Genomic DNA, 71,054 nt, shown 5'->3' on the forward strand with positions numbered 1-71,054 from the left:
CGGGATGCCAGGATCCTTTGTGGGATGCCAGGATCCTTTGTGGGATGCCAGGACCCTTTGCGGGATGCCAGGATCCTTTGTGGGATGCCAGGACCCTTTGCGGGATGCCAGGATCCTTTGTGGGATGCCAGGACCCTTTGCGGGATGCCAGGATCCTTTGTGGGATGCCAGGATCCTTTGTGGGATGCCAGGACCCTTTCCTGAGATCCTCGCAGGTCATTCCCCCAGCTGCTTTTCAGGCAGGAGCTCCTTAGGGAAGCACAACTGTGGGATCAGGGTTAGGGGCAGGACACAGGTTTGCTGATGCTGCTGAAGCAGAGGCAGGTGCCGTGACAACTGCTCTGGGACTCCTTCCTCAGCATTAACACTGCACCCTGGCATCTTCTTTTCATCCTAAAAAAGACAGTATGGTGCTGGCAGCGACACCATTCCCTGGTGTGATTGTGGCCCTTTGAAATTGTCACTTGAAACACCAAACTTTTGCCCGTTTGCCTGCTTCTCTCCGGCTATGGTGTGTCCTTGATATAAAACATCCTGCTGGAAAATTCCCACTTAAAAAACCAAGCACAGGCCAGCGTGTCCATGCTGCCCTGGACGCTGCGGCACTGTGCCTATGTGGCACTGCCCTCTGCTGTCGGTGGCTATGGGGACACTGGCCAAGGCCACCACCACCGCTGAGTAGAAGAAACACGAGTTTTTGTGTCACCCTAAGGACCGCTGAAGGACCTGGAAAGCCACAAAGCCACCCCGGGAGGATGCTGCACCCAGGACCGGTGCATGGTTCCCCAAGCATGACAACCAGGATCCACGGGCAGCAAAGCCCCGGAGGAATCAGCCCCCACTTGGGTTTCCCCTTTCCCCCCCCCGGCTGAAAGCAGAAGTGGTGACTATTTTTAGTGCTGTCTCACTTTGGAAAGAGTCACGCACGCCCCAAAGCATCACCCCGGCTACGGCACCTCGCTCCAGGCAGAGGAAATGAATAACGGGGTGAGGGTCTCGCTGCCTTTCCACAGTCCCACCCCAGAGCTCTGCCTCGGGGCTGCCTGGTGTAACTGGAGTTTCCTTCCACGTGCTGGGCACACCAGCTTCTAGGGGATGTGCGTGAAGAATGACTCTTAAACTCTCTTTTCCAGCAGAGAAACACTCACACAAAACCTCCCAATGATATATATATATATATATATATATATATATATATATATATATAACTTTGCTTGTCCTCCCTCCCATCCGCAGTCCTTTATTGATTTTTCTTAAGCTGGAAGAGCTCGGGTGGGAGGATAAGGACACCCAGCATGACTCCAGAGCTGGTCCTCATCTCCCAAAGTCTCCTCGGTGAAAGGCCTCTAGATGGGGCTTTAATGCAATATTGCTGCTGGCCTCTGCCGGGCTGCGATCACCCGCAGAGCTGGGGGGCTGCTCCCCTTCCAGCACCCCCCAGGGCCGTGACACGGTGCCGCTTCACCCCGACCGTCGGGATAAGGGAACCGAGATATTCCCAGAGCCTGGGGAATGACATGGATTTGAGGAAGCCGTTTGTTGGATTGGATTTGACACCCCCCAATCCCCTTCCCCAGCATGTTTCAGCCTCCACCCCAAGAGGTGCTGAGGCCGGTGGGATGCAAAGCTGCAGTGGGAACCCCCCAAACCCCACGCACGGGCCGGGGAGGGGGGTGGGCTGTGCAAAGCTTTTGCGTGGTGCTTTTCCACCCGCCTGTTTTGCGAATGTTCAGCTGCAGGCTTGGGCTGGGCTGTTTTACACGTGAAAAATTAAAGCAGCTCCTTCCCCCCCCGCCGACCCCGCTATGCTTTTTGTTCTGAAAATAAGCAGAACCCAAATAGTTTGCACAGTGCTGGGAAGGCTGGAAGTGCCTGAGTGCGTGGCCAGTGGTGAGCATAAATTCACCAGTGTCGCTCCGGGGGCTGTTCCAGCACGAAAGGTTCATCTTCATTAACCCACCCCGCCGTGGGGTTCCTGAATTGGTTTGTTGGCAGATTTTTGGGGTCGGGAACAGAGACAGCCCCACTACAGTTATCCGAGGGTCTCGCTGTCACCCTCTGGGGACGGCTCTGTAGAGCTGGACACCTCAAACCCCTTGGGGACGGTGGCTTTGGAGAGGAGGGTTGGGTGCCAAGTGTCCTCCCGTCTGTCCCTGCGGGGACACGGGGCGGTTCAGCAGCCTGACAGACGCACTCAAGAGGGAAACTTTTTCTTTCTGGGGTGGCAGTGGGCGCCGAAATTACCTCGAGGGTGACGACGAGAGCGACGTCATCGACCGGTCTGGAACAACGCGCTGAGCACCGGCCCGAAAAGGGCTGATATTTAGGGCATTAACTAATTCCCAGCTGGGGTGCTCCTCGCCCTGCCCACGCGTCGGGGGTGTCCGTGCTCCCCTCCCATGCACCAGCTGGTGCGTCGCTCTTGCACGGGGCTGGGAGTTCTTGCACACACCACATCCAGCTTTCGCACAAGGGATCACGTCTTCCATGCGGCGTGGGCCGTCGTCCCTCTTGCCTCTGCACGGCTGTCTAGCTTTTAAAAAAAAACTGCCTGGCATCTCCAACCCTAGCACAACTGCCCAGCCTTTGCACGACTACCCGGTTTTTGCACGATGGCTCTTCGTTACCCGCTGCTGGGCATTGCACCCCCGGCCCTCGCACGTCTGGTCCACGCACAGCGGATCAGCACTTGCACGTCTAACCCTTCCATGCCCAGCCCTTGCACACTTGACCCTTGCACAACTGTCCAGCCAATCCCTGGCACATCCAGCCCTTACACACCCACCCCTTGCTTGCCCGGCTGTGTCACACCCATTCCCTGAATGTTCCCCCCCCCCCCCCCCTCCCCGGGACACCCAGGCTGGGGACACCCACCCCCTGCACACTCACCCCCTGCACCCCCATCCCTGCACCCCCTCCCTTGCACACTGCTTCCTGAACACCCCTCCTTTACACAACCCTCCCTTGCACCCCCTTCCCCCTCCACACCCTCCCCATTGCACCCCCTCCCTTATATACACCCCTCCCTTACAACGCCCCCTGCACACCCCTCTGCTGCACACTCCCCTATTTCACCCCCCCTCATTGCCCACCCTGCACAACCCCCCACTGCACCCCCCCATTGCACACCCCCTCATTGCACACCCCCCATTGACCCCTCTTTGCAACCCCCCACACTCCTCTCCTGCGCAACCCCCCCCCACAACCCCCCATTGTCCACCTCCTCATTGCCCACCCCCCCTGCACCCCCCCTCATTTCACTCCCCCATTGCACCCCCCCATTGCCTAGCCCCCCCACTGCACCTCCCCATTGCCCACCCCTCCACTACCCACCTCCTCATTGCACCCCGCTCATTGCCCACCCCCCCATTGCACCCCCCCTCATTTTACCCCCTTATTGCACACCCCCTCATTGCACCCCCCCCATTGCCTAGCCCCCCCCCTGCACCCCCCCATTGCCCACTCCCCCATTGCCCCCCTCCCCATTGCACCCCGCTCATTGCCCTCCCCCCCATTGCACCCCCCCATTGCTCACCCCCCCGCACACCACTCTCCTGCACCCCCCCCATTTCCCACCCCCCCACTGCACCCCCCATTGCCCACCCCCCATTGCACCCCCCATTACACCTCCCCCATTGCACCCCCCCATTGCCCACCCCACCATTACACTCCCCCCATTGCACCCCCCCATTGCCCACCCCCCATTACACCCCCCCATTACACCCCCCCCATTGCACCCCCCCATTGCCCACCCCGCCATTACACCCCCCCCATTGCACCCCCCCATTGCACCCCCCCATTGCCCACCCCCCATTGCACCCCCCCATCGCCCACCCCCTCGCACACCCCTCTCCTGCACACCACCCCATTGCCCCCCACCATTGCCCCCCCCATTACACCCCCCCCCATTCCCCCCCCTATTGCACCCCCCCATTTCACCCCCCCCATTACACCCCCCCCCCCGCACCCCCCTCGCACCCCCCAACCCCTCCCTCCCCTCCTCTCCCCCCCCCCCCCCCCCACGCCCCACTCCCTTCCCCAACTCCCGCCTCCAAGCTCGGCGGGGGGGGGGGGGGGGAAGGGGAGGCGTGTCCCTCCCACCGCCCCACCCACCGCCCCGCCCCTCCCTCCGGCCCCGCCCCCGGCCCCGCCCCCCCGCCGGCCGGGCTCTCTCCGCCGGCCGCGCTATAAGAAGCGGCGCGGGGCGGCGGGGCCGCAGCGGCCGCGGCGGGGGAACGAGATGAGCAGCGCCGGCGCCGCTGCAAGATGCTGGATGGACACGTCCTGCTGGGATGGCTCTCCTCCTGCGCTCTCCTAGGGCTGCTCGCCTGCACCCCGCGGCCCTCCGCCGCCTACTTCGGGTAGGTGCCCAGCGCCCCCGCAACTTCCCCCCCCCCCCCCCCCCCCCCCCCCCCGCTTCCCTTCTCTCCCTGTCCCTCCTTTATTCAACTTTTATTTTTCATAGTTTCTTATCCCTCCCGCCAGAGGTGGGGATGCTGCCGGCAGCCTGCTTCCCCCGGGGGGGGGGGGGGGTGTGTGCGGGCAGCCGCTCCGGTTTTTCCCCCGTCCCGCCGCTCGGAGCTGGGCTCCGCTCCCCCCTCCTTGGGGTGCTGCCTTGCCACGGCCGGGCTCTCCCGGAGCTCCACCTTGCTGCCTGCCGGGAGCTGCCCTGGCTTTTTCTGGTTTTATTTTTTATTTATTTTCTCTTTTTTTTTTTTTGTTGCTGCTGAGGGTGAGGGACCAGTTCCCTTCCGCCCTTCCCCGGCGGGGTGGGCGGGCAGGGAGGGGACCCGGAGCGATGCGGCTCCAGGTGCGTGCTGTCACCACCACCAGCATGGGACAGCCCCGAAAAAAAAAAAACCCTTTTCTCCCCTAATTTAAGTGCACGCTTCAGCACCAGGTGCTGGCAAGCGAGTCCCATCACCCCCACCGCGTTGTGGTGGTGGGTTTGGTGTATTTTTTTTTTTGTTTGTTTGTTTTTATTTTATTTTATTTTTTTTTTTTTTAATGGACGGGGGTGTGCATGCTGCTGTCACCAGCCCGCCGCGGTGCGAAGAGAGCTTGTCCCCCAGTGAGATGAGGGTCCCCCGCGGAGAGGAGCGCGGAAGCCACCGCATCCCGCCGCGCTCACCTGTGCGCGCGGTGCGGGGGCGCGGCCGGCAGGGGGCGCTACCGCTCCGCGCCGCGCAGGTGGATCCCGCTCCCACCCATCGCGCCCCCCCCCCGCCCCGATCCCCTCATCCCCCTTTCCTTGGCTGAGCTGGGAGAACCAAACTCCCCCCCCTTTAAAGCCCCCCCCAAAACCGCCGCCGTGAGGCTTCATCCCGCAGCAAATGCTCTTTTCCCCCCCCTCCGCCCCCCCTTTTTTTACTTTTTGGGGTGACAGTGGAGCTACCTCATCTTTTTTTCTTTTTTTTTTTTTCCCCCCCCCTAATTTTTAAGGACTTGTCCCCAAATGGGGTCGGTTCGTGCAGGGAATGGGATGCGAGCACCTGATCCACAGGTTTCGGTGCAAGTTTCCTCCAGGGTGGTGGTTTTCGCCTCTTTTTTGGGGGGATGCTGTGTTGCGACCGCTGGTAGGAGCCACTGCACCGGCCCTGGAGAATGTTTTAGCAGACTTGAGGGTTTTTTCACCCCCACCCCCCCCCCCGCCCCCCTTCTTTCCAGTAAAACAAATCCTGGTGTTGAGGCTTGTCCATTGCTTGTGGTCTGGCAAAGTTTTCCAAACAGTGCTACTTACATCTTCTGTTTCCAACCCCAGAACCATTTAACTTCCTGCTGCTGGGGCTGATTTTTCTGAGGAAACAGCCCGTCCTGTGTGTGCAGGTTTGTAGGAAAAGCCCTCCTCTCCCTCGGCAGCACGCGGAGGGCTGGGCCGAGCCCGTTAGCTCCGGTGTCTGCCGAAGACCACCGGCACTGTGCAGTTGGATTGTGCCTCAGGGACTGACCGGGCTTGTAAGGAGCTTGGCTGCAAATCTCCTGTTCGTGCACGCGGTGCTGGGATCTGCTGTAGTGCAGCAGGTAACTCATTCCAGTCGCTTGCTTCTGGGGTTTCTCTTCTGGCCTCGTGTGGCTGAAGTAGATTTTTTTAACTTAAGAGTAAACCTGTTGAGCCAAGGGAAGTGTGCTGCTAGGTCTGTCCCGACCACTTTGTGTTATTCTCCCTGTCTCGGTGCGGCTGCTCTTTCGGATTTGAGACTCCCTCTCTGGCAAGAAGGAGGGGAGAGGAGATGCTGCCAGATGTGCGCCCAGCCAGATGTGCACTCCAAGTGCTCTGAGGCCGCTGCAGTGTGCGGTGAAGTTTGCTCATGCCGAGCATCCCGCGCTCTCGTTTAGAGCCATGGCGAAGGAGCAGCATCTGCTGCTAATCTCCTCTTTGTTCTTCCAAGGGGCCTAAAGCAGAGATCACACTTGCTGAGGACACGGGGGGGGGAATAGTCAGTGCTGAGGTCCAGGGTCCCTGCTAATCCCCAGCGATATGTGATTTAACAAGTGTGTGTGGAAAAGCTGAGCGCTCCTTGCTGCGGGTTTCTGTGTATCAATCGGGAGAGAAACTCTCACCTGGTAAAAGCTGGATAGTCCTGCAGAGCTCTTGGTGCCTCTGCAAGTGCCCTGGGAAGGCTGCTATTAGCCCTTCTTACTATGCCTAGAGAGGTAGCCAGATCCACGGAGGAGCTGCTCCAGGTGAGGAAACACATCTGTTTGTTAGAATATAAATCTTTCCGAAAGGTTTGGATGCAGGGTGCATCACCCTTTGCTCAGGAACTGAGTGGACACGCTGAAGCAGGCTTAGTTAATGCAACACCCTTTCTAGGCAGGGGAAAGGGACACGCCTGCCCAGCCCAAGGTATCATCAAAGCCACCGTGATGCTTTTTGGTGGCCTGCTAGACCCTCTGCTCCGGGTGCTAAGGTCCCTGTCGGAGGAGAGCGGGGCGCAGGAAGCGGCTGGGTTTAAACAGATGTCACGCTGGAGCTGCAGCTTAGCTGCTCTGTTCCACAGGCTGGTGGGGGATAGGGACAGCTGTGGATGATCCCTTCCCCCCCCCCCCCCCCCCCCTTATCCCCAAAGTCTTATTTCAGGGAAAGAATTCAGTGTCTCCAAATGTGTGGCCTGGAGGGGAATTAGTGCGGGGGGGGGGGGGACGACGACACGACAGAAATTGGGCATGGTTACACGATAACAAGATTGTGTCAGCGTGTAGTTATGTCTGTGCCTGTCCCCCAGGGGCAGCTAGAGAGCGGGAGGGGATGCTGGGGGGGGGGGGTGGTGGTGGTGGGGAAAAGGCCACGGCTGGAGGCTGCTGCTTCTCTGTATGTCTGGCTCTGGTGTTCTTAGAGGGATGCACAGCAGCCAGAAATGATAAATACCCCTCTGGAAGTAGAGCTCGGCGTTGGTGCAGATGGGGCCCTCGCTGCTGTCTTGCTCCTGGTTAGGCCACGGGGTGGGTGGGGGGTGGGTGGGTGGGGGGAGGATAGGACAGGCTTGTCCCTTGCTTAGGGTTATGCTGATAGCCTCAGTGTTTCTCCCTGGGCGTTGCTGCCCTCCTCTCTGGTGCAGGAGAGAAGTAGGTGCTGCGTTAACCCAGAGTTGGTACGCAAAGGCAAGACCTGGAGTGATGCTGACACGTAGCAGTGAGCAGAGCTGAGTCCCTATAGGCACCTGCTCAGCAGGGGTTTGCCGGCTTTAATTATTGGAAAGCAGCTGGAAGAGGCTGGCTTCAGGGATGTGGGGATGCTGCAGCTCCGAAGCCTCGTCTGATAAGAGACTTCTCGATGCTAGAGAGGAGAAAGCACGCCTGCAAAATTGAGCAGGACCTGGTGGCTTGTGGTAGGTTTAGAGTTGCCCATCAAGGAGGTTTAGTGATGATGGTGCGTTTTAGGGTAGGAGCACGTGTGGGAGACTCTTACGGGCTGAGTCTATACGGGAGGGGGAAGCATTGCCTTGAGATAAGCATCAGCTGAGACTAGCTTGTTGAGATGCACTGGATTTTCTAAAAGTGAGCCTGCTTTGCTGTTCAGCCATGTCCTCTGCAGCTGGGCTGTCCGAAAACTATGTTGCACCATATTACAACTGGCCGATGGGGGTAGTTTGGAGCAGCCCCAGACTGCTAAGATCCCTGAGAAAGCATTGCATTTCATTTTTCTTCCCTGCTCTGCTTTTCTTGTGCCTGACAAGCTTTGGGTGTGGGTACCTCCCCTCCCTCCCTTTCCTCTCTCCAATGTGGCGAAGGGGTGGTGGAAATGCCATAGCACCATCTGGGAATTGTGTTGGGTCTTGCGCTACTGGGCTTTGGAAGTGGCAGATGACAAGATTAGCCATGCTGGGGTGACGGGCAGGCTGCTTAACTTCAGTCCTGCTGTGCCCTGGTGCTAGCGGGGAGGGAAACCGGCCCGCAGGAGCTTTCTCCTTTCCCGAGTTGCCTGGGGCTCTGAGGATGCAACCTGCCCAGGCCATAAATCCAAACCCCTCTATTTCTTTCTGGGTTTTCTGATATATAGTCTGATTCAGTTTTGATGCAATTTTTTTTTTTTTTTTTTTTTCCCCCCTTGCTGGGAGAAGTGTCGGTTTCTGCAAGTTGGGATTTGCTCTTCTTTCCTCCCCGTAGCAGCAAAAGCCGAGCAGCTCTGCCCTCTCTGCAAACACTTGTCAAGACAGTAGTAATGTTACAAGTGGCTCATGCTTACATAGTGTTTATATTGACAGATTGCAATGTTCTTCATAAATGTAACTGATCCCTACACCGCACGCAGGCAGCAGGAACCCTTAAATGCTCGCGTGGGGGAGAGGGAGGGAGGGGAAGCATAGCTTGCCCTAATTTACCAACACATTGCAAGAAGGAGCAGGCTTTTTACTGTGTGGTGGGTTTTTTTTTTTTTGGTGTGGGAAGTGCAATATATTTTTCTTCTCATTGGCAGGTACAGAATAGGTACCCTGCTATGCTTTGGGTGCTGCTGGGGTAGAAATATGACGTGCCCTGCAAGCCAGGGTGTGATTCTCCTAAAATTACTTAGAAAATATATGACTACTGGACTTGAAGGGGCATTCAGGGGTTTTGACCACCCCGATGGGGTGGGATTTTAAGGGGGGCTGAGAGCATGAGCTTCTGAACCCTGTCGTTACAAGTGTGTGGCATCAGCTTGAAAGCCCTGTCCAATAAAAGCAAGTCCACTGGCAGGCTTTGCCTGTTTTTGCCAGCCTGCGGGCTCTGCTAGGTGTTAACATGGCTCTTGCATATCAAGAATTTCGGTACCTGTCACTTGATGGTAGTGTGGGGCCACACGCTTGCGTTTGCAGCTCCGGCCGAAGGCGTGTGAACTCCTGGGGAAGCTGTTGCGTAGCCAGGCCACAGCCCGTTGGCTTTCCAGACGCGCCGGTCGTCTCTGGCGTGTGTGAGATGGAGCAGCTGGTTCTCAGCACAACCCAAAAAAACAAAACCTGGACTCGGGTGGCGAGGGAGGAATGCGGCACGCAGGCAAACACAGCTGGAGCGTAAGGAGGCAGCTCCTGGGGCTGGGAGGGTGGCTTTGCCATCCCACCCTGCGGTGTTCTGCCTTTTCTAGATGGTGATGCTGGGTTTTGAGGTGCTGGATTTCTGATTTCCCTTGGAATAGGAAGGGTGTGCCTGACTTTTTTTTTTTTTTTTTTTTTTTTTTTTTTTTTTTTTTCCCCTGCTTCTATTGAGCTGGGTGAATTATCACCGAGAGACTGAGCTGAGTCCTGACTGGCTTCTCTCCCAAAGTTGGCCTCTCTCAGTCAATTCAAAACAGTGCTTCCTTTGCGAAGGGGAAACCCATGCCCAAAAGATGTGTTTGCTTCATAGATGCTTGAAGGTGGCACTGAATTCAATGAAGTGCCATCAGGGTTGTGACAAACCCAGGAGTGTTTGGAAAAATAACTGTGCATACAGCTAAGGTCTACCAGATCTGCGTCTTCAGTCCTGGGGACCAAGATGTGTCCCAAATCAGGCTGGGAAGTACCTGAAACCTCTTTCCACTTGAGGTGTATGTAGAGGTTGGAGCAAAACTTTATTCAGACAGGGATTAGTATCTTTTAGGTTTATGAACCATGTTGCTTGAGACTTGAACCACCACTTCGTGCCTCAGTTTCCCTTACTTGGTAAGACACTGTGGGTATTACTCTCTGAACTCAATTTAATGGTGAGCATTGTATGCAGCCTCTATGTCCAAATAGCGCCCTTTTTTTTTTTTTTTTTGAGGGGGTCACCAGTGCCACAGATGACTCCCAGGGGGAAAAGATGGCTTATTAGGAGAGTATTGAGTCTATACTTGGCAAAGCAGAAGGCCAGTGACTTTTAGTGTGACTGGTGATGCAGAACTAGAGACAGGAATCTATAGGACTCTGGTCTGCTGGTAAAAGGCCTGGTCAATGATTAACTTGCTTTCTGGAAGCTGCTAACAACAATAAAAGGGAGTCCAGCCCCACAACCCCAACACAAAAAGCCCATGAGTGTTTAATAATTAAAGGCCTTGTGCTTTATCGCAGGGTAATGAGAATCGCCTTAAGGCTTATTCAGTGGTAGGTAATTGAATTAGGTTGTGGGATTGGGAAGGGGGGGGGGGGGGTTAAGTGGAAGGTCTGGAAGACTGTGTGGAGAAGCTGATGTGATTCTCCTTAGTTTGAATCTTTCTGACCAGCCTGGGTTTTGTCAGCCTTTGCTTTCTTCACTTTTGTCTGCTTACTCCACTGTGCTTGCAGGCTTGACGTAATTGCCTCTTGAGGATGATGTTCCTGGCCCAAGGGTGCTCCATTCCCTTCATGTAGGGAGATGCTGACAGTGATTTTATTCCTGTTTTTTTCTTTTTTTTTTCTTTGAAATGTTGACATTTAAAGGCTCCTTGAGATCTTTTTGTCTTGGTGGAAGAACCAAGCCAGAAGACACTGCTGAACTTTGCTATCTGTATTCATGGAGGAGTGACAAGCCAGAGGAGGTGCTGAGCCAGTGAGCATCACCAGTGTTTCCACTGCGTGAGGCAGTTCCTGATGCAGAGCTCCACAGGGGTGGTGGGACCTCAAAAGCTCAGCTCGGAATAGCTAGAGGCAAGACTCGCCTGCCCTGTCTCCCTCTTATGTGCATGGCCACTTTTTAAGACTGACTTGGAAGGGGGTTTTGAAGCTTTTTCTGGAGACTGAGATACTACCTTGGAATATCCCTGTGGGCAAGGCTGTCTTGAACATAGTCTCAGGTCACTAGAGGCGTAAGGACTTCTGCTGCCAGAAGCCTGATAGGGATCCTCTGCTTCAGTTTCTTGGAGCAAGGTGGCACCTCCAGGGCTTGGGTTCTCCACAGTACAAATGGGATAACTCACCCTAATGTTTGCTGCCTGAGGCATTTGAGAGGAAAAGGCTCAATGCATTAAAACTGTCTTGATCTGGTGTATGTGGAGGCTCTTTCCAGGTAGCTACAGCTACCTCCTGGAGAAATCACTCTTGGATAGGATGGCACTTGCTAGTTGATACTAAAAGCCCATGTTAGACACAAATTTGTTTACCCCAAGTTCCCTGACTCTCCAGGTCGCAACCTGCCAGCTTCCCTGATGGTGTGCGTTGAAGAAATCCAAGCGGTCTCACGTACCTGCCTTTCCAGACTGCAAACATGCTGAGCCTCTGGCTTCCCTCCATAATGAAGCAGCTTTTCTCTGTGCAGCCAAAAAAAAAAAAAAAAAGCTCTCAAGTGGCTTGTAGCGTGTTAATGCAATTGGTTTCTCAATCTGAGCAGCTCTCAAGCAGAGCGCCTGTTGCTTGTGCTGTTGAATGCTGATGGAAGGCTGGTGCTGCAGGTCCAGGACCAGTACAGGCTCCGGCTGCGGGCAGGATAGGTAGGCTACATCTTCCTAACTTACTGGACCCTGAGCTGGGGAGGCAGCTCAGGCCAAGTTGAGTGGATCTAGAATTTATGATGCTGGGTGGAAAGGGTTAACCCTTTAGAAGCTGTCTTTTTTTTTTTTTTTGGTGTTTGGTCTCATGTTTTTCCTCTTTCCCTGTTTTTAATTGTGCTTTTTAAGGCTCCCGTAGATCGTGGCTGTAAGCGCTAATGAGTCTTATCTCTTGAGATACTGTCATAAAATACACTTATGAAGCTTATCAGCTCAGTAAGCTTTACATTTTATTGTAATGCATGTTTGCACTGTGCTAAGTGGAACAGGGAGTATTTTGACTACATGGATAAACATAGCAGTTACAGGATTTGCTTTAGCTGATAGAAAACTCATTTCTGACTTTTCTCCCTTAGCTGTTGCGGAGAACTTTATTTCAAATGGATCAAGCAGCTCCTGCATGTGCTATGTGGTCTTCCAATCTGCTTGTGACCTTAAATCATTCTTCTATAAGGTGTGGGGAGTATTTTGTTAATTCAGTTGCTGAAGGATTTCTTTTGGGGGAAGGGGAAATGACAGGTTAAAAAAACTTGAACTCTTCCTTTGGAAAGAACACAGACCAAAACAGCTCTTCTATACATCCACTGTAGAACATGCAAACTCAACAGTATCTGACATTAATGCTGAGTCTGTGCTGGCTTGGAAGGTAGCATGGAGCGTGCAGTTCATGTTGATGGGATGTCAGGCTGTATGGGAATTGGCATGAATTTTATGAGCAGATTCATTTGGCCTAACTCATTAAAATAGCATTAATTGGACAGCCAGATGCTTGTAGAGTTTGGGGGGAAAAAATTAGCTTGCTCTGACTTCTGCACTTGCCATGCATTGGATGGACAAGTTTCACAATTGTAGCAAGAGTTTCCTTTCTTGGAAAAACTGCTGAGACTTGCAGAGACTGAGGTAGCATAATTGGCCATTTACTGTGCATAGTAGGAGGTAGCTGCTTGTGATGTGGAACAACATGTGATTTCCCCTGGATGTGAATGAAGTACTGAGATGCCTATAGGAATATTCAACCTGTCTGATGGCCCTGACTAAGGCAAGCCCGGGAGGAATGGACAGAAGTTCATCCCAGAGCCTTGGTCTGCTGTTGAGAAACCTCTCAGAAACCAGACTATAGAGTAGACTCCCAAAGTAAGTAGGGTCAAGCAACCGTTGCTTTCAAGGCCAAGTCCTTTTGGAAGAGGTCAGCTGATGAACAAAAGAATTAGCTTCCATTGCCTCTTGGATTACTTATTTTTTTTCTACATCTTTAGGGTCTAGCAAAATTAAATTTACTTTTGAGATACACAAGGGTGTGTCTTGAGTCTGACTGCTGTGTGATGCCTTCATGTGTGACATGAAGGTAGGTGAGATGGGCTACCAAGATGAATTACTTTGATGCACAGAGCTGTGTCTTGTCACTGTGGGTTTTTTTTTTTTTTTGCTTCTCTATCTTAAGCACATCTTAATTTCTTCCCAAAAGGAACTGATCATGACTTGGCTCCAAAAGCATGAGCCCTGCCAGATAAGCATCTACTGAGGTGGGCTCACCCATGTCTTCAAGAATACCTGCTCTAACTTCCAGTCAGAGCGAGTTATTACCCTTTAAATTCCACCTCCACAAAGTGCCTTATTTATGTTCCCTGTTGTCATCAATCAGCTATATGTGACAGCTTCCCCAACTCTGCATGTGGGAGTGTGCTGTGTGTTGCTACAGCGTGCACAGGGGTATGCTGGTGCTAGCTGACCCCTCCGTAGGCTTGGCTGAAGGGGCTGTTGGTGGGGGGCTGCGGGGTCACCAAGTGCTCATCTGAGCTCTGGCAGGTTGCTCTCATGACTCGCTGGCGTCTTTGTAGACTTCCCCACCTGATTGCTTAAAAGAAACTGCACAGAGGTGCTGCTACACCCTTGTTCTCATGGTTTGTGTGTGCAATCTTGCTGTGTGAACCCCTGCTGAGTTGGGTGCATTGATGGACTTTTACTATAATGGTGTGCTGAGCCCTTTAAATATCCTCATTGTAATGTCTTCTCTGTAGGTTGATTTTTTTTTTTTTTTTTTTAATTGGTGATCTCATGCTTGGTATTGCAGTGAAACAAAGCCAGGCAGCCCTGGGGGGGCATAACTGCACTTCTGTTAGAGATTGCAACTGAAGATTGTAGGTGAAGCTGGCTGTGCACCTTGCAGCAGACCTCTGGTGGGACTTTCCAGATCCATCTTTTAGGATTAGTGTTAGTAAACACCTTGCTCTCTGAAGTTGCCAAGGTGAAGTGTTCCTTCTTCTGGGTGTTAGTGCTCCTTGGTTATGCCTGAAGCTGAGCTTAGGGGCTTCGTTTTACCCTGGTGACCAATACAATGCCTCGCTTTGAATCAGTGCTAAGACCTCTGGTAGCTGCCTGCTGGTAGGGTGTGTTTTTTGGTGGGGATCTACCCTGCTTGGCCTTAACACCGAAGCCCCACACTCTGCCTGTGGGAAGAGTAGGTGTCTTAACTGCAGGAGGTCTACTAGATCCTTTCCCAGATGTCTTCCCTCAATCTTGCTTTGACTTCAGTGTCTCCTGATTGCCATGAGAGACCAGTCCTGTCTCCTGTGGGTGCAGAGCCTCTAAGGCAGTGCCTTTCAGCATTGGGGAGTGTGGGTGAGGGCAAGTCAGACAAAACATTGTAAACTACTACTCAGGCAAGCAAAGAAGATGGGTTTCCACTTCAGTTTAGCCGAGAAAGGCCACTGTGTATTTTGCTGTTTCTCAGCTTCTTTACATCCTACTGCTCGCTGGCCTCAAACTCAATTATTCCAACCTGCCCAGGTCTGGAAACCTTCAGTAGCCTTCACGGAGACTTCTGGTGTCCCCCCCTCAGGTATGGGAGCAGCTGTACCCCACTGACCTGAGCCATGTCACAGCACTACGCGTCCCTGCCTCTTGCAGTGGCACTGTTTGAAAAGCTGAGCTTTTCCATTATACGGAACCAGCGTTGGTCTTGCTCAGTTGAGTTACGATGTGAATAAATGAGCTATGACCTCGGAGTGGCCAGGAGCCAACTTCACCTAAGGGTGGGAGATTTACCTGGGAGCCAAGGCAGCTGGTGGGAGTGGGTACCTGGGAAGTAGCTGAGTACGGTTGCACTTAGGATGAAGATTCAACACGGGCAAATCATTTTGGGCTGGCTCCGTTGGTGTTGGCTACAGGGGCCTCTCCCAGAGCAGCCAGTGACTTCAGGAGAGCTTGCCCAGCTCAGTGACACAGAGCTCAGCCCTACTGCTCTGCTGCAAGCCCCGCTGTGCTACAGCTCTCCAGGGATGCCCATCTCCACTGACAAGAAACCCTATCCTGGAGCCCAAACCCCTCTGGGGACAGTTCACCAGAACTGATACTTTATTTAAAACAACTGACTTGTTTTGCTTAATCTTGACAAAATTCTTTTCTAGCCCTAATCCTCTTCCAGTGTAAGGTGAGATCTTGAAATACCTGGCAAATTTATCTCATACATCTCTTTCTGCATCTCTGGGCCTCTCTGTAATCAAAGGTGAGGGGGGGGTAGGGATGTTTTCAGCCCTTGCCAAAGATAAATCTCCTGCTGGGAGCTAGCAGGGAGCTATTTCCCAGTCTGTGGTTAGCAAGTTGATCTGACAGGCCAGAGGTGAAACAGCCACTTGAGCTAAATTACAGTGTCTAACCAAAGATCCAACACTTCCTTTGGCTCATTAGCACGGCTGCGTTGCATCCCTGGTGACTATTTCTATCTTCTGGCTTGTCCCATGTTGACTCTGGAAATCCAGAGGCTTAGCATGAGTTTGAAGAGAGGGCTGAAGCTGAAGAGCTGCTCTTGGGAGAGTGTGAACTGGACTAAACAAGACTTTGAGCAGTCCCTGTGGTCAGCCTTACATGGCTATTCTCTGCTTTGCCTGAGTGAAGCCATAATTTCCGTGTTGTTTTTCATAGCTGATAAAAATGTGTTTATAGGCAGAGACTTGTCCCTGCAAGGTGCAGGACAGATGCAGGGCCAAAGAGAGCGTTTGGAGGGGAGTGGGACCAGGCATAATCCTCCATGTGTCTCCTGAGCTTGCAGAGGGATCAACAGCGGTGCAGAGGCACATTTCACTTGATGAAGTGGAGATGCCTTCAAGCCAGCCGCAGTTTGTCTCTGGGGAGCTTGTGATCCCAGTCTTTTCCAGTGCACAGACTGGGTTCTCCGTGGAATGTCTTAGACAAGGACTTGTGGGCCGTACCAGGGTAAGAGAAGGGCATCCTCCCTCAGCACTTCATCCCTTGAGGCACTTGCTTGGGCTGCTGCAGGGCTCATGGAAAACCTGAGAGCTGGAGCTGGCACTGGGGGGGGGGGGGGGGGGGGGGAAGTGAACTTGAAGACTTGACCGTTTCCAACTTGTTGAAGTTTGGGCCTGCAGCAGGCTTGACCCTGTTACGTGGTCACTATGTATTTTTATCACATCTCCCAGCAAGCTAGCTGGAGTCGGATGCTCTCCCTCGCAGACCGTGCTGTAGGCAGGGGGTCACCTCGTGCTGTGGTGTGGGTCCGGGGGGGCTGCTCTCAGGGGTGCTGTGCTTCGGCTGCTGTTGCACAGATCGGCAGTGCAGGGCCAGTTGGGTAGCCTTGTCCAAATGGATGCTCTTGCCTGCTTGCGTGGGGCTGTTTACTCTGTTCCCAGAACTCTTCGGAGCTCTGCTTTCAATTAAACTAGTCCTGGAGTTGCTGTCTGATATACTGGGATATGTTCAGAGGCCAGGAGTAAGTTTTGCCTTGCTGCTCTGTAGGGAGTGGAGATTGACAGGCACCTATATGGTTTTTGGGCACCTTTGTTAACCTCAGGGTGCTTCAGCTTGTAAAACAGGGCTGTTTTCAGGGGGGACAGGCTGTGAGCCGAGTTGAGGACTTGTTGCGTGTCCCTAGGTTCTTCTCACGACTCCCAAGGGCTGTTAGATTATAGACCAGGTCCAAAAGTGTCTTCTGTAGGTGCCTGATGAAGCAGAGCAACTCTGAGATTGGAGTTACTGCTCCTGTTGCATCAGTAAAGGGAGTTCAAAGACAAGTATATGGGGGAATCTGCTGATGTCTTAGTGATCTCTGAAATGTTGGTAAGCAGGAAAACCCCTATCTTCAGCCTGCCAGATCTGACTGCAAAACAAGCTTAATTTGAAGTGTTGTGCCCACTATCCTTTTCCAGAGCTTTGCCTGGGAGATGCATGCTGGATATTCAGTGCAGCTGCTGCCCTTGCATGAAGCACCAGCCATGCATTGCTCTTGCTACTGTCAGCTGCCTGTGTGCCTCTGTTTATATACCTAAAACTTGAAGGCTGGAGAAGGAAGAAATCTGACCAGTGCAATGGAAACCTTCAATTCCCCGCGGTCCCAGGAGGAGAAGAGTAGCTTCAGGCTGGAGCTAGGAATGAACTCCGTTTGTACACTGCCTTGCCTCTCCAGGAGGATCAGCCAGGAAAAACATCAACAGTTCCATTAAAAAGTCTGCTGGTTTGCTAAAGTAGTGGAATAAACATACCTGTAGGCATAACGGCCTGAACCGCACAGGAAACATTAACTAGAACGAACACACGCAGACTTGCTCCCTCTCCCCCTGTATATCTACCAGATAAAAAACACTGTGCATCCATGGTAATGTGTAAATCAAACAGCAGCTGGGGGGATTATTCTTAGCTGGGGAAGAACCGGCTTGGATCAGAGGGGCTTGGTGCTTTCCTAGAAAGGCAAAACCTGTGCTGAGCCTGCTTTGTGCTGCTGCCTGGTCTTGAGGTGAGGGGGGATCCCCAGTAGAAACTGGGGCGGGATGGGGTTTGAGGTTGTAGTTAGCCCTCTCTTTGATTTCTGTTGCCACTACACAGCTTCCCTTTCCCTGTTTCTGTGGGAACTGTGTGGGGCTGAAGTGCTTTTGCTCTAACCGGTTGAAAAACTGGGGTGGGAACTGGGTAACACCCTGGGAGCTCGCAGAAGAGTGGGGTGGGTATGACAGCACTAAATGGGGGAACCAGCCAACCCACCTCCAGGCACTAGAGTTTGGTGGAGATGGGCCCTTCACTCCTCCTCCGAGCCCACAAAGCATCCGACCTGTCTGGGACAGGGAGAGCGGAGACCTGCAAACTCGTGCGACGTATTTCAGCGAGGGGATGTGAGCTTCAGACACGGCTTGAATGAGAGGTGCTGCCAGCACTTTTTGGACCAGCAACCTGGTCCCCAAGCCGCCCATAAAAACAGCTTGGCCATACCCAGCGTATATGGTATGTACAGAAAATACATGTGGAAAATGCCTGCAGTTGCAACCAGATGGCACCTGTCAAGCACAAGTAGACATTTCTATTAGTGTTCTTATTTGAGTGTCTTGGACCACTCCCAGCCTCTGCATAGCAAAGCAGCCCTGCTGTAGCTGTCCTCCCAGAGCAGCGCCAGAGGCAGATTGATGTGATTATTGCATGCTAGAGACAGTCCCGGTGCTCCCAGGCCTCATCTGCACAGCCACTTAGCACAGCTAATCTGAACTGACTTTTAAAGTGGATTAGTTCAATTACTCTTAACTAGCCCTGGTGGAAACACTCTCCTTAGGGATTAAAGAGCCTTAATTCACTTTAACACACTTGATTTCAATGCAAATTGGGCTAAACTGAATTAAGGGCACTTTAGAGCCTTGTGCGGAGACACTCCTTCGAATCTGATGTGGTTTAACCACCCTACTTTGCATTCCTGTGCTCAGTTCATTCCAGTTAGCATTGCTGAAGTGTCCCCTTACAGATGACTAATATAGGCAGCCTCTCCGATATAAAGCTGCAAACACATTACCTAGGCTAATGTGTGAACCAGCTCTTGCTGCATATGCTGATTTGGTGCTTAAAATTGCCCAGCTAGAGTGTTTTAGAGGTGTTGGCTATTTTTTTTTTTTTAATTCTTTTATTTTTTCACATCTTGCTTTTTTAATTCTTCAAACCAAGCTCTTTGCCTTTTCACTTAAAAATGCAGGGCAGTGAGTCACACACCAGTTTTTCTGTGCTGTCCTTAACTCTCTGGATAAAATGAGAGTACTTCACCAACAGTGCACTCATCCTCTTAGCGCAGTAATTTAACTCTCCAGTTGAAGATGAGCTGTGGTTGTGAAAGAGATTGGCCTGTTTCCCTGAAGCTTGAGTGAAAAACAGTCATTACATGTGATGCCCTGGACAAGCGAGCAGGATAATTCTTGCTTTGGAGAGGGATGGGTGGGACAGGGGTTTTCTTCTGCATTTTAAGTGTGATGGGGAGAAGAGGGGAATCCTGCCAGCACTAAGTGAGGGGAAGATCCCTGAGCAGGGGAGAAAAGTTATCACAACTACTTTTTTTTTTTTTTTTTTTTTTTTTTCTTTCATACTGACCATAAACATTTTGGCTCTGCTTTCTAAATGGGAGAGGAGGTAGGACCGAGCCCTCTGTGGATGAGGCTCTCCATCTCCTTGCCTGTATCCCTGCAGTCCATAAACCGATTTAATGCCATCCCGACCCTTTGGGCTTTACCTGAGACCCCTGTTTTGCTGCTCTGGGTCCAGATTTAATCCCTGCTGAGAGGCTGCCAGCAGAATGGGGAAGGAATGGTTATTTGGTACAGCCTTGCCATTTTTTATGGTAGGACGGTAGCTGAGGAAAGGAAGGGTTAAACACAATGACTGAAATGCACGCCGACATTGCTTTTCATACTACTTCTTCAGCCTGTCAGAGCAAAGGTTTATTTTACTAATAGCCCCGTGTAACTTCACTCTCTCCCACCTTGTATCTCCCCTGTTTATGATATTTCAGTTTCTCTTAGTTTAGCATCATTTAAAAAATATATGAGCAGTTTGGGTGGCAGCTATATGAGTTGGTTTTTTTTTTTTTTTTTTTTGGTGGGGGGGATAGACTTTCAGTTTCTTTAGCTTGGGTTTTTCATGGCTCTGATAAAATCCCCTGGTGCCCCACAGGCTGTGGAGAAGGGAACAGGCGTCACACAGCAGATGCTCCTGTTTTAAGTGTCTGGACAATCCCCAGCAGATGCTTTCTTACCTCAAGCTTTCAAATGCTCGATGAAGGATGCTCTGCTGTTGAGCCTGTCAGCTTTTATCAGTGTTTCACTTGCTAGCAATAAAGGTTTTCCTCCAACAGGTGATGGGCATTTCTCTGGCTGAACCATAAGCTGATTTCATCTTATTTTCTTACTACCAAGGAACTTCTCCTTCCCTCTCCATAGCAGCTTGTGCATGGATGAACAGCATCACTGTGTTGCTCTCAGTTCCAGGCCTTCTTCAGGCTTGGTTATGAGGTGGGCAAAACCAGTGCCAACACGGATGTTTGCTGATGTAGTTACGCATTAAATCTGGTTTCTCTGGCTAACTTTCCTGAAGCAGTAATATAAATCAGAGGCCAGATTTTGGGAGGTTTTTTTCATAGTCTTGCTCAAAGGATACTCTCTAAAAGGATACTTTCTTTCTAAAAGGATACTCTCTACCAGTATGGGGAAAAAACCCAAGTCCTATAAATTTATCATCCTTAGGTTTTTAATTACCTGAGCCAAGACCTCTGTCTGACTAGGTTTTGGCAGCAAGCCCTACTGAGTTTAGCACCATAAGGTGTTGGTGTTTCCTCTTCGAAGAGATGAGTCCACCAACCTAATCTTTAGCATCTCTTAAGATTTTCTGGGAGATATTGCTTTGGGCAGTACTGAAAACAGTATGACAACTGAGCACACATTACTTTTTGTGTAAGCAGCCAACTTGTAGCTTCACTCCTAAGAAAACACCAAGGTCTTGATGAAAGGTGATGTTTCACCTAGATGCAAATTTTCACTTGGGGTCGATGCTGTCTTTCAACATCATGATCTGTGAAGAGGTGTATTGAAACATTCTGCCAAACTATGCCACCTGCAAAACCACCTCCTCTCCTAGGGATGCCTGGACAAGCCTGGGGGACCTTTCCGGAATAGTTCTTTAGAGGCCATACTTGTAGGTTTTTCAGTAGAAGACAACAAATAGGGTTGCGGGTGCTGGGAGAAAAAGGTTCCCCAATAGAAAAGAGAGGCCACCTCCCTGGAGGAATTGCCATCCCTCTGTGCAGCAAGTTGGAGGTGAGGATCTGCTTTAGCTATTTATTGTCCTGCCTCTGTCTTGGGGGTGTCACCCTTACTCAAAGCTTGTGGCGAAAAGCCCTCAGACTTCAGTGATTGAGGGCAGCTGGCATTTATTTGAGTTTGTAACCATCATCTAAGAGGGAGGCTAATGAGCTGCCTTTGAAGTGGGAATTGCTCACACCGAAGAGCATCCCAGAGTGTGGCTTTCCATCCCTTGTGGCTTCTTAGACTAGTGTCAGGGAGCTCCAGGGCTACTCTTGTAAGTAGTTAGGAGTGCTGGAAACCTAAATGCAAGACCTGCATGGACCTGTGAGCTGCGTTTTAGACCCAAATGAAATGTTTCTCCTTGAGGTGCAACTTCTTCCATAGTGCATTGCTGTGATTATTGGGCAGAGTGGTAGAGGGCCTAATGGAGTGGCCCTCAAAATGGGTTTTTAGTAGGTGGAAGATACTTGACGACATCTGAACTGAATTCTCCCTCCTGTGAGTGTTCAGTCTGAGGGAATGCTGGCCTGTGGTGTTCATGAGGTCTGTGGGGTTTCCTAGCTTTGTTTTCAGGCTACATAAATTGACCACTTCTTTCTACTCCTGCAACTTGTCCACGGGGTTGGAAAGTATCTGCAGTAGAAGTTGCCCAACTTCCATCTACAAAAATGAACTAAGCAGTGTCAAAACTAGGAATGATGGATCATGGGAGGTAGACCTACTGGTGTAAGGGGTTTATGGCTTTTTGTGATTTCAGGTTAGTAGGTAAAAACCTCAGAAGTGGAAATCTTGCTGTAATCAGGTGATGCCTAGGTGGAGGAGCTGAACAGAACTAAACTTGAAGTAGTATCTAGGCTGCTACCAAGTCCTGTCTCTGGCTACAAGAACTGGTTTACAGGATACCCAAAGGAGAGATTTCTTTGCAGACTAAGCTCTTGTCCAGTTAGATGATGCAGCTGACATTTTCGCTGGTACTTAAGTATAAATGTACCTTGAACAGAAAAATTACGTTCTCTTAAAATCACTGAAAACTTAAAAATCAATAAAAATCTGTGTTGTGGGATTTTTATAGATCCTGCTTAATGGGTTCAGACTGGAACATTTCTTGATCTCTTGCTGCCCTGTTTTCAGCAGCCTCTGGACACCCTGTGGGCTGTTGCATTTAGATGCCAGTATAATTTGGTAAGGATTTGTCATTTTTAATGGTTTCTTTCCCACCTCGCTTCTTAAAGCTGCTCTAATTCCATATTGCCCTAATTGTGATATGCAAATTTTAAAAGGAAAATTGCAGCCAATGTATTTTAAGATCCTTATGGGCAAGCAGCCCCCTGCTTAACCTGATACATTTGGACAGCTTTTCTCACTAAGAAAAATAAAAAGCTTTCCAAATCAAGAAAATTATGTAAGCAAATCCGATGAGTGTGCTCTAAAATTAAACCTGCCTCTCAAGCTCTGGGGCCTTCAGTGTGAAACCAATGAAGATTATTTTGGGGAGGCTCTAAAGCCTTGCCTGGGGAATGTGTAGCAGTGTCCTGACATTCTCTCCCTCTGATCCACTCGCCCGTTTGTTGTGAGCAAATGGGTAGGAACATGAAACTGTCAGGCAACACATCCTTGCCCAGGACCAGGTCCCTGTCATCTTAAATGAGCCACAATAGCTACTGAGCCCAGAAAGTTCACAGAAGCACCGGGTAACTTCTCACCTGCCCTCACAGGACTCCTGCCACACAACGTCCTACTCAAAGGCATGGCTCTGTAAAACAGTTGTGGCTCAGTGCAGCTTTGTTGTGGTGGAGAGAAGCAACGTCTCCTCATCTGTGACCAAAGATGTCTGATGTGAGCTTCCTCACCCTGGCGTTTGCACGCCGTGCTACACACGCTCTGCAAATGATAGTTACTTGAGGATGGAGGTGGCAAACTCTGAGTTAGAAAGGCTTTTACTCATCATCTTGCTGTAAAACTGCTGTTCTCCTCACTAGATGTGCCTTGTGAGAAATGCTGTTTTCTTGCTACTGTGTCTTCGTCCTCCCTCCTGTTGTATTACCTAAACTCTTCTCCATTTTGCAGTTACATAAAGCGCGTTTTTTCTGTGGTACCTGGCCAAAGCTGCTTTGGAGACCTTCGTTCCCATGATACAAGCTGTGCTTGGAATAGGTCAGCAATTATCCTCCTGGGATTTGAGTGTCTCCATGAGGTTTCCCCATGGGAACTCTGATGCCAAGCTCTCTTCCATTTTGGGGTGGGAGAAGGGAAGACCCTTACCTCTTCATGCGGTCGCTATCACAGTATCTCCACCTACAGTGTGAATTAACCGACCTCATTCTTAGCTTTTGGGCTGTTGATAGGCTGGAGTGATCTTGAGGGGTTCGTGGAACTTCTGGCTGAAGCCGGATATAAACACCTGGAAAGTCTTAGCAAGGAGCACCTCTCGCATTATGCTCTTAGTTCTTGTTATGTCCAGTAGATCTGTCAACTCAGCTGCACAAGGTATTTCCATCTGGGGAAAAATCTCCACTAATTTTGTTTTACTCTTTTATTTGCAGACTGATGACAGGTTTCTAGCAAACATACAAAGCATTTGTTAGTGTTGCTATCCTTTCCCTTTGCCTGAGTCGTTCGTTCTTTCTTGGCCCTCGGTCCTCCTGAGCTCTTGCAGCCAGGAGACACTGAAATCACAAATGTGCAAAATACAAGATGGATAAACATCTTAATCTCACAGATACTTCAATCTAAATGTTTTTTGAGGCCCTCCTTCAAGAAGGATTAGCTGGTAACAGTGTCTGAAAGGTCGTAGCCTTGCTTTGACTTGTGCTGCTGCTCAAGATGTTAAACGTGTGTGAAAGCTTCAGCAAAAGGCCTGAGATGCCATCACTGTTCTCTAAGGCTCCAGGGAGCATCTGTGTGTCCTCTTGGGCTTTGGACATTCATCTTGGAGCTCTGCCTGCCTGTATTAGCCATTGTGATAACGTTGCCTAGAGCGCCCAAATGTGACATGTATCAACTGGCATTTTGGCTGCACTAAGTGTAAGATTTTTCCAGTGTAGGTTTATATCTGTGTTTTTTTTTTGTTGTTTTTTTTTTTTTTTTTGGTTGTTGTGTGTTTTTGTTTTTTTTTTTTTTTTTTTTTCTCTCAAGTGGGTGCATATTACTGTTATGATTTATTTTCAGGCCGTAACTTTGGTTTTGTCACTTGAAATACTTTGGAAACTTGGAGGACTTTTTTAATTAGTTGCAAGCCCTCTTTAACTTGGAGGAAAATTCCAGTGTAAAGAATGCTTTTGATTCACAAAGAAATTATGTTACAGAGCTCCAGTAGAGAGGTTTCCTCTCATCTTTGTGTTATTTGGGCCTTACTTCCCTCCTTGAAGGTGCCGTTTGCTTTGATAAAGTTGACTTTGCTTCACAACAGACCCAGAATAGACCTGAGTTTGTTATTGACATGTCAAGACTATCAACATAGATATCCGTTGGCAGAAAACTGGGTGGGAAATCATGAGCCTAAGAGACTAGTCTTGAGTACTTGCTTAAACTCTTTGACACAGGGTGGAAGAGATGAATACAAACAGTGGTTTTGATGATAAGTAATAGCAATAGTTGTGTGCTAGGATGGGTTATTCTTGCTCCCTTCAGTCCTGAGACCTGCTAGTTAGCCTGTAACAACAAAAAAGGTGAATGTCTCTACGGTTTTTCCTTTGCTATAAAACAAAATGTCTTTCCCTGATTTTAGTTTCAGTATGGCTTACTGCTCCAGCTGTGTATGCAAGTTATATGCTGTTGGGGCACTTTCAACCACTGCTATTTTGGGTCTGGAGAGGGGTAAACTAGAGGGATTCCTTTCTCCACCACCGAGAAAACAAATGTCACTCGGGGGATTGTGGTGGAGAGAAAGCTGGCAAAGCAAGTGAGATCCTGCCACTCTTGTTCCTGTGGTTCAGCCTGCAGAATTGCAAGTGTAACCCACGCTCGCGGGGTTTCAAGGAAGTGAGGTGTGAGACTTGTGGGTTAGAATCCCTTGGGGATGCAGGTCAGGGGATGCTGGATGCCTCTGTAACCTCAGGGAGGGCTGGAGGGAGCCGGGGAGGTCGGTGGAAGGCTTGGCAGAAGGCACACGCTCTCGCAGGGATGAGAGACCAAGGCTGGGGGTGGGACAGTTTTCTTGACATGGGGCCAACTGGAAAGTCTCAAGCACAGACGAAGAAAAGGGATGGGGAATGTGATACCGTCTACCAGGGAAGGACGTAAAACCTAAGAGGGGGACGTAGCCAAATTCTGTCGCAGTGCTATAGGGTTTCAGCTGCTGCTTCAGCAACGCTGTTGTGCAGCGATTTGCTTAAAGCGCTGGGAATTCTAGTTCAGTTTGTACAAGAAGCTGAAGAGATATCTCATCTTGGTGTATGTTTCTGTTTAAATTTAAACTTCCCTGAATCTCCTAATTATTTCCCCTCATCTTGTACTCATGCTCTTCCTTTCAAATACGCTTTGCCACGGGATTCAAGGGAAATCTCGTGCTAAATTGGAGTGCAAGCAGGGTGTATAGTTGGTGGTTCAGCCAGCTTTTAGCCTCTTTTTCCCTGAACTTTGTCTTCATGTTATCTAGTATTGAGCAGACAGCTCTAGTCCTGCTTACCCCCCATGGTGAGAGAACCTGCTGGGGAGACTTATTCATAGGCAAGTTGTTCTCTTGGAAACATATCTGTACTCTTTACAGTATCATTATTCATAGCTTTTTGAGATTTTGCTGTATAGCTGAGCACCTTTGTGACACTTGGAAATTAAGTTAGATCTTTCTGATTTTATTTTAGTTGTGTTTTTTTTTTTTTTTTTTTTTTTGGCCCATTGGCTCCAATTCTGATAGGTTCCATGTAGTTGTGCCCTGTATCATCCTGGGGATGATAACTCAGTCTTCAGACCCACTGAAAGGGGTGGGATGTGGGAATTGTAAAGCAAGCCCACATGCATTTTGGAGACAGATGGAAACTCCATTTCAGGCTGGAGCTGCTCTGGTTGTGATTAGCTCTAATGAGCATCTGTTGATGGAGTGGTCCAGGGAGGGGGTTCTCAATGTTCTTTATTACTGATCATGTTAGGATATGAAGGGCTAAGCTGAAAGGAAGATATAGGTTGCTTGTGAAGACTCACAGCAAAGCTTATGGAATATGCCCAATGTGGTTTTTAATTTTTCTTTTCCAAGATAAATTCCACTTGCACAAAAGCATTGTCACAAATGGCTTTATCTGGCTGTTTATACATGCCACAGGATTTCCCTGATGTATATACCCTCCAAGTGTAGGCTGGAGTCCCTGAAATTTGCTTGTCCCTTGTAGCACTGAACAGTTTCTGGCAAATGCATGTGAAAACTGAGCATAACTGCTGAAGTGATCTGCAAGTGAATCTAGAAGCAGAGTGACTTAATGCCAGCACCTCAATCATCTGGTGATACCTTTTAATACATGATTACTGCTAATGCAAGGCTTCACAGTTTAATTTGGGAAACCTCAGAGGTGAGCTGTATGAGTAACCTAAATCATCACTCTTTGTGCATACACGCTGCAATGGAATTTTGTTTCATGATTGCATGCAAGTTTTTGTTCCGCAAAATCCTTGTTGCTTTCAGTGAACGGACAATTACTAAATATTTCTCTTTACTGTTGTCATTAACCTCATGGCTCCAAGGCTTATTTAGAACACAATATCCAGGTTCTGTGCTGAATGGAAAACACATTTGGTTCCTCGTGGGTGTTTTTAAGATGCTGTCTGAGACACAGAGCTCAAAGAGAAAGCTGTCAAGAGTCCACTTATCTACATCATCCCTTCTGATGCTGAAAGTCAGCTTTCTTTTCATTACTTCTGAGTACTTAGAATTATTATAGGTTATCCCATGTTTAGTTGTCACACTAGGGAAACCCAGAGACTCAGCACCTGGAAGATAAGGCATGCTAAGGACTTGTGAAAAACTGTAAAAGCTCTTTTACTGAACTTGCCTTCTATTGTGGCCCTGCTAAAATGAATTTTAGTTCTCAGAGAAGATACTCATAAGATCACAGTTTGCTCCTCCCATGCCTACTTTTCATCTAGTTGTCCTGGTGGAATGAAGACACAATGGGAATCTGGAGAAGAATCTCTCTCTCAGGCAGTGCTCCTTTGCAGAATGTGGCCACGTAACCTTTTTAGGTAGAATTGATTTTCTCTTGCATGCACAGAATTGGGCTGATGTTTCCTGGTCCTTGAGTGCCTGAGTTGCCAGTTATTTGTATATAACTATTGTTCATTTCTTCCACTCCTAGTTCTCAAAGGAGTTCACAAGGGATAATTTAGATACAAAACTTTCAAATCTCTTAAGTTCTGTTTCACAGATGGATTCTAAAACATTCTGAATTCAAGAGGAGTTTAGGGATATAGATCATAATTATTTCAAATGAGATGTCAGCTAAATGCCATTGTGAATCTGGGAAAAACTGATCATCCAGCCCTGGACTGGGAGATGAATCATGTATTTTTAGACCACATAAACAATTTATGTTGTAAGACAGAATATCAACCTGGGCCACTCTTCTGGAGTTAAGTGCACAGAGTGCACTGGTTGCTTTTCCCCAAATGTGTAGATTAATGGGACATCTCTCAGTTGGCACTTCTGACCTCGTTACAGTTTCTTTCAGTCAGCTGAAACCTTATGCCATTCATTCAGTTGTAACTTGATAATCTTTTTAAAGGAAAAGACTCAAATCCTGCACTGTAGACTTGTCGAACAGGGTGGACCCAGTGACATTTCTGGGATCTAAGGAGTAAAACTAGTAAGACAAAGGGAAATGGGAAATATTTTCCTTTTTTTCTCAGGTTCTTTGGGGCTGTATGCTGCATTGAGTATGTGGCTACTGTTTTCCCCTTCAGTCTTTGGAAATGACCATTATATGGCATATTGAAGGGCCATACTCAATGTTGCACCATGGTAGTTTTATATATCTTCACCTACTGAATAACATTAAGCGAGAGGGCATCACGTAGTATGCACCCCTAGAACTAATAGCTTAACTCCACAGTGGTTTTGGGTAACCAATGATTTAAGGACTGTCCTGCTCTGCTTGTTTTGCTACCTGTTGCTGAGGGGTTTAGAAAATGGGAACTTGCACAAATTGGTGGACAGTGTCTTGAACGATGTTTGCCTGCTGGGATAACTCTAAGCCTGTGGATCCTCTTCCCATGAGACAGTTTTTCCTCGAGATGCTTTCTAGGATGTTTTCTTGCACTTTTTACTTAGAATTGAAACTGCTTCTCTCCCTTTAGATGTCTGCAGGCACTGGGAAAGAGAAGTGTAGGGATTGACATCGGAATAACATCGTGTAGCTGTGCATTTGTTGGAACTTCCTCGTCAAGCATGAGCAGCTTGCAAATCGAATGGCTTCCTTACCTGGTTTGCTACTTCCGAGGTCATATTTTTATAGGCAGTGGTTGTAACTCAAGCTCTGAGCTGCTTCTTGGAATTGAGGTGAAACAGTCCCAGCTTCATGAAGCATGTGTCTTGTGGAGCTGAGGAGCAGTTCTCTGCTAAATGAATATGGCTACAGCTGTGGCATCCCACAATGCTGCATCTTTACGTCCAGTCTTAAAGTGAGGCTTTGTCCCCCCAAACGTAACTCAAAATCTGTCCAGATGCTGTGAAGAACAGCTTTCACATTCAGCGAGGATTGAGCTGGTGAGGTACAGTGTGACATAATATGTCTTTGCCCTCTGTAATCTTTTACCCCTTCCAACACCCAGGCACACAAGGGCCGATTCAATTCTTAATCTTGGTGTAGCAAAACCACCTCGTGGTTTCTGTATTTGCGTTGATCTAAATTGGGATGGCAGGAGTTCTTGAATCCAACAGCTTTAGGCTATTTTGGGTGGTGAAAATCTGCCATTGGCACTATGGAAGGCATTTATAAGTAACAAGCTAATTATGTAAAATACACACTGTCCATTTGTTAAGATCTTCTTAAAGTTTCATAATCTAATCAGAATTTGCTATGTATAACACTTGGCTTGTTGTCCTCCCCCCTGCCTTTTTAATGGAACTTAGGTGGAGGGATCGAAGATCAATACAGGAAGGAAATGCTTTTCTTAATATTGGTTCGTTACGTGTGCCGCTCATGTTTTTTTTTAATAAAATGCATAAAGGCTTTTTCTTTAAATACTGAGCATGAATGCCTTGCTTTGAAGATGGATGATATGCAGTCCTGTCTGCTCAGCATCGCTCATAGAATAAAGCTTTGGCTTTCCCTGGGCTATAGTACTGTGGTTAATATGACTCTTTATTCATACAGGCTCTATATAGTATCATAAAAAAAGATGTATATGTTGAAGTCACCGAGTATTCTGAGAGTATTCACCTGAAGAATTGCCAAAGGTAGGTTTGGCTGAGGTCCTTGATGATATTCTGTAGTCCAGTCACCTCCAAAAGATGAGTGAGGGTCCTGCCAGAAGCACAGGTGTGTTTAAGTTGTCTTGGCTATCAATTTATTCATCACCTGTGATAAGCCACAGTTACAGCATCCACTCCCCTTCCACAGAACTGTGCATGGAGTCAATCCTTTGAGGAGGGGTTGCACCATGCCTATAATGGTGTGTGGGACCTGAGCCTGTCTTGATGGTGGTGAATGGACATCAGGAGATTGATGGGAGATGTTCACAGTGTTTGTTCTTTCCCTCTTGCCCTTGATGGGACAAATTGTGGTGTGGAGGGGCAGTGTTTTGGGGCAACGTTGTTCACTGGATGGGATTGAGGGAAGGACCATGCAATGGAGTAGAGGACAGGAAGGTTTGTGATGTTGGTTGTTTTTGTGGGAACCTGTTCTAAGATACATCACCAAGAATGTAGTTTCCTGCACTGACGGTTTCCCCTTATCTGATGAGTTTGAAACCTTGGCTGGAGCTAGTTTGCTTAGCTGGAGATCTGACCATTGAAGTTTAATTTGAGGCTTGTAAAACCTCAGGACTTGCAAAGCTCCTTCAGAAAGACTTTCATGATGCACCCTTTGTCACGGGATGGTGTTTATGCAAGAGCCTTTGAGTATTTTCCTGTTGAGTTTTGTAAGGAATCAGCCTCTGTGTTCAGAGTTCATTCCCACAGTCTCTGTTAGGGCTCAGAACAAGGATAAACTTCTACCATCCCATCCCCATAATGTCTCTCATGCATCCCACTCTCTCCAGTGCCCAGAAAGTTTGTTTTTTCACCTGTTTAGTTTTTAAACCTGCCATGAGGATAATATGACATTAGAGTGGAAAAGCTATCGCTGCTGTGCAGGGGAGGAATTGCAGAGCTGTAAACTGCTCCCAAAATAGATCAGATGAGGTGTCAAACCGCCCAACCATCTAAATACTCTACGAGTTGACCTCCGTGCGATATATAATAGGGGCTGGGTAAAATGTTTTGAGGGGAGGGGGAGGTGAAAACCCCCTTCTGCCTGAATCTGCATGTTTGTTTCTAGAAGTTGTCATTTGTCCAGAAGTCGATTAGGAGCCAGCCTCTGCTTCCAGCTGGGACCTCCAGGTCCTGAATATAGAAGCTGGGGCTGGGAGAGGAGGAAGAAGCTCATTCTCCAATTGTTTTTTCTGTTCCAGCGAACTCGAGGAGCTCACTGCATTCTCCCTGCTTCCCTCAGCAGCTCAATTTCAACCCCCCAACTTCTGAGATTTGTGTCAGCTGTAGAGTAACTTTTATTTTCTCTTTAGCTGCTGTGCTACTTGAGTGTGTCTGTGTGCAAAGGGATATCTCCAGGCAGCAAGGGAAGCTGCTGCGTTGGCTACAAGGAGTTTCTTCCCTGGCTGCCAATCTTTGTGGTCTGGGCAAGGGCAGCTATATAACTGCAGCATCTGCTGAGAACAGACCGGGCAGTGTTTGGGAAGGACAGCACGAATTTATCCGACAGACGGGAGGGGAAAAGGAACAGACCAGGTCTTGCTGTATGATGCGTGCTGCAGAGCTGCGAAGCCTTTATCTCCCGAATTTTAAACAAAAGGGTTGGCTGGGGTGTTAGGGGGACAAATGGGCAATTCATTACCGAGTCAGATGGGTTCCCTGGCAGGGACGGGTGGGAGAGACTGACACTGACACATGGCTGGCTGCTCTGCCGCTGGAGCCGTGCGAGGCATGCCCACGTCCCGGCACGCCGAGGGCCGCCGTGGGTGGGAGGTTTGCTGGGGACGTGGAAGGATGACTGCTGGGACGGCGGAGGTGGGCTTGCCAAAAGCCAACGCGACAGCTTCTCCGGGGAAAGAACGGGGTGGATTGGATGTACGAATCCGTCGGCCCCGTGTTGTCGCTGCTGGGTCGGTCCTTGCTGTTGGAGAGGGCAGGTGGGTCAAATGCTGTGGCCGAGGCCAGGTCCTGCGTGGCATCGTGCAGGTGCTGAGAACGCAGCTGCCGTACAGGGTCGAACCGAAGGTTTCTTCAGCCAGGCCTGGATATCTGGTGAAGCCAAGGAGAAATGGGACGAGTGATGTGTCTCCTGGCATGTCCTGCCTGCTCCTGGCTGTCAGTGGTTTAGAGGCTTCCGAAGCCAGAGGCTGTGTTCAAACCCTCATGTTTCATCACCCACCTGGGTGAACCTCCCTTTCCTGAATTCGTCTAATCCCTTTTGGAGTCTATTCATAGTTTTGGGCTTCACAACATCCGGTGGCAGTGAACCTTGCAGTTTAATGATGTGCTGTTTGGATAAAAGGCTCTATTCTCAGAGCGTCTAGCATTTATTACTTTTTTTTTTTTTTTTTTTTTCTATTTTACTTTTTCTGCCGTGCCTGGCCTAAGTGAAAAGGTCTGATCCCTGTGTTGCCCTGAGCAAAGTGCTCCCTGTGGAGCCCCCAGCCTTGGGCAGATCTGCAGGGCTTCGTTAGGCTTCACGTCAGAAGCATGAGCTGTAGAGAGCCAGAAGGATGGATTTTTGGGAACTGGAACTGCCCTTGGGAAGGAGTGCCCTTGCCCCATGAGTGATGTTTTCCAATGCTGCCTTTGTAAACCTGCTGGAATAAATCTCAAAGCAGCAGCAGTGCATAAAGCACAACGAACAAACATCTATGGGTTTGTTTTTTTTTTTTGGTCCTCTGCTTAGATTTCAAATGCTAAATATCCTTTCCTATGTGCGACTCTCCCCAGCCAAGGGAAGCTACTGAGAAAGACCATGAACTTGGATTTTCTTCTCTTGGAACAAAAAACCAAAACTATTGCTGCAGGTTTATAGCACAGATGACTTTTCTGGCTTTTAGGAATTCAGGCTTCATGGTAAGAGCAGATGTAACAGTTTGCATATGGCTCAACTCTTTGTTGCAAGAAAATCATGCCATTGAGCACCTGGCCTGTTTCTTTTGGTCTGATGTTTTTAAAATCTGGTATAAATTCTTTTGCTATATTTGTGTGATTCATTACATCTGTGGTCTTCTGGTCCTCAATCCAACCAAAAACTATTCAAAAGCAAGGTGGTGAGAGGGAAGATTATGTGTATTTTCTGTAAGTGTGCTTTAGAAATGCCCCTTGTTTTCTGTGTCATGGAGAGCTGTTAGGCGCAATTCTGGATTAAAATTAACTACTCTAACCCCATGTCAGGGATGGAGCTGAGATGTTTTTTACTACTGCAGGGATTTGAGATCCTGGGATATCAGGATTTTCAGCAGTGTAAAAAAAAAAAAAAAAACAAAAAAACAAAAAACAAACAAACAAAACAAAACAAAACAAAAACACAAAAACAAAAAACCCCCCAACAAACCAAACCAAAAAACCCCTCCACATGCCTCCCCCCCCCAAAAAAAAACCAAACCAAACCAAACAAAAAAAAAAAACAAAAACAAACCACCAAAAAACAAAGCAAACAAACAACACCCCCAAAACCCCAACTCCCCCTACCTTGTGATAATTTTGTTTTTCTGTTGCAAGGATGTATTACTATAGAGCAAAGATATGTTGTGCATGTGTACATCACCCAACAATTCATCCTATCATGGAAAATATTCTGAAAACCTTTCTCTTTCCTCCCTCCACAGCATGTGGGGCTTAATGGGTTAAACCAAACCCTTATTTTCTCCTCTGGGCTTCTTTCTTCATCTTCTTCCATCTCATTGCTCCCCACTTAACTGCTTCTCTGCACCAAAACTTACAGCTACGCGTTACCTACGGTATAGTGGGACTCATGCCAAAAGAAATGATGTTAAGCTAAAAAAAATAAATAAAAATAAGTAGTGGCTGGGATGAGGAGTGTAGTGGTGGTTTGTGGGGAAGGGGTCTGGTGGGGGTCCAGGAGCTGTCCAGCTGGGGAGGGGGTAATTCCTGGCACAGGCTGCCAAGGGCAGAGCTAATGCCTTCTTAAATCAGGAGTGAAAGCCCCTGTTGCTGCCTGGCCCGTGCATTCCACTGGCACCGCGGTTCACCGGCTGGTTTTAAGTTGGGTTGAAAATCCTTTGTAAATCTCACTGATTGCCATTTCATTCTTGAGAGGATGAAGGGGAGAGGAAACAACCTTCCCCTCCTCTTTCCCCCTGCTCCCCACCTCCTTTTTCCACCTCTGCTCACTTATGGGCAAAATGGGTTGTTCCAGTGGAATTAGGTTGCTGGCAGCTCTTGGGGCCAAGCTACCTGGGACCTCCCAGCCAAGGGCAGCTAATAAGTCACTGAGTTGTAAAAACTGAACACCCCCTCCTCAAAAACCCAGCAGTGTTTTTCTAAAGGTGGTTTGGTGCTGGGAACTGTTCAGCACAAGCCACAGGAATTGCAAGGGAGTATTGCAGACGCCTGTAGAGCTGGTCCTGATATTTGCCCTCCTGCCGTATCGTTTTCATGCTGATGAATCTTAATGCTGCACCTCTGAGATATTTGCCTAAAATATAAATGTCCCTTGCTTTGGAGGACTGGAAACTCCCTGAATAAGGTTTGTTGTAAGGAGAGGAGAGAAAGGAGGAGTAGTAGTTGAGTGTTGTGATTCAGGCACACCACCAAGGGCTCAGAGACCCAAGTTTGATTTCTTCCTCTGCTGTGGGGTTTCTCTGTCACTGCTCCTGCCCTCCTCACTGAGAGAAGGGAAGGCAACGCTTCCTTACTTCAGTGGAGTGCAATTAGCTGTAATTCATAACCTAGGCAGGTCTTCTGCCTTGCACGGGTGCGAAATGCTGCCGCAGCTTGAAGTATTTGCTTGTGGTGCTTCTGGTTGCCACAATGCAAAAATAGCTGCTTCTCATGACACCTTGGTCCCATAGGCCCAACGCAGGAATGCACCATACCGAGAACATCTCCAGCCCTCTGCATTGGAACTGAGTCATGTTGTTGCTCATTCACTCAAGTATTTTTCCTTTGGTTGCTAAATTTTGCCCTCATATACTATGTGCCAAACTTTTTTTGGTAATTTGTACAGAAGCTGAGGGCATGCTTTGGCAGGAACCTGTATGGAAGCTTATTTATACACAAACAACCATCCCGTATCTGGGAGACAACCATCCGGGTCTTTCTCCATTCACAGAAAAATTCCTTTTGAATTGATGTGACAACTCATTTATAAGGGTATTGGGGTCCAGCTCTCTTAGTGCAGGATATCTGTCCTGGGGAGGGGGGAGGATTTCGCTTGCTTGGACTGCTGTACTCAGCAGCCCGGGAGAAAGTCCCTTGACTTCTGTGTGAACTTCAGCTAAGGCTAAAACAGGAAACCTGAGCATAAATTATCTCTGTGGTAGCACCTGAGCTTGAAAAGAGCTTAATAACTTGGGATCACATGTGAGCTGGAAGCATTCAGGAGAGCACTGTTGGAAAGGGAAGAGCTGCAGACTTGCAGCAGCAATTTCTTACTTCCAGAAGCAGCTATTAGTTCTCTTTCTTTCACCACCGAAAGTAACTCTTGATAGGACCCTAGCGCCTGGCAGGTATGTGTCTTCAACAGCAAGATGCCATTGTTTATGGAGAATGACATGGGGAGCAAAAAAGAGAGGTGAGCACAAAGCAGAGTTGGTTGGGAATGACCTTGAAGGAAAAGAACTAGCACGTGCAAAAAGGGGCAGTGGTCTGTGAATGATGACAAGGGGAGGAAGCATTGCAAAGTGTCAGGATAGGAGTTTTAACAAATCTGGTTTTGATTTCTAGGTGGAGAATAGGCTGTTCAGCTGTCCTGTAAAGCCCTTGATGGACTACATTTTCTCAGGCTGGGAGAAAGACTTTTCCTCCTGTCACCTTGTTTAACTCCCACAGTGTCACGGTACCATGCCAGAGGAGATTGGGGGAAAAATTACACTGCTGAAGGGTTGCACTAGAAGAAATTAATAACTCTAGCAGAGCATTCTTCATAAAGGGTCTTAACACTTGCTGGGATGTCATGATATTGTGGAAGTGGATAAACTCTTGCTGAGGTTTGGAGAATAACTTGCACTATTTTTTTGTGAGGACTTATGGGCATATGGGATTTTTTTTTTTTTTTTTTTTTTTTTTTCATGTATATACATTAGCTGAAGTAAGAAACCTTTGGCTTTGTAGCTCAGGGAATGGCAGAGAATTTTGAAACTAGCATGTTTGGCTTTGGATTTTGTGGTCTAAGCAAGGCAGCAATAGACATATATGCCTGAATGCTGGGGTGAACAATGTGTCTTGGAGCAAAAATACTTAGTTCTGGCTTTGAGGCATAAAAAGAAAATAGAGAACTAATTTTTTAGTAGCAAAGATTGGGAAGTCTTCTCTTATCCCAAATAATTTTGGAGTCTATCAATGCTTCTGACAGCTCTGGGAAGAGCAGAACTGAGGTTGGTGAGTGCTCTTCAGATATATTGAGTTAGTATGAGCACAGTGGTGGCACTTGTACCTGTGAACACTTAAACCCAAACAACACAGTGCAGAATGAGACAGTTGGTTCTTCAGTGGCCAACTTTTGCTCCAAATATGAAGTCTTCATCACTCACCATGGAATTCAGAGTTTTCTTGGGCTTTTGGCTTCTTATACTTCAAATGGCAATTAGCCTTTGTAGGATAGAAGAACCATGGTAAATCAATTTAGGAAAGATTCTTCACAGTGCAGGAGTGTGGTTGGATAGGGGGGGGCAACTGAAGGTTGTTGGATGCAAAAAATAACAACATAGGCTTGGTGTCCATCGTAACTCAGTCTGACTCCTTGAGTTGTGGGGTCATTGATTTAGGTATTGCCGTGAAGAAGGTTAGTGTTCAAGTTGTCAGCTTTTCAGAAACTTTTTGTAATTATTAAAAGAAAGGCAAGAGAAATGGTGGAAAGTGAAGAAAAAGGGTTGGGAGAGTAGCAATACTGCAAGAAACATGTTCATGCAATAAATGAAAATAGGATCAATTTGGTAGTTGTGCAGATGTACCAAAGATAAATCTCCTGAGAGAGGAGGAAGTGCTGGGTTAGGAATGCAATATTTCATCAGGCCTGTCATTCCAGGTGGGTACAGCAGAGACATTTCCTTGCAGGAAAGCAGCTCACCTTGGCTTGTGTCTCTGGCGGCACTTGCAAAGGAAACTCTTGAGCATGTCAAAAATAAGAGTGCACTCACAGGTCTATGCAGCCACCTTCTGTCTCATCCCCCTCAAATTCTCATTAGGAAAATTCCCAGTTAAACCCAGGGACACTGAAAGAGTGAGCTGATGAGGAAATAAAAGATCTTGACTTCTGAGATGAGCTGAAAGCAGGACTCATCTTGACTTGCCTCTATGGAAGGGCAGTAATTCCATGGTGTGACAGACAAAACGTGGCTATGCAGCCATCGGTGTGAGTTGTGTGGAGGCAGGGGCTGTGTTTGGTATCTCTCCCAAGCCTGGGTGATTGGAGTCTGAACTCCAGGAAAACAAAGCAAATAGCAATGTTTGACATGAACTTCACAACCAAGGCAGCCGAATGCCACTAATAAAGTATGTGTAAACCGAATATGTCTTGCTATTTGCATCTGGAGATAATAAACCTTCTGGTTTTCTGGCTTCAAACTAGTGACAGACTGAACTGGAGGGAGGATACGGCAAATGATCTTGCAAAGGTTCCTCTCAGCGAGGTGGGGATGGCACTGAGGAGCCTGGTCCTTCCTGAGGCCTGGACGGTACAAGTGTGCCACTCAGAATTCAGGCAAGGTGCATGGAAGATTAGGTCAAAGTCTGAAGCAGAAACAGCCTCTTGACTTTGTAGATTCGTATTGCTCTGATAGAGGCCAGAGTTAATTTCCAGAGAGTTAAAGCTTCCTGGGTGGTGTGCAGTGAGGTTTTTTGGTCTCTCTCCAGGCTCCTAATGGACAAACACACCTTCATCTCATGCTCAGCCCCCTCAATCCAAAATAATACAATTGGACAGGGTGCTGGCTGGCAGTTTAATCATAACAGTTGTGGATTGGATGTGTATAAAATAAAAAACACCCCCCCTTCTTCCCAAAAAATTTCCTTAGAAGGAACAGCTCAGTCTTTGTGAGGAGCTGAGAAAGCATCCGACTCTGACACCGTTGCCTTACGGGACCTCACTCAGCCTAGGTTGCATAAAAGAGCTTTATAGGATTATAAAGGTTCCATGCAGCGGCAGCTCCAAGGCAGCATTTCAGGTGGGGGCACCGGCTCTCCTTGGCTCTGCCTGTGCTTGTTTATTATTGATGCCACGCTCTGAGAAATGCCACCTCACCCCCCTTCCCGGGGCTGCTGGAACGTGTGTGCAGACCTGAGGCTGCTTCATCGGTCCCCCCTCTGCTGAAACGGGCACTCATCCAGCTCTGGGGGAGGAGGGAAAACGTATGTGTGCGTGCCCATGTGCTGCTTTTGCCCATGGAGGTCTTTACCTGGAAGAGCTTCATTGCTTGTTGGCTAGGAAAAGCTCCTTTTCCCTGAATTTACTTCTCGTCTTGTCCTGGAGATGCTTTCCTCTGATTCAGACCAGTCAGTGAAATTAGTTCGAGCAGCAAGGCAGACAGTGACGGACGGGTCTCTGTTCAGCATCTGTGTTGCATGGCTCGTTTTTCACCAGTTTGGACTTTCACGTCCCCTTTTCTCTAATGGGTGAGGGCAGAGATGGGTCAGGAAACAGAAGGTGGGAAGATGTGTTATTCTGACTTCTCTGTAGGACATCGTGTTGGTGTCTTGTCTTCGGGAGGTTTTCTCAGGAAGGGGTGAAGCAGGTGTCTGCGTGCTGGCCCAGATTTATCAGACCACTGTGGCCATTATCCACGTGTCCCTGATATCAGAGCTGGTGAACTCCTACCTAAGCCTTTTGCACAGAGCAATCAATATGGACGTTGATGACAATTAGTCCATTTAATGCTTCAGTTCTCTATTTCCCAGGACTTTCTATCCACTAGTTCTAAGTGGCTGCTGAAGACCTGTCCTCTGGTACTCTGCAGCACCACGAATCCTATTTTCTACCTTCTCCCTATCCCTGGCTCTTTATTTTGTTTTTTATTTAGGTGACTTTTATGGGAGACACCTGCAATTGGGCTGTGCTAGCAGCAAGTTTTGCAAGGCTGATCTGTGGGAAACCACACTTTGAAATACCTCAAAGCTAAGCACCTAAAGGGGGAGGGTGGGGTTCAAAATCACCAATTGGTCTGCAGAAATCTCCAGGTAGGATCAATTCCTGTATCCCTCCTCACTGTGATAGCCATCTGCTACACAATACTTGGAGCTTTTGTTTTCCAGAACATTTAGCTGAACAGTACCTGCTCAGTTGGAGAGGTAAATTGGGGAGGGGGAGCTGTAGAAAATGCTTTTATGCCTCCCTCTCTCTTCTTTGCCAGCTGCGGATATCTCTTGCACCAACTGTGAAAGCTTGCAGGAATGAACCTTCAGAGCAGAAGTAATGATGAAGGCCAGGAATGAATGTCCTGGAGGTTTTGTTTCAGGTATTTACTGCTGTGAAGCTCAGAGCAAAGCCACCTTTTTCATGAGCAAACCTGCTCAGAGCTTCAGTTAACAAGGCACCGAGGCTGGGTGATGTCCTGTCTCCTTGGGAAGCAGTTGAGACCAAGTCCACACTCTGTCCCAGTGGAGGCAGAGCCAAAACTTAAGGGTTAACATTTGTCAGTGCTTCAGATGCAGCTTGTTGTTTGGCTTTTTGGATGTTTTTATCAAATTTGGGGAGCAGAATTTTGGAGAAAAAACCCCTATTATTGTGGAAACTTACACTGGGTTACATTAGTTTTCCATGTTTCCCACAAATCACTCTGACTCTTCATGTTTACCACTGCTGTTTTTTTCCTGGAAATCCTAACACTTCTGACTGAAACTTGAAGGAGAGCATTTCCCCGCGCATCTCTTTGTTCTCCTAAAAATCCAAATTGAGCCTTTTTTTTTTTTTTTTTTTCCTCTTTCTTTTAGACTTCTGATGTTAAATCACCTCATCAAATTATCAGTTAGTGATTGAACCTGTACTGGATGTTGCTGGTTGTGGCTCAGGTCAGGATTTTGTGGCAATTGCGCAAGGAGGTTTGGGAGTTAAAGTATCCTAGCTGCTCGCCCTTGGGGACTGTGCTCCTGGCAGGTTGCATCCCACTGATTAGAGAAATACTCATCAAAAAAAAAAGGAACAAAACAAAACAAAAAAATCACTGCTCCTGCAAGACAGATGGGGTTTTAAAGGGTTTTCAGGATTCATCTGCATTCAGTGAAGGGGGATGAGTGTGTGCTCCCCTCCTGCCCATCACCCCGTTTCCCCCGCTGGTCCTGCAGCAATGGAGATGTCTGAGCCTGCGACCCATCCTCGCCTGTGCAGGACTGCAATTTTCCAGCACGTTTTCAATTCTAGCTTTAGGCAATTCTTCCTTTTTGGCTGGGGAAACGTGCCTTCCAGGTCCTTCGAAACCCTGCATAGTGATTCCCATTGACTGCGTGGACTGGCACCTAGCCGAAAAAGGGCAGAGCCAGGAGAGTGGGGTGCGGGCAGCCTGGCCAACAAACCGCTCATGAGCCCAGCAGATGTTTCTGCAGCCTCTCTGCTCCCTGGGGCTGATGCCAGCCTGGTCCTTTTCCAGCAGCTTGTCACTTGACACCGGGAACAGTACGCTGGCTTCTTTTGTTGCACATTGTACGAGTCAAGGACCTTGTGCTTGGAGAAGGCAGGGGAGGGGAGAAGGCGACGGGACACAAATGTCTTCAGGTCAATTTTTAGGTTTTGAGCTTGTTCTGCCTTGTAAAAGCTTTTGGCAGTATCGCCTGGAAAGTGTATCCTGCTCTCCAGCCTCAGGCTGTGGCTCGCTAGGTTTTATGTCAGGATCTCTTCTGCGGAGGGCAGGGTGGCTGTACGTGCTTTCTCACTTTCGTCCCTTGGGGTCTGGTGGGACAATCATCCTCTATCCCTTCCCAAGCCAGTTCTGGCTCTGCTCGATGTCCTAAAATGATTTTTTTTTTTTTTTTTGTTGTTGTTTATGTACACGAGAGCGACTGTAGTGCTTTTGTATTTTTGCTGGTTTCCAAAGGTCATGCGGTTGGGTACCTTCAAGATTTCTTTCCTGTTTCAGTTTTCAGCACAGTCCTGTGGTGCAGATTGCCAAGGTCTTATGTCCAAACAAGCTCTGTGAGAGTTGGTAGAGAACATAAATCCAGGTATTTCTTCTTGCCCTTCTCTTGCTCCCACCTTGCACACGCACTGCAGAGAGCCTCGCTGTAAAACCACTCACCTTGCCCAGACATCAGCAAGCCCCCATGGGTGCTCAGCCAGGGAGGGACCTGATCCCACCGTGGCCCCCATTTCTACTAAGGGCTGTATTTCTCTCTTCTCACCGCTGTGCCCCCTCTGTTCCTCTGCAGGCTGACGGGGAACGAACCCCTGACCATCCTCCCTCTGACCTCAGAAATGGAGGAAGCTGCCATCAAAGCCCACTACAAAGTCTGTGACCGCCTGAAGCTGGAGAAGAAGCAGCGCAGGATGTGCCGGCGGGATCCCGGCGTGGCCGAGACCCTGATGGAGGCCATCAGCATGAGCGCGCTGGAGTGTCAGTACCAGTTTCGCTTCGAGCGCTGGAACTGCACCCTCGAGGGTCGCTACCGGGCCAGCTTGCTAAAGAGAGGTGAGTGGGGTGGGGGTCTTGGCACCCCCCTGCACCCATCTGCTTCCCTGGCCTTTTGCAGAGCGGTCATCCTGGTGCATCCTTTGCCAGCGGTGAGTTACCACCCCCTCCTCCGAAGTCCAAAAAGAGCTTGTGGAAGGTAAACACCCAACCAGGCTCAGCTCATCCGTGAAAGTGCGCAGGAGGCAAAGGAAGGTGCTACGTGGTGGTAATTTTATGTACTTGTACTAGTGAAGCAAACCCTGTCTGCTTCCCGTTGCTGGCCATGGCTTGTCTCTTTGGAGGCTGGAGATGTTCGTTCATGTGTCTGCAGCCACTGGCCATGGTTGCTCCTCACATCTGCTGGAAGTTGAACTGTTGCTAGAGGGAAAGGTGTCGAAGTTCCCAAAACTGTCCCCCTTTTTTTTTTTTTTTTCCCAATTTTTTTTTTTTTTTCCTATTTATTATGTCAGCCTTTCAGGAAAGAAGTTGATAAAATGCCTTTTTAAGGGAAATAAGGCAAAATGGGCTGTTCTGTGCTGTCCTGCCGGGGGGGCAAAGGGGACTCATATCATAGTGCAGAGCAAAACACGCAAATGTTTGTGTCCTTTAACTGCTCTACCCAGGGAAAAGCTCTTTGGATGTGAGTGGTAGGTAATTCCTACACCCCTTCCCATCAGCTCAGGTAGAGAAAACCAGAAGATGAGAGAGAATATTGGAAGAGCAAATGGTAGTTTTGTCTCATTCCTTTTGTGCTACCTCATATAGTCCAGTTTCCTGCACCCTCCCAGTAACATCCTGTTTTTATTTCTGGTTGGTATCTAACAGTGCAGTGGGACCATTTCACAGATAGCTTGCGTGGGTCTTGAGGGCTTTAGTGACTTCCAGAAAGTCCTACACTCAGAAATGGAGCTGGACCTAGAAACCCAGGGTCCGATGTACTCAAAGATAAGAGCAGAGGTTTGCACTCCTTCACTAATTAGTGAGAAGGAGTAATTCAGAAGTGCTGGGGCTTAACTAATGCACTGTCACTGACTGTGGTGGAAACAAGGAAAGTCCTTATGAAACCCAAGAGGTCTATCCAGAGCTGCAAGACATTTAAAAATATCCCTGCATGCCAGAGGAGTCCCTGGGTTAGTGGTGCCTTGGGAAAGCCAAGCACTTTCTCATGCTGACACCTGGAGGCCACAGCTTGTTCCTTCAGATGTGCCTGTCCCGGTGGGCAGCCCTCTGCAAGGGGTATTTCAAAGCAGCCTGAAGTTCAGCTGCCTTAAAACACCATTGAGAGCTGCTCCCCACACCCCTTGTCAAGACCCCGTGTAATAAATGGCAGCTCTGAGGGTTGCAAAGCTCTGCCTGCTGTCTCATTTTTCTGTGTTTTATGCCCCTGCAACATCTCTGCCCTCCACCGATGCTGTAAATCCTTCAGAGGTTGTTCCTGCAGCATAACACGCTGCCCTGTAAATCTTTCTCCTCCTCTCCGGGAGCTGCTGGTTCCTGGTTCAGCATTGCAGCAAGTGATACCCCAGGGCAAAGGGGCACATGTATCACCCACTAAGACACAGCTATTCAAATACGTCAGAGTGGGCTCGCTTCCTTTCCTCCAGGACCGTTGCAGCTTTTTAAGAAGAGGAAAAAAAGGCAACCCCCCCCCCCCGCTCCATTTCACTTAAGAAAAGTTTCTCCCTCCATTTTTACACTTGGTTACCAGAACAGCCTGGCCGCTGGTTTGCAACTTGGGCTGATGCAGCCCGTTTCTTAAAATAACAGGGGATTGTTTAAGGGACTTTTTATCCTCTTTGGATACTCGCGAACAATTTTGGAAATGGCTGAAACTGGATAGCTGCGGATGGCAGGCTGTCGATGCACTGGGGGTTAGAATGCCTGCATTGATTTAAAGCTCATTATCTTGTTACAAAATATCTCGGTGCAATCAAATAGTGCATGGCAGAGATGGCTTTAAATCTGGCCAGAGCCAAATGTCACATGGACTTGCTTGGAAGCCGCCTGAGCTGCTTGTGGGCGAGATGATACCCGTGTTGATGGGCACCAGGAGTTTGCGAAGCTTCCAGTGATGGAGAATGGGAGGAGTAGGGCCGAAGCTGATGAGGAGGTTGATGGAAGCAGGGGGAGAACCTGGAAAATGAACTAGTCCTCCTGGCTTTCTATCAGACCTGGTATGTACTGTGGTTGCACGGCACTGAATTTCTACCGAGATTTTGCAACCACTCTGAATTCAGTGCTTCAAACCAGGAGGCCGTCAAGCAGGTTGTAGATCTGGGCTATCTGCTCAAGCGGACCACATCCAGGCTGTTTGCTCCTAATTGCAGTGTCCCAGACTCTCAGAGGAGGGTTTACACGCTCTATTCCATCAAGGACTTTCTGTCAGCACCCTGGTACCTCACCATGTCGTAGCAGAAGCAGTAGCTGTTGGCAAGAGGCCAATTCTACAATCTGGGAGCATGAAGGTTTAGGAGCATCTCTCTCTGGCAGCAGTGGCATCCCTCTGACAGACGTGTGGGCAGTCTGACCTAGAGCGTAACCTAGAAAAAGCTGAACTAGCCTGTAAAAGATGAAAGGTGCTTAGAAGGTATTTTTTGTCTGGAGGAGTTTGGTGGTCTGCATACCCATGAGTTTGTTGTGTCAATTAAGTAAAGAATTCTCCCACCACCCCCAATGAGAGAATTTGCAATGCTGAAGATGTTTCTGGGGTGTCAGAGGATATGGATTAACTTCACGGAGAAAACTAAGAGGGGAAAAACACCCCAAAGTTAGTTCCTTAACTCTGACCACCCTGTACAGTATCCTCAGTGAATGTGGAGTTGAGCGTTTTTTATTTTAACCTTCCTTCCAGTGAGGGAAATGTTCCTGCTCTTTTCCAGGTGCGCAGTGAAACAGACAGGCAATTCATGTATGAAGGTCCTTGGGAAGACCAAACCTCAGTCTTCTGGACTGGATTTTCATCAGTCTTCTGTTGAAGTTCAGCATCTTGCGCTTGGGAGTGCTTTGGGAAGAACAGGCTCTGGGGATGGGCCAGGGTACTGCCCCATGAGCTTGCTTAGACTACCATGAACGTCCCAAGGAACAGTTCCAAAAATGACCTGGCAGTGTCTCTGCATGTCCTTGGTTGACACACGAGCTTACAGATATATCCACTACTGTCACCATCCACTTGTGTTATTTTTGAGTGGGGGATTTCTTGAGTTGGATCCAAAGCTGTTCTGGAATTGCATCTCAAATATGCAGTTGTTTACGGCTTCCATAGCTGGAGAATGAGAAGCTATATATACTGGCATGTTTGCTTTTTATTTCTGGCTTTTATCATTTGGATCAAAATCATGGATCAAAATCTCTCTGGGCCTCAGTTTACCTATTGGGGGGGAGCAAGTGCTGTTGCATCCCTGCGGGTGAGCATGGAGGTGTAAAAAAAGGTTGTGCATGAAAGGTTTGAGGTGTAAACTGCTTTTTAAGGCATTTGTATGAGGTGCTGTGTTGGGTGACAGGCTGACTACTGTGTGCTTCTCAGCCCTCAGGTGTCTTCTGTTAACAATTTTGTTTGACTGGAGTAGGACTTGGTGATTTTTTTTTTCAGGGTGAGAGGGAAGAACAAGGACTGCTCATGGTTTCTACCCCAACCATCAGACTGGAAGTCTATGCTGGGTTCCTGCTATTTTGTGTCCCCCTTGGTAGCAGTATTGCTGTACCATGGTGATGATACCTCCGTGGCCTGTCCATCTCTTGCTCACATTTTTCTGTTTTCAGCCAGAGACTGTCCACAGAGTGACAGTCACAGAGCTGGCCAGATTTCATCTGCATTCCTGAATCCTGGCTCGTGCCACCTCTATCCATCATTGCTTGCCCTCTGCTGTGTCCTCTCTACCATCAGTGACGCACGTAGAGCTCGGCATGCTTTGACATCGCTCAAGGTCTTCTCACAACGGGTTTTGCCTCAGTTTCCTCTTTTTTCTTTCTTTAACCCTTTCTCCAGCTGCAATTAAAGCCACCTCCTCTTCTCTCTTGCAGGTTTTAAGGAGACAGCCTTCTTGTACGCCATCTCCTCCGCGGGGCTGACGCACGCCATGGCCAAGGCGTGTAGTGCGGGGCGGATGGAGCGTTGCACCTGCGATGAGGCCCCTGACCTGGAGAACCGTGAGGCTTGGCAGTGGGGCGGCTGCGGTGACAACCTGAAATACAGCAACAAGTTTGTCAAGGAGTTCCTGGGGAGGAAGCCCAACAAGGACCTGCGAGCCAGGGTGGACTTCCACAATAACCTTGTGGGGATGAAGGTGCGTTGCAGATTGCTCAGGGTAGGGGGTTCATGCCTTTGTGGGGGGAATAAGGTGCTGCATTTCTGTGTCGGATGCAAAAATGCACGGAGTGATCCTTCTGCTGGAGGGGTGGAGTCTCAGTTATGAGACTATGCCCTGGTTCTGTCACTGTGCTTCAAGAGTTGTGCAAAACTGTTGGAGGGAGACCAGAGGGAAAGAAACGGGACTGTCCAGGTCTAGAAAACGTGGTGGGGACCAGTATTGCTGGCTTTCCACAGGGAGGAGAGGGTCCTATGCTACAAAGGGATGGAGAGACAGGCTTACACAAGGTAGGACGTGGAGGAAGGGATTTACGCTTCCACAACACAGGTTGAGGGATGTTTTTCTTGCAGCAGTTTGGTAGAGCATGGACAGTCTAGCATCTCCATAGCCAGGTTTCTTTAAAACTGGCTGGACAAACACCTGGCAGGAAACCAGGATGGAGATATTACTCTGACCTCGGTTGTAAAATATCCTTTCAGCCTTGTTTTCTGGCAGGAGTCTTCCATATTGCCTAGAGCTTCTGGGTTTGCCCCTGACAGTGCTTGGGGTAGAGTCCCTTTTTTTTTTTTTTTCTTTTTTTTCTTTTCCCATTCTTGTCTTCTCTGCTGGAGGACTTACTGCTCTTTACCCCATGTTCTTCCCACGAGGCTTTACCCTCATGCATGGGAGCCTTTCTGCAGGACTGATGTAAAGGACAAAATATCTGCAATTGCTGGGTCATGCCAGCAAGAGAGGGGAAAGGAAGGGTCTTTCCACCTTCTCCCATAATCTGCTTGGCTTTACCTAGCCTAGAGTTGCTCGAACACGAAAATCCCTCAGACTGGCCAGCACAGGTGCCTAGGATCAGTGTTTCATTGCGCCAACCTCAGAGGGGGACATACTGTAAGGCTATAAATAGCCATCGAGCCTTGTTATTGTCCGTGTGATTGGATGGAGGGTTGGGGCTGGGATCGGGGACCTGGGTCTCCAGTTTCCCAGGGAAATGCAGCCCAGCCAGTTGTGCATTCTAGGAATCGCCACCCCAGCTCAGTTGTTCCTGTGCGTATGCATAAAATGTCATTCCTCGAGACAGAGTTGGGGCATCGGAGAATGCCACCAGCGAGTGCAGGCCAGTGAAAAGTTTCCCCCTCTCCCCACTACCAGATGCTCCTAGACAGTGCTGAGATCAGGATTAGAAATATCCTGGATTTAGCTGGTGTCTGGCTTTGGCTGACAGCTTTTCTGCCTCTGGATTAAAAGGCTCAGAGCCTCTGGACTCCTGTTGCAGCTCTTTGGCGTGTGAAACAGGCTTTGCAGGGTGATGAAATTTGCTTTAATCCTTGTGGTTGGTTGTTCCCGAGAGCCTGCCCCAACTCCAAAGAGTTGGCCGTGTAGCAGATGGGACTGAAAATGGAGAAAATGGTCCATGGAGGCTGTGATTTCGTGCCGGAGATTTCTGTGAGATGTCCCAGCTCTCCTCACTTTCCAGAGCCATATAATACAGTGTCATCAAAACCTACAAGTCTGCGGCTTTAGGTGCTGTTGACATGTTTTTGTAACTCCATGAGTATCTCCCTTCCAGCAGTGGTGGGGCTAAAAAACTTGCCCAAGGGATTTGGTCTAACTACCAGTGCTCTCCACTCCAGTAGCTGCAGTCAGGATGCCCATATGGCTACAACCCTGTCTTGGAATTGGGTTAGGTATCCTTATTTGTCATCTCTGCTCTACGCTGTCTCTTCGACTTTGAGCTAAGCAAACTCCAAGGATGAACTGGGGGGAGTGAATCTCCACTCTCTTCCTTCCCTTTCTTGTCCTGATCCCACTGTGAGTTAGTTCCCAGGGAAGGGGAGATGTCAGGGACTCTCTTGCATCCTTGCCTCAACTTTACTTGGCACAGTCAGGCTCTGGTCATTGGCAGTGGTTTCTAAGCACTAGTGTAATATCTGCAGCTAAACAGCTGAGTAACAGTTGTGACGGTTGTCCAGACACTGAGAGCCCTCATGGCAATCCAAGTCAAAGACCTTTGCTGCAGGTCAGTGATTCGGTGTTCCTATTTTTGTCCACCCACGCCGTGTCTGTCGAGTTGGTATTGCTGTCTGACAGCTTTCCTTGCCTATTTGCAGCAGCGGTTGAAATGATTTCTCTGTTTATGCTCGTAGAATAATTGTACCATAGACTGGTTGTAAGGCAAGCCGAGCAGCCCACCAGATTCACACCACCACCATGAAGCCAAGCAGGGAACAAGTGAAGTGCATGTTGAGAAGGGAGCTTTTAGGAAGATGGTGGTTTAAGATCAGGAGAGCATACGCCTATCTAGTCAAGATATGTGGACGTAAACCACTGGCACAGTATGGTGTCATTAAGATGATGATCAGAGATGTTCATCAAAGATGAGGACCCAGGCTGGCTTTGTAATTGCAAGGTCAAAACTTGCAGCACTTGCTTCAGACGTCAGAATATTCAAACTGATTTGAAGCCTGAGCATTGACCTTTTTGGTGTGGTTGATGGATTGTTTCTGGCATTGCTTACACTCAGGTGTAGATTAATATCAGGTTCAATCTGCTTCCTTCCTCCTGGTCCCACTGCAAGTGCAGCGCTGGTGGAGGATGAGAGTTGCTCAGCAGGCTGTACTAGATTCCCTTGCTGGATTTATTGATATTTTCCTTGATGAAAGTAGTGTGTTAAATATGGAACTCAACATGACTACTTTCCTGTAGTCATCTTTCTCCAAAGAAGCTGCCCATCAGGTGCTGCCATATAGACTTTCCAACTACTGAGTAGCAGGAGATGCTAACCCAGTGGCTATGACAGTCTGAAATCACTTTGAACTAACCTAGTTTGGTTATTTGAACAATAACTCATGTGTATTTGATTTGATGTGAATCAGAGGCAATAGAGGAGGAGTACAGATAGACTTAATTTGTGCCATTTTAAAACCGAACAATTTTGAACTGGAGTGCTCATTGTATAACTAAGATGCTCTTATGGCCTCTGATGTCCCTGTGAGCTCTGAGAAGATGATTATGGCCATTTCAAGCACACGCTGAGATGCAAACTGAATGCCTTTCCTGAGGTTATGCAGCAAGCAGATGATGGAGCAGGAGACTGAAGCCAGCTCTCTTGAATTCCTGCTCAGCACGTGCTGTGTTTCTCCTCTAACCAAATTGCTGATTTTATGTCTGTTAGTGAAGCTATACATGCATGAACCGAAACCTGAACTGGGCTGAGGACGGACAATGAGACTTTCTTTTCCAGCACTTGGTTTTGTTATGGGAGCTTGCTGTAGTGCCAACTAATGCTGTACTTCCAGTGTATGTATGGATGTCCATGTGTGTGTTCACTGAGGGAGTGGAGGAATATCCATTAAAGATATAGCACAAGCTTGGTGGTCTCTGATTCTTAACAACATGTAATCCTTCTCATCTAATTACTCCCGCCCATGGCAAAATGTATAAATAGTCCCTTGAGACCCAGCAGAAAAAGGACCTGTGCTTAATTGACTGATTTGGCAACCACCCCTATACCCTTCTGGTCAACACAGCAGTTTCTCCATGGTGTCACACTAGCAAACAATCTGCGTATTTCTGCAAGGGTGACATTATCCTATCCCGCCTAGTTTTAGTGTCTCTTGGTAGACGTTCTCATTTAGTTATTATTTTACTTCTGTTTTTTACAACCTTGATGGGCTGACTGTAATTTTGCTGCCACCAATGAAATAATCACTGAACATGTTGTGCCTGTGATGGCTCACAAAGTTATATGATATGACCTCAATCGCTAATGAAAGGGTGAGCTTGTCTAGTGTGAGGATGAGGTAATTAGACCAGGACTTCTCCAGCCTTCTCTTTATTGAAAAGTAGGAGTTCTGAATAGACCACTTATTAAAAAAGCAATTTCCCTTCCTTTGCCAAATCTACTCTTGCTCATTCAGCTATTCTTTCATCAGAGTCTTGGGTGGAGAGTGTGTGTGTTGGGGGAATGTGTGTATGTGTTGAGGGGATGGGGGGCGGTGGTGGTGAGAGAAGTCAACTGTATTAAAGCTCAGTTGCTAGCAATGAAGTTTCTTGGTTATATTAAATGAAGCACAGGCAGCCTTGCTAAAGCTCTCTTCTTCTTTATATCCTCCCCCTTTTTCCCCCCTTGTTCACACAAGTGCAGCCCTCTTTTGTAACCCATTAATGAAAAGTCGGAATATTAGAGCACTCAATTAGTTCCACTGGGCTTGAGTAAGTGACGTTTTAATTAAATTTGCCCAGTTTCTCAGCAAAGTATCATTAAACATGACTTTCCAACTCCCTCTCTGGAGCGTTGCTAAGTTTCTTAATCCCAGGAGTGCTGACCTCTTCCAGAGGTATGTCTGGTCAAGCATGTCTTACAGATCCATGGGGCACTATTAAAGGGGGCTGCTGTTACCCAAGGAAAAAAAAAAAAAAATTGTCATGTTCTCATTCCCTTTTCCTTTTATCCATCCAGAATGAGGGACACAAGCAAGCCTTTGCCTTCAGGACCCTGAAGTCAGGGGTATAACCACAGTCTCCTTAGGAGCCAAGAGTGTTTAGTACAAAAGTACAGGAGGGCAGAAATGGAGAACAAGAAAATTCCTCCCCCCTACACTGGAAGATCTCTCTTTAGGCAGTATCCCCCTATGAAACTGGTTCCCTTCATGAGGCTTCCTTAATTGTTTTTGCACAGTATAAACACAAATCTTTTGGTCTGTACAGACTACATGCGCATTTCTGAAGGATCCTTGTCACCCTTGTTGCTGTAGGGTTCAAGTCCAGACCCATCCTGGGACACGTTACACCTGCATCTCTGAAACCACATAGGATGCTCTGGAGAGGATAGTGGGAGGTGCATGGACCTTTTCCTTGCTGTTGACTTGCTTGTTTTGGAAGTCCATGCAAGAAATGACTTCTCCCCTTAAGCACTGCTGGCTGGGATCTATCTCAAGAGCTGAGCGTGCCTCTTGAGCTGGAGGCAGACTCTCCATATCAGGTAGATGTTTGCCCAGCTATCATCTGTCTGAGGAACTTCACGAGCTATCACATAACATGTTATCAGAGCATACCACCCTCTTCATTTCTGTATCTCCATTTTACAGAGGGGAAAGTGAGACCCAGAAAGATTAAGTGACTTACTAAAGGTCACACACAGGCATAGCAAAGCAGAGGCTTGCACCCTGGTCTCCTGTTGTAGAGACAGTGTTTAGAAGCACTGCCCATCCTGTCTCATATGGTTCCTACTAGCAAACTTGATTCCAGTCAAGCTCCAGAGTTTAAGAGGCAAGCTTAAATGCTAATCCCTCTGTTTTTCTGCACCCTCAAAAAGTGTAATAATTGCTCTTTTTTGAGACAAATCCATACGAGCTTAAATAATGCAGTTGATGCATGGAAGGGAAAAAAAAAAAAGACATAATGCATCCTTCAGGCAGTTTCTTAAGAGGTATGTTTGCATCACACTTTTACCAATGTACAAATCAAATCTAGCAAATAGCCTCTCTGAATCTAGTTCTTGACTTTGTACGTACAGATCAGTTTGCAGGGCCACCACTAGTATTAATTGCTCCAGGTTATGACGGGTAGGAATGCATAAGTATGCCCCCTGGATTTTCCCATCCTTTCAGGCTGAGATTGGCTCAGCCTAAGTCTTTCTCAGGCCTGGAAATTAACACTCTGGAAAAAATTGCTTGCTGTGTCCCATAAGTAATTGCAATTAGTTGTTTATGTGGAGCTTTCTTAGCATGTGAAGCACACGAGGAATATTGGAGGGGAAAAAAAATGCTTTTAAAGTTCTCAATTTAAAGTGGGGTTATGTTATTCTATGTTGAAGTGTTTGTATTGCATATTTCACTAAAAAGTAAGTGTTCATATTTTTAAAGAAGGAAGGGTAGTGGAAAGGGAAAACTGTTCTGAAAAGAACGGTTTTGAGAACACTCAAAAGATGGGCTAATTTTAAGAAGATAGAAGAAAAAAGGTAAGGAAAAAGAAAACTTTTAACAATTCGTGAAACTTTTGTAATTCAGCCAGTGCTGATGGCCAGTGTTAAGGGACAAGTCTGGTGGTCTTATTGCTTGGGCACTGTGAAGAAAAGGGGACTGTGGCTGCTGTCCAAACAAGCATTAATACTTGAGTTGAGAGAATAACTAAGCCTATTTAAATTGAAGTAGGATATGTATATAGAGGATGGAAGAGATTTGATTTGTAAAGAAGCATCCCACAGCCCTTTCTGAAGTAAGACAAGATGAGGGCAGGCTTTTTCCTGGATGAGCTGACTCCTCTCCCCCAAACCATAGCGAATGGTTTGAAGCCTTGGAGCCGCAGACCAGCCATGACGACAGCGGAGCTATAACCGAGGAATTCCCACGGCTGTGCGTCCGCTTCGGACTGCTGCTGCCCAGACAAGAGTTGTCTGAAAACCACCGCCAGAGCCCCGTGACCCAGCTGGGAATGAATGGGAATCTGTCCTCAGCGTTTCGGCTAAAACACTGAGAAATTGTGTGTTGCAGCATGTCTGAGACTGATCATTACGGGGGCACTTAGTCTGAGCTTCGTAGCAAACCATTGTTGTGAGGAAGGATTACATGTTGCATAGCAATGCTCTGCTGTGATCCTTTTCCCCCCATGGCTCTTGTAAAGCCATTTGGGCAGGCGGTCCTGCAGTGCTATCTAATTTCCTCTTAGCAGCAAGCACCAATAAAGACAGTTCAGTCTTGCCCTATCATAATTGTTTTCCTCATTATGCCTTTGTCAGTATTTGGTATTCTCACAACAAGAGCAATGGGAGTTTGTGTCCCTAAGTCAAACCAATTTGCTCAAAGAGGTTTATTTTCCTCCCAAACTGCTCTCCTATTTGTGAGACTACCAGACCAGGTGGTTGTTCAGAGAAGAGTAGGAGGCCATAATTCCAAGGTGTGATGCTATCCCTGACCCACTAGTTGTCTTTGATTTTGCTTTCACAGTGGAAGCTCTCTACAGCATATAACACAATAAGGATTCAAATGCACATTTGTGTTGTTACTACAGCTCTGCTGATGTGTGGTAGCTATGGTATTTAGGCCATAGGGAGCATGAAAAGTTTTGTGCTTTGGATTTAAGCTAATACATTTTGCTTCACATCTATGACAAGATAGAGGCATGCATGTGGCCACTTTGGTCTAGATGGAATATGATTATTAAATAAGTGGTGAAGCATGTGCATTCAAGAGAGGTTTGAGTCTGTGTAGGATGGAGACGGATCAGGCTCTGAACTGTCATATGCCTTGAAAATAAACCAGGAGCTACCTATGGCTCTTGAAATAAGCTTGTGTTAAAGTCTTATTCTGCCTTACGTACCCTAGGCTTTTTGGTAATAAAAGCTGTTATTCTATCCTGAAAGCCCTTCCAGGTTTGAAAGCATGATCTAGACATTTACCTATTTGTCCCAGGGCCCAGCCAAGAAAGGTTTCTCCAACACTGCTCCAAGCAACCTGCTGACTCGGATAAGTCTAGCTCTGCTTCCTGGAGGAATGAGGTGGATTTAAGTGTCTCTGACAGGAGCCTCAACAAGAGGATGAAAGTTTTTGTGGAAGCTGGGGAACGAGATGGGAAACAGAAGGGTTTTGCCAAGATTCATTTTAGCTGGTGGGTGGTTAGGGGCCTGTAGGCAGCAGTTCTTCATCACGCATCGTCTTGAGTAGCTGCATTGTGACTGACAGCAGCAGGGGAGGCTGGGGAAGAAATTTTTCTAGGATTTTCACTATAGCTGCCTTGTAACATTCTTGAGCCCTTCCTGGTCCTTCAAGGAGAAGGTTTATGGGGCATTTGAGATGCACCACACTTGCACAGCGGCCATATGAAAATCCACATGTTGGATTTCATGACCCGGTGCATTCATGAGAAGGGGGACAGTGGAAACCTTTTATGCTTTGGTCCACCAGTACATGACATCTAAGTTGTCCTAGCCACTGCTTAACAAGGAGCTAGAAGTGGGTCAGGAAAAAAACAAACAAACAAACAGACTGGGATTCATTAGGGGCTCTGTTCATCACTGTTTAAGCCCAGACAAGGATACTGGTATTTGTCTACCTAAATATATGCATTAGTACCCTTTGAGAGACCTTTATGCTCCTGGAGGGGCAGCTGGTGCTGAAGAACAATGTTTTACAGTACCTTAAATAATGCTAGATGCTAATATTTAGACACTTGAATTCATCCCAGAGGTTGGGATTTTGCTCATAGGTTAAGATATCTAAATTGAGGTGCCTCTGTGAGAGCTGAGTCCCTAGGCTCCCGTTAGTGAGTAGAGATGTGGTCAGCACAGTTGGAGCCTGGAGAGGTGTTCAGCAGAGTGTATGCAGGTGTCTACTGCACTGCAGGATCCTCTGCCTGCTTTGGCTCCTCTGAGTCAGATCGGAGTTTAGAGGTGTTTCCCAAATGTAGGCATTTAAACTCAAACGCCTGCCTCAGGTCAACCCCGGATGGATGGTGGGATTCAAGTACCTAAACCTACATGCCTATTCCTGCCTGAAGTTCCGCTGCCAACTGCTAGCTGCCAATCTGTCGGGATCTGGATTTGCAACACGTGTTGTGCCGTATCTACCGGCCGCATGTGGACACCTTGGGTATGTTGCCCCTGCAATGCCGGCTCTCCCACTGAGCTCTGGAGAGGTGGCTCCTGATGGCAACAGCCCCATGTCCAGGATCCCTTCCTGCATTTCACCACCACGCCTTGTTCAGCCAGCTCTAAATCCAGCCAAGATTGTGCACGGGGAGCGTGTCTACCAGCGGAGCCAATTCCTGTTGGTTTCTTGCTTTCCCATCTCCTGTACAACGGTGGTCGTCTCCTTTTCCAGGTGGAGCAGATGCGAATGGGCTGGGGGAGGTGGAAGGGTTGAGAAAAGCCTAAACTGATGAATGACTGCAGTGTGCAGCCCTTCTGCAAGGATCTCAGCAATTTTGCCCAGTTTGCTGATGGTCTGGGCGTGAAATCAGGTATGGGAGCTTTGTTTCACATGAACTCAGCTCTCACTTCTGGACAACCAGTGAAATGTGACTTTACATAAGGGACAGTATGGGTGAGGGTTGGGGTTTTCTGTTTTTTTTTTGTTTTTTTTTTTTTTTTTCTTCTCTGTGTTGAAACGTGTTCTGTACACTCTTGTCTAACATTGTGGGATTTCTTGCAGAGTTGGCTAGACACTTTGGCACGCAAAGCGTGACAGCCCCTAACCAAGCCGGCCCAGCTGAGTACTATAAGCAGTAACACATCTCTCTCTGTAACCCGTCACTTGTTTGAATGCTACTGTGTATTATTGGATTGCATTTGAAAAGGTCTTGGCTGTCACAGGAATGAAGTGTGACCATTGGCCAGGCTTTGCTGAAGGCCGTATTATGCATAGTGTCTTTCTAAAAATGTCTCTGTAATATCAGGATTGGGCCAGACCCCAATTCTGAGTCCATGACCTATTGCACATTTGCACATGGTGCTCAGCAGGACTCATGCAGCCAAATAATTAAGAACCGGATGGTCAGGAAATGGACTGAAGCCAGTTCTCTGCTGTCATGAGGCCATAATGTAGGCAGATGCCATAATGGGCAGAGGGGGGAGATTTTTTTTTTTCCTTTTTTAGATACCATAGATGCCCAAAGGAAGGACACTTTCAGTAGCATCTTGACAGGAGGCATCTCTATAAAACAAACTCTGTTCTAGCTTGCTATTTTAAGGGGTGGTTATACCTTACCCATTTAAAATCAAAATGTAACCTATTTTGGGGGAAGGGGCAGGGAGGGAGAACTAGAACTATAAATATCTGTTTATAATCTGTGGACAAAATGTAAGTTATCTGGGACTGTCCAAATAACGTGTCTGCTCTCCTGTTGCCCAGCAAGGAGTCCAAGGCATAAACCTATCTCTGGAGAAGGTGGGGGAGAACAGTTGCCATTTTTAAGGAGATGGGTGTGATTTTGTGCCATGAAGCATCTCTGTTGCAGCTTGGTTTAAAAAGGATGGGATCGTTGGTTTAGCATCAGTCAATTTATGGGTAGGGGGTCCTTTACAGCACCTGGGGGGCTGTTACCACCTTTGTCTCTCACCAAGATGAATAACCACTGACTCTCTTTGCTTTCTTCTTTTCCCTTCCTGATACTGCTTCTCCTTCCCATGGTGCTTTTTCTGTTGAAAATAACCTTGACTTTCCACTCCCTCCATCTCATACGTGACCACCATGGTTCCACTGGCTCTGCTCTTCCTTTTGTACTTTACACTGTGATGGTATGAAGAGAGCTATTTCCATGGATGTTATTCCCAAGAAAGATCTGGACATCTTGCTACATGAAGACTGACTTTCTTTTGCTTTGGGAATAAATTAAACCCACACCTTTATTTTCTGATATCTTGAACAAGTTATTTCCCTCCCATAGGGGTCTGAGATGAATCTTATTTCTCATCACAACACCCACTGCAAGTGTTAGAATTTTAGAATTAAGAAAAATAATTAATTAATTAAGAAAGAATTTGAAACCAAGCCTTGCCCTTGATACTTGTAGCCCAGAGGCATAAGCAGGCATAAAGCTTAACCTAAGAGTCCTGCTGTGCAGGCAACAGAATCCACTTTAATTTTCAAGGGCTTAAATACCTTCCCTTTCTTTTCCACATTGAGTTTCAAGACCTTGGATGTAAGTTGCCTGCTTTTTTTTTTTTTTTTTTTTTTTTTGTGGAGAGAGCAAAATATATGTTTTCATCCTAGTTGAAAACACCTTATAGAAAGTTCTGCCTTTACCTTATAGAAGTTATGCTAGCCTGGGACTTGAACCTTGCAGCCTGTTCCTCCCTGGACCGGGGCTTTGTAGACAACATTTGGGTGCAGCAGCCCCTCAGCGCCTGTGTGATGCCATTTCCCTTTATCCTCTCACCAGAAGACTGACACAGCGTTTAGCTAAGTGGCTTTTTCACCCTCGGGTCAAGTTCTTTACAAACACTTGTGTCCTTGCTCACTGTATGGTCTGGTTTGATCTCAGGACCTGCTGACTGCGAAGTGCTGCTGAAGCATCAAGGCAGCAGTTGAGGTTCCTCATCCTGACATGGAGCAGCTCCTCTTCCTCATGATGGGGCAGATGGTGCAGCCTTTAGCGCAGGGAGTCTGTTCCCATCACCAGAACTGAAAATTTAAAGTCCCTTTATCTCCCTGCAGAGTGACTGTTTCATGTTTTCTCTCTGCTTGAGAACTGGAGACTGCTCCCTTAGTCCTCCCTGCAGCCATCAGCCCTGTCGTAGTCCCCAGGGGTCACTGCCTGATGTGCTGAAGGCTGAACCCATTGGGATGGACTTTTCTCACTGCACCATCAACCCAGATTTTGTGTTTTTCCCCTTGAACACTGTGTGAGAAGCCAGCCTTCCAAGCTGCCTACAGCTGCTGCCACAAGCAGAGTAAATCCTGGGGGCTGCATTAAAGGACCTGGAATTACTGAGCCCTTCACACAGGGGTCTGTTTTCCATTTCTTCACATCTTAACTTTTCAGAGAAAGGGAGGGCACAGAGGAGACTGAGGCAGCCTTGGGCTTCACCCTGCATGAAAACATGCTTCATTAAACAGGTGTTTGGCCAGCAAGCGCTCTTTATTTTTTAAAACACATGAAGGTTTCTTCATTGCTAGCAGAAAAAAAAATTGGCAGGTCCTTTTGAACATGCTATCGCATGCTGGAATAGGATCTTGAACACAGGCTTGAGAGGTAGAAGCTTCCTGGATGTTTTTGGAGCTTCTGGTTTTGGTGAGAGTGATTCAGGCTGTTCTCGAGGGCTTATATATATATATGTGTGTATATATATATATATTTCAGCTACATGAAGGTTTTTCCTGAGTCACAAAGTGAACTGGGTGGGATGCTATGTTGAGTTGCTACTGGTGGAAAAAGCACAGCTTAACTGTGTTTCCACTGAGCATCTGCTGCTAATTGGGAGCTGCGTGAATTGAAGCTGGTATCCTGTGTGTTGTGGTATGGAGAAGGTTCCACACTCATGTTCTGGAGCATGTGCCACCCCACCTGTGTGTTTGTGTGTGTTACAGCAGGACTTTCCCTCTTCTCTCTCCTAATCCAACTTCTTCCATTTTTATTACACCTTATCTCCTTGTTCATATTAAAATAGATAAATAGGTGTTAAATACGTGTTAATTTCTTAGTTGCATCACAACTTCAGACCTCCGTCTACATAGATGAGTGCTAGCACTGGACAGGTTTTGTAAACCTTACTAATATTATTAATTAGCTAATAAAGCAATATTCTGGCAGGTAAATGTTATACTCCTGAAAACTGGGCCCCTTCTAAAACAAAGCATTTCCTCTAGTATGTTTTTTCTGTCTTCTTCCAACAGGCAGTATTTGTACTGTCATCAGCTTTTGTTCCAGAAGTGTCTCCTAGCAAATGTTGGTTTTTTTTTTTTTGTTTGTTTGTTTTTTTTTGTTTGGTTTTTGTTTGTTTTGGTTTGGGTTTGTTTTGTTTTGTTTTGTTTTTTGTTCTCTGTGTCTTGATTTCCTTCCCTATAACTGGTTTTCTTTTGGGGCCATGTGTGTCCGCAGGTCATCAAAGCTGGAGTGGAGACAACCTGTAAATGCCACGGTGTATCTGGATCCTGTACTGTCCGAACGTGCTGGAGGCAGCTCTCTCCATTCCATGAAATAGGGAAGCAGCTGAAACAGAAGTACGAGACATCGCTTAAAGTGGGCAGCACCACCAACGAGGCCACAGGGGAAGGAGACATCTCCCCACCCAAGAAGTCCATCCCTGGTCACAGTGATCAGATCCCAAGGACTACGGATCTTGTCTACATTGACGATTCCCCAAGCTTCTGTATGATGAGTAGATACTCACCTGGGACTTCGGGAAGGAAATGCTACAAAGACAAGAACTGTGACAGCATCTGCTGTGGGCGAGGGCACAATACGCAGAGCCGGGTGGTCACCCGTCCATGCCAATGCCAGGTCCGTTGGTGCTGCTATGTGGAATGCAAGCAATGCACCCAGAGAGAAGAGGTTTACACCTGCAAAGACTGACGCGTCTTCTGCTTGATGGCAACCCTTGGTGACGGGCGATGGTGATCTATGAGAACTACATATGGAGACAAACAGGGTTTGATTGACCTTCTGGGATCTGAAAGCTATGTTGAGACATAAGCACTTTGTAGGGTACAGGTGACCCAGCTGTGTTGCTGTTTTGTTTTTGTTTTGTTTTGTTTTCCTGTAGACTGAATTTTAACGAGGTCCAACCATGTGGAAATAAGTGCCTGTCACACTGGGGTTAGAAACCAGTTGACCTTGACCTTAGTCATCTACGCAGTCTGATGGATCATTTACCCTTGGAACATCTTGATCATTTCACCAATCCTCCATGAACTCCTGGGCTAATATATTTTATTTGGCATAAATAACCTATACTACTTTATTCCTGAAGGTTACCCAACTGCTTAGAGAGCTAAGCAGATACGAAAGAAAGATCTTTCTACTTTGAATGCGATAGTACTGGAAATGGTCATTTATTTCCCCTTCTAAAACTGGAGAGGTGTATAGGGTAAGCAAGACCAGCCCTGGATGGTTCCTCCAGTGGAGTTTCTGCACACTGAGCAACCCAGGCTCTGACAAAGAGACCCACTGGGAGGGTAAGCTTTTTAACGACAGCTCTGTATCTGCATGCTTTGATCACCAAATACAGCTCAAAAAATGTTGGGTCCACCATGTTGCAGACAGAAATATATCCAAGAAAGAGGTTGAGAAGACAGTAGAAAACCAGATGTGCCTGTCCCCTTCAGTTCAATCACATATTCTTTTTTTAAAACAATTTATTCAAATGCAGTTTCTTTAGCACTATTGCTGTCTTAATTTTTATTTTTATTTTTTAAAAAAAACCACTAGATACTTTTGTTTCATTTTCACTCTGTACATGATTTATTTTTCTCTCCTCTTCCCACCTCTTGTTGATCAAATTCACCCTGTGGTAACTGCTTCAGAAATCTGAACTGGAATTTGTTAGTCTTATGCCAGCTGAATTTGGACATGTGTTTCTGAGTAGGACAAGAGAAATTTGCGTGCATCCTGGAACGCAGTGCTGTCTTGCCTTGTATAGCAGCCATTTTGGACTGGATCAGACCTTGGGAGGAGTTGACTTCTCTTTTAGTAGGTCATCATTCCATTTACTCTAAACCATGGCAGTGGTACATGACACAAGCTGTATGTAAACCCTATGACCTTAAGATTCTTTTTTTTTTTTTTTAACCACTAGATCGAGAACTGTATTTTAAAAATACAACTGCTAAATGGTAACCAACTATTGGATTTGGAACAACCAATCAACGCAGAGACAAATGATCAAGTGGCCAGAGAACCCAGAAATTGATTGCAGTCGTAGGTCGCTCTGATGCTGTGAAATAGATGACAACCTTGAGCATTTCTTTCTTCCTTTGAAGAATGAGACTTACAATCCAGGACTCAATGCAGCAATATCCTTCACTCATATAAAAGTGGATTGGAAGCAGCCCATGAATGCCTCAACAAAGCTTTCTAAGGAAACACTGGAGAGCGGAGGGCATTTTATTTTATTTTTTGTAGCAATTTTTGATTGTCCAAAGTAACAATTTCCACCGATTTTATATAAGCCATTGTTCTGATTCTCAAAAGAGGAAAGTTGGCTGGAGTTTTTCAAGCAATAGCAGATGTTAGCCAAACAAAAAGAAAGCAGTTTTCCAAGATGGACCATTATTTTTCAAAGTGGTTTTTCTTTACTTTGGTTTTGGTTTTTTTTTTTTTTTTTTTTTTTTGTTTTGTTTTGTTTTGTTTGTTTTTTCCCCCCAAATAGTAGCCACTAATATTTAAGCTGTTCATGTGCATCTACTGGGAGGAGAAAAGATTTGTTTTTTTTTTGTCTTGGTAACAAATACCTGCAGTCCAGCCTGGCTCATTGGCATCAAATCTTGAGGTAGGGACACGGGGAAGGACAGGATGTTACTGTTAATATCACTGTTGTCCTGCAAAGTGAAACGTACTGTCTCTTCTTTGATATTTTCTTATTTGCTGTACAATTCTGGAGGTTGGGGTAGTGCTGGAGAAGGCGGAATCTGCACGCGGTGTTTGTCCCTTCCACCATGGCAAATGAGCGGTGGTGCATTTGATGCAGAAAGTTTGCAGGAAGGTCTCGCAGCTTCTGGCAAATGCACCGCTTTGAAAGTCACCCATGAGCAGTTTATCCAATGGTTTAAATAATAAACTGATTAGAAACCTATTATTCTGTGTGTGCGTGTGTGTATATATGTACACACACGCTGACACATAAATATATATATATATATAAATATTGAATGAACATTTATTTATTGTAAAGCCCTTCAGAAGGACCTTCTTATGGTTTCAATGTGGTATTATGTTAAATTCTCTTTCTCCCCCTGTCTCTCTCTCTCTCACACATATGTGCAAACTCACTGTTACATTTTTGTGTGTGTGCTAGAATAGCTCTTCCCCTCCAAAGTAAGGACAGATCCAAACCTTCTCAAAACATGAGGATTTTTGGGTCTGAATTACTATTTCTGGCTCCATTCTTTTAAAAAAATATTTGTTCTTAATTAAAGAATGGGCTGCAATTTATGTGCATTATTATTATTATTATTATTATTAATTATTATTATTATTATTGTTATATTTAAACCATGGGCCTCATTTTCCTTCTTTTCACTGGTGTCTCTGTCTCCGTTGACCTCGCTGGAGTAACTCCACATTGCACTGGTGTGAGAGGAGAATGAGTCCCTAGATGCAGAAGAGAGGGCAGTGTTGGCATAGGTATCATTGCAGAGAAAATGCCTGGGTCGGATGGGGTAGGGTAGCTTGGTGTGTTTGGCAGTGGCGGGGAGAGAGAGATGGGTGGGCAATAAGGCAGACTGTCAAAGCTTGACTTAGAAGAAAGCGGCAAAGAGTGAATGAACTACTGAGTGAAAGAGCTCTTCTGTGTATTATAACTCACGCACTGAAGCCTGGATGCTTTCTGTAAGTATTTAAAAAAAAAAAAAAAAAAACCCCAAACAAAAAAACACCATAAAAAACAAATTGTATTTATATTAATGTGGATATATTACTTGCCTGTTATATATTGTAAATAGCAAGGTTTATTCTCCTGTGGTTAAAAAAATTATAAATAACTAAATAGTAGCGAGGCACATGTGTTAAATGTATAGGCAGTGTATAAAATATACTAACACTCTGAAATCAGGAGAACTCGTCTTCTTGGCCTTTTGACCTAGGGTGATAAAACATATGTGGGTTATTTTTCTTCTTCCCCCCACTGCGTTGTGTGTGCTTTGGGTGGGGGTGTGTTTAGTTCCAGCATGTTCCAATGTTTGCCTTATCTTTGAAGAAAGAATGGGGGGAAAAGTCTCGTTTTGGAAAAATCCAGTGGAGCTTGAGTAGAATGAAACAAGTAGCAGCTGGTAGAAAAAATGTCAAACCCTCTCAAAACCCTCTCAAGTGCTTGACCTGGGTTTTCTGCTGGTGATAGATGTGTGTTGGAATTAAATTAACCTATGGAGCCGGAGCTTATGCTTGTGCTACTCCATACAAGTGTCAGAAAACCCTAGATAAGAAACCCTGAAGTCTTCTATAAAATGTTGGATAGTGTCCTGTAAAACCCTTTTTATTCCAGCTGTGTGAAATTGGATTTTTCCAGAGAGGCTAATTATACCACCACACCAATGGATCTCCAGTGCAATTCAATGAAATTGCTTGTTTTTGTAAAACTACTACAAGAGTGGATTTGGGTCCCTGAATCTTTCGTGGTGTCATTTCATATATATATATATATAAAAAAGTGCAAAGCAACTTTTTCCTTTTTTCTTATCCCCAGAGAAATAGGTTTTTGCAGCAGAAGTAACTGGAGAAGGATGGACGGGTGTAGGGGAAGTCTCTGGTTTCTGATCCCCTTTCACCCCCTGTCCCCCCAAAAGTGTCAAAATGTTGGTTCTCCTAAGCTGATCCAGCAAGATTTGCGTGATCAGTTTTGGGGTGGGGGGGTGCAACCATTATTTATATAACTTTTTTATTAATTTTTTAAAAAGAGAAGTTAGCTGATGGAAGAATATTTTTATTGAATAGTGCATTTAGTTATGTCAGAAATATAAAAAAAATATATATAATATTTTTGTAAACAAGGCAAACTGAAAATGTTTGCTGTTTTATATTAGAATTTTCTATTAAAAGAAATAAAAACCCACAGAAATAATTGTTGCACCCGTCATCTGTTTTTTAACAAGCTTCTATTCTGTGTGACTGACTCATATATGCCGGATATGGAGACATGCAAAACAAGTCCTAAACATTACGTTCTTATTATCTTCCAGATCTCAAAAGACTCCAGTTGCTGAAACAAGTGTTTAATCAAAGGGGCTTTTTTTTTTTTTTTTTTTTTTTCTTTTACTCTGGGCACTAAAAAGCAGTTATAAAGAATGAGTAGCTTCTAATTAAAATATAAAAACCTACCCCAAAATTTCAAGCTTACCCTTTCTCAGTTGTGTATCCAGGTCTTGAGATGGCTCTGGATAGAGGAAAGCTGAAACCTATTTACAATAACCAGATATTTGCCGTTGATCCCAGTTGGCCTGGGAAGAATTACACTTAAAAAGATTGTCGTGGAAAAAAAAAAAAAATAATGTGAGTACATGGGAAGGTTAAATGAAGAGGACCAAATTCCGGGCTTGATCTAACATAAGCAATTTATCTATTTGAATGGGGCAGTGTAAAAACTGGGAACTTGGTCTGCTGTGGTTCAGGAAGCCTGTCGTTCACCTTTGGAAGCAGGGGATGAGTTATGGACCATCTGTTTTCAAAAGAGCTTTGAGGATTGCTGGTTTGGAGAACCTGTGCAGGGGCAAAATAATTTCTGAGGATTTTTTTTGCGGTTGGCCAGCTTGTACACATCTGCCTTCCTTCAGCTCAGGTCTTGAATTTCTCTGTTAATCATTTTTCAGCTGCCCTATTTTAGCCAATATATATTAGGTTGGTTTGGCTGTAGTAGTGTTGGATGAGAACACAGATGAAGGGACAGATTTCTTAAGGGTACTTTCATGGAGTAGATGCTGCTTAAGGTAATTTTCTGGTGGATTACAGTGCCTGTGAAAAATTCCTCAGTTGATGTTGCAGTAAAATTAGGTCTGTTCTGTACTCTACAAAACAGGTGCAGCAAAGCTCTTCGTTCTCGGTTTATTTGGCTCTGCGTGCACATCTGTTAGGTTGAGTCTGGCTTCCATGGTCAGCTTGTCCTGGCTTTCAGTTTTCAGGATGCTAAGCAGGTGATGACTTTTGGAAAGCAATATTTTCCCGCAAGGGAAATAGTGCCTTTTATGACCATTTCTGCTGGTGTAACTTGAAGGACGCTCAGTATGGCACAGGATCAGGCCTGTAGAAATCTGGTCATTGCTAAAGCAGTCAAGTTTAAGGCCATGGATATTACCATTGGATAGCTTTTAAATCTATTTTTCACTGATAAACATTGGATTTGACCGAGCTATTTACATGTTCCAAGAAGCAGAACATTTATGAACAAAGAAAAAAGGGAATCTCTAGTTTTTGTGGGTGAGGAGGAAAAGCGAATGGATACTGCGAGCACAATTTAACTCTGGCATCGTGGTAGGCTTCCTGTGACTACATTTCTTCAGGTGCAGGGAGTAAGTAGGGTGTAAGTTAAGACAATAAATGATCCAGACACATAAAATTCAGCAGGCTATTAGGGGACACATCTGAATAATGCATTTTTCTCAGTTGTTGCTGAATTTTTTCAGAAATGGGCAAACCCCTTCTCAGCAGCATTGGGCAATGTGACCCAAAGGAACAGGAGATTCCTCCCTTTTATCACAAGGTTGCTCAGGAAAGTTGGGAGAGATGCTGACATGCTTGGTGTAGTGGGGTATTTTCAATGGGCCTGGAGTCATCCCCCTTTAGATAAGGAGCCCACAGTCTGCAATCAGTGTAGGCACCTCTAGAAGGTGTTTTGGTCCATGTGGAGGTGCCATTTTCTCCCTACTGACAATAGAAGAGGATAAAGATCTAGACACCCAGGTTAATAGAGGTGGCGATGAATTCAGGACTAACCAAGATATGTGTGGAGAATCCTGCCAGCTCTCCTTGGGCATGTACCCATCTGAAACTGTGATCACCAAACTAGCACAGGAATTTTCCCTTGTTCCACCCCACCCCGGTCTCTAACAATGCGCTCTGAAGCCTGAATGTAAAGTCTAGGATTTGTTTTGCACACTTGGGATGGCATTTCCTTTTAAAGGGAGGTGGGAATACTAACATGAAGGATTAGTATTTTTCTTTTTTTTTTTTTTTTTTTTTTTTTTTCCAATGTCTTATGGGAGCCTAAGTTATTTTTCTCTACCTCATATGTACAGCTTGTAGGTATAAATCTGATTCTGAGTGACTGTTGAGAATGTATTTAAGTTATTTAACATCTTTGTATAACAAAAAAGCCAGAACAAATGAAACAATAAATGTATTTTAAATTATACTTGAAGCGTACTTCTCTTTCTTTGCATCTATTGAAAAAGGTCTACGTTCAGTGGTTGTGAGAGTCCCTGTACCTCCCTCAGCACTACTCCTGACCTCTGGTCCTGGAGCCAACCTGTCCCTGTGGCTAATGTAAGCCTCAAAAGACCATAAAGCCTACTAGGGTGGCAAGTGTGTTGCCTCGATGAGTAGGATGATGTATGTCCAGCTTATGTTTTGGAGAGGTGAAATGATTCCCATTAATTGGTTGGGTGGTGGAGATGCTCATCTACTTGGTCTCATTGCAGTCTTCTCTTTGAAAGCCCCCAGGCTTTCAGGGAAAGGGATGGTCACAGCCTTCATTGGAGAGAGTGTTGTTCTCTTCCCTCTGCAGTAATTACACCCGCAGAAAGCAGAGCCAACAGCTCAGGAAACAAGTCTTTAACAAGCCCAGCCTTGGCAACAATTAAGCCTTGCCAAGTGAAGTCTTGAGATCTGTCCACCTTAGGTCCTTGAGCTGGCCCTCTGAACACAGCCAATGTAATGCCTCAGAAGTTTCAATGTAGTTGTCCTCGTAGTGTTACCATGAGCTGGAGAAATGCCTCTGTGCAAATTTTGCATGAAGATGGAGTGACCTGTCTACAGCAAGGCCAAAACCCCCAGATTCCTACTCTCCTCCTGAGATCTTCTACTCTCCCAGAAAAACAACTCACAAAGTACAATCTGATTCAGGACTGTTACTGGGTGATCTGATTTGGGCGAGTCACTGTGCCAGTGTTTTGAGCAATACGGTGTTAAACAAGCTCAGGAGGTTGATGGACTCCATCAGCTTTTCATGGATTGCATCAGTCATCATACTTTCCTAAAGAAGTTGTGACACCTTGGCAGAATGTCACTGTCATGATGTGATTGCAAAGTTACTCTGATAGAGTAACTGGCTGGAGCTTAGAATAGGGAGGACATGGACAAATTTAGTCTGGCTGAATGACAACAATTAAAAAATGGTCATTATCCCAGGCTACATATTGTCTTGTTTGATCAAATGTCTTTTTCTTCTCAATGCCTCCCTGGAACTATTTAGTACCTAAAATTAATTTCAGCTGAGCTTTAAATAACCAGAGCCTGCTGCTGTTCATCTTACAACTTACTAATGACTCAAACATGGGTGATTTGGATTTGCAAAGCCTCTGAGAGACAACACAGTGCCCCCATATGTGGGTGTTTGAAATGAGATGCTGCTTTACTAGACCACAGCTGTGGGAGGATTCACAGGTGCTGCTTTTTCATGTGGATGAGTAGAAAGCTTAGAAATCAATCAGTAGCCACCTCAGGCCCAGCTGCTTAAGAAGTTTAAAACAAACAAAGAAATAACCGGACCCAAAACCTAGCCTTGGAGTAAACAAAACTTGTGTCAGAAAAGATCTTATTGAGATAGCAAGTGGTGGACTATTAAGTAAGGGGTTGTTTAGATTACTGGGCTACTGTCTGTTGAGGTAGGTGACCTGCCATAGGCATCCTTGCCACTTCCCTCAATGGTCAAGTAATTATGTTAACATAAAGCATCTTCATGGGATGGAGTAATAAAAAACACATAACCAATAACGCTAATTCAGATGGCAGAACTTCCTACCCTGCAGTAACTTAATGGCTTTCACCCATGTGTCCCCGTACTCCTCCTCAACGGTTTGGCACCCTGTTGAGATAGCTCAGTGTGGCCCAAATGCTTCAGTGACAAGTTGCTTGGCAGGCTGACTGGGCATATGATAGGAGAACTGAGCTTGGGAAGAGCTTTAGCCACAGCTGTCTTTTCAGTGTACCCTTGATAGACTTCTGTACATCCCAGGTTAGGCTATTAAACAAGGTCTACTGTGTTCTTGATGGTGTGCTGGAGGACTTTGAAAACTCTGACTTGTGTCTCCCAAGTGCTTCACAAAGTCACAGCTGGTTATCCAATTCTCTCCTTCCCATGCATGCAAAATTCTTGCATTTATTTTCCCTTCCAATCTCATTTTCCACTCTGATGCAGCAGTCACATCCAAGCCTTCAACCAGCCTTTAAGAGACGGCTCCTTAGTCTTTTACACAGAGTCAGCATGATCCATCCTCAAATAGATGATGGTATCTTTATCCAGTATCATGCTGATGTTGGTATCGTGTTGCACTGTTGTACTCCTCACAGCTTATTATCTGCAACATCCACTCAAGGAAATGTTTACTAAATCAGTGAGAACCCTGCACAACCAAAGTGTCTTCTGCTCTTGTTCTGCTTTGCTCCTTCCTGTGATGAGAAATATCAGCACCAAGCTCTGAGGAACCAGGTCGATACTTTCACTGATGTTTGGTCCAGGTGGTTTTATGCAAGAAGAGTGGATGATTGGAGATGATGGGACTGGAGATGCGGATCCATGGAGCTACCTCTGGTCTACCTCCCATCAAACCCTGCAGCAAACCTCCCTGCCTTCTTCAGCTTCCCAACTGACCTTGCATTACACTTCCTGGCAGTTAGGTAATGAGAAATCACAGGCTTGAAACCTCAGAGCCAGCCTCCGCCAGACCCTTAAAGAGCTGCTAATGTGAGTCGTAAAGCCACAGTAGCCTAGGATGTAACAGCGTTTTGACAGCTGTTCCCACAGAGGAAGTGGGTGAAGCTAGAATGCATATTGTAAGAATTTGGGATTTAAAAAAAAAAAAAAAAAAAAGTATCAGATGAGAGACCTCACCTCCAGAGAAATAAAATAGGTTTCCTTCCCCCTTCTCTGCCATTGCTTTCCTTAGGGCCACTGCTAGGTCTTTGCAAGAAAGTGGTTTCAGCCTGCATCTGTGGATGTGCTGAGCAGCAGGGGAGCATGAGAACTAAGTAAAATCCAATGAACAAGAGAGTTGCCTTTAGTTTAGAAAGAAGTAAGAAGTAAGGACTTGCCTGAACATCTTACAAGCTTCTAGCTACACATCTGAGGAATGTATTTTGTGTGGAACTGTGTGTGTAACCCAGCTAGGAAAATAATGACAGTGTAGATGAATGTAGAAGAGTATGTGTGTTTGCAAGCAAAAAAACAAAACAAAACAAAACAAAAACAAACCAAAAAAAACAGAATCAAGAGAGAGAAAAAATAAAAAAATAATGAGGGGACAAATTTTATAGAGATCTTTCTCTTAAAGAGGCATGAAAGATGAAAATCAATAACTTAGACCAAAAAAAAAAATCATCTAATCACCAAGAGATGAGGTGGGAGAGTCAGGTCCCAGATACTGATTCATCTTCATCAGTAACATAATTCAAGCTGCAAAGGTGCTTTTGAACATCTCACTGTAGAGGGTCCTAACTGAATTATTTAAGACAGAGATGCAATGCCTACCCTCTTTCAGTCTAAACAGAAGTACAGACACAGAGTCAGAGAGATGAAAGAGAGCTAGAAAGGAGATGTCACTTGCCCAAACTCATGCCTCGGTCATTTTGAGAACTGGGCCTAGAACCTGATAGTGGGAAATGCCCTCAACACTGCTTGAGATGTGGGGGTACCACAGGTGGCCAGTAAAGAGACACAGATTATGATATACTTCAGTGTTCATATTCTGCCTTTCTGCCATGGGAAGCAGACAGGATAGCAGCATGATTCATGTGTTTCGCTATGGATTTGTTTCAAGCCCAGCTCTCCAGGCTTATTCTAGATGCTGCCTCCTCCACTTCTGCTAATTTCCAGCCTTGCAGTGGGAGTCAAAGCTGGCTGGAGATAACGTTAAACATATGACTCCCTTGTGCGCTGTTGTCTACAGTACTGTTGGGCTGTAGCCAGGCTAGTAAAGGGTATAGCTGCTGTCAGATGCAAAATGGAGCATTTCCCTCAGGACCTGGGAGATAGAGATAGTGAGAGGAGATGCCACCAGTTGCTTGGAAAAGAGGATGAAGCATTTCACTTTCTACATCCTCTCCCAGGTCATCTCTGCTCCTACTTCCAAGAGTCACGGTGTCGATACAGGGAGTGGATTAGAATTTCTGGCTACATCTCCACTAGTTAACTAAACATAGCTCTCATGCTGATGCCACCTGGCATAAAACAGCCCATATCCAACCTATTAAATACTCTTGCCTTCCAGAACATAGGTGGCTCTATGCAAAATGTCTCCTAGGAATGACCCTTGGCCCATGTTAACTCTTGAACCGTGCCCAGGAATTGCTTGGGAGTGTGCTTTTACCCGAGCCAAAAGCTCACCAGGGATTTTCTCACATTTTAACAATATATTCAACCAAGTTCCAGTGCCCAGGAATGTTCCTTGCCACTCTTTAAATCTACAATTCAAGTACTCTACAAATAATCTTCACACACTATGTCTGAAGTATTTGTTGGTCAGTTCTTTCATTCTGCTGGTGGGTAAACCACAGCTTGGGGAAGACTGGCCTTCCTGGTTGGCCAGGACTAAGACAAGAAACAAGTCCAGTACAGCTGCTCCAAAACATCAGCTTCCTCTCTGAAGTGATTTCTGTAATGATGAGTAACTATAACTAAACCTGACAAAACTCATCACTTTTTAGATAAGACATGGTCAGACCTTGAAAAAGACCTCATGCCAAAGGACCAAAGTGGGTGTAATCCCTTTATGTGCTTAGCACTGTTTGTAGGCCCTGTGTAGCCTCCTACTGCTTCATTCAACATGCTCAAGGGCGGAACAGCAACAGCTTCTTTTAATTATTTAACTGAGGTACTTATATAAGGAATGCAGGTAGTGTGATCTCCACCTGTAGTTAATGGAGAGGTAATCAAACTTAGAGAATAACAGAGAGGGTAAGTGATGCTTCTCATATGCCTCTTTCTCCATTGACTGCTCATGCCTTGGGTTGTCTGTATGTATGTATGTGTCTGTGCTTGCACTCATATATTTACATTCACATATCCTATAAATTTAATGGCTGTCAGCATTCGCTGTAAGAATGCCAAACCCAGGGACCAATACAAAACCTTCTGGAGTCAATAGAAAGGCCCTAATGGACTCTGATCAGAGTGTGAAATCCCACATCCACATAACTAACACTAGAGTATCAGTTAAAAATATTAGAACTCAAGTCCAGGGCTTGTGTTTCAATCCATTTTTCCACCTCTCCATTGATAATGAACTACCCAAAGTCTCTGACAGTAACCCCAGTTTGCTAAGTGCACTCTGGTCAATAGCTACTGCCTTAAAGAGCTTAATATTACAACAGGTAAGACAAAGGGGGAAGAGTTTCAAAGCTCTGGTTGCCTGGGGCCATGCCTTCATCTCTAGTCTATGCTATCCCTGTCTTCCACCTCCTCCAGCTCCCGCTGACTTTAATAAGAATTTAGATTTAGCATCAGAATGACACTTCTGTCCTGGCTATGCTTTCCTTTATGGCCTTCGCAGCTTCCACAGGCAGAGATATTTTCCAAGTTGTTAATTGCAAGGGCATTCATCATAAATTATCACTCATTTCTCCCCCTCACTTACACAGAAGAATCCCTCAAGGGATTATACTTGTTAAAACAGGACCAGAGTCTCTGTGAGTGATGTCCCAGGAGAACTGGGCAGCCTGCTGGGAGGCTTGAGGGAATAAAAAGAAAAAAATAGGTAGTTGGTCAATGAAGTGTAAACTGGAGGGACCTTCAGCCCTAGGGAATCCCCCAATATCTGCTGAGAAAGTCTACCGGATAGCCCTACTTGATGATTCAGACAGAAGACTCTGAGTGTCTGAGATTTCACTGCTTTTTGTAAGAATTAAAGATGAAAAAATGGGGTTAGTCACTTCTAACTAGGTAACACTTAAATTGAAGTATTGAACACAGTTTAAAAAGAAACCCCAACACAACACAAAGAAGACATTTGAAGCACTAGTGAGTGTCTTTTACCTGGTTTAGTGTCTTGGTTAATTTTATAGACTGTCAAAATGTCCCAAGCTATTGTGTTTTCCATGAGCTACCTCTCTCTTGTTCTTCTCTTTATTGTCTCCTGAGGCAAGGAAACCTCAACAAAACCAAAGTTTTCACTTCCCCAGGTGTGAATGACCTCACTTGTGCCTGTTAGACTTCATTCCTTGTGGCAGATCACTGGGATATGCACCCAGCTCAGAAACACAGACTGGCTGTACAAAGACACAGTGAGGAGGGAGCGTATTTATAACTGAGTTTTGTTTCTGGATTGCCTCGGCTATTAACTTTGAATTTCTCCTTTTTAAAAAAATGTACTTCTACCAGCTGACATTTGGCAAAAAACATGAAGGAACCATTCTTAGCTTTTTTTTTTGATGCTCTGGGCAGCCCATCTCAAAGTCCTGGGCTGATTGTGGTCTTGCCCAAACCATGCCTGGTTGAGTCTTCCATGATTCCTTCTCCCTGCTGGGCTGGATCATCTCAGTTATTAAATC

General features: G+C 46.6%; 1 protein-coding gene across 1 annotated transcript; it reads left to right on the forward strand.

The window, feature by feature from the left end:
- Nucleotides 1-4,180: 4,180 nt before the first annotated feature.
- Nucleotides 4,181-58,350, forward strand: WNT9A (Wnt family member 9A). The gene is made up of 4 exons (XM_042802023.1): nt 4,181-4,361; nt 40,670-40,929; nt 44,932-45,194; nt 57,747-58,350. The coding sequence occupies exons 1-4, from the start codon at nt 4,267-4,269 to the stop codon at nt 58,218-58,220; spliced, it is 1,092 nt and encodes a 363-aa protein (XP_042657957.1). The 5' UTR covers nt 4,181-4,266; the 3' UTR covers nt 58,221-58,350.
- The last annotated feature ends 12,704 nt before the right edge of the window (nt 58,351-71,054 follow it).

The sequence above is a fragment of the Tyto alba genome, unplaced genomic scaffold, assembly GCF_018691265.1.
Source record: "Tyto alba isolate M040663 unplaced genomic scaffold, T.alba_DEE_v4.0 Super-Scaffold_38, whole genome shotgun sequence".
Classification (NCBI taxonomy): Eukaryota; Metazoa; Chordata; class Aves; order Strigiformes; family Tytonidae; genus Tyto; species Tyto alba.

Coding starts and splice junctions, on each gene's coding strand:
- WNT9A (XM_042802023.1), top strand. CDS start 4,267: ATGCTGGATGGACACGTCCTGCTGGGATGGCTCTCCTCCTGCGCTCTC. Junction 4,362..40,669: donor CCCTCCGCCGCCTACTTCGG/GTAGGTGCCCAG, acceptor GTTCCTCTGCAG/GCTGACGGGGAACGAACCCC. Junction 45,195..57,746: donor ATAACCTTGTGGGGATGAAG/GTGCGTTGCAGA, acceptor GTGTGTCCGCAG/GTCATCAAAGCTGGAGTGGA.